Source organism: Ambystoma mexicanum, chromosome 1p (genome assembly GCF_040938575.1).
Source record: "Ambystoma mexicanum isolate Mex_15411 chromosome 1p, UKY_AmexF1_1, whole genome shotgun sequence".
NCBI classification, from domain to species: domain Eukaryota; kingdom Metazoa; phylum Chordata; class Amphibia; order Caudata; family Ambystomatidae; genus Ambystoma; species Ambystoma mexicanum.
The window spans coordinates 149,890,399-149,962,487 of NC_090921.1; the positions used below are offsets into that span (position 1 = coordinate 149,890,399).

The following is a 72,089-nucleotide window of genomic DNA, read 5'->3' on the forward strand; positions in this document are numbered from 1 at the left end:
TCTTCATGCTGGGCCATGTCAGAGACCTACATCAGAATTCCTCCCACCATCAGTGTGACTTTGACAGGCAAAGGGTGCCGGCCACTGTCTACAGCATAAAGTGCATCAAGCACATGTACAGCAAAGAAAAGAAACATACATCACAATGTATATCAATTAATGGACACATCAATCATGAACCCACCCAAATCTAATACAGACATGCCGTGTTAACACAAGTAGTACAGCAGCAGACAGGCCACAGATATGACAGTCCAAAGCCCTTGTGTAAATGACTGTAACACCGAACCATCCTTGCGAGCCCATGGATAAAGGAAGCAGGAGAGGCCTATGTGAGTCAGGACCCCAAGCTGCAAACACATACACGAGACAAGCTTGAAGGGCCCAGCTGGAACAGACAGTGGATGCTTTCAAAAGCCACACAACACCACACCGTCACATGAATGCACAATAGACAAGCAATTTTAAACTATATTAACTAATTAAACTAACTATAAAAAAACCTACATTACCTAATTAAACTAACTATCAAAAACAATTTTAACTAACTAAACTAAAATGAAAAATCAAAAATGGCCACATATGACCCGGGGGGAGGGGGGGGTACAGGGTACACCTCAACACCCACATGAGATGATGTTGGAAAAATAAAATACCTCCATGGGCTCAACGCCTGCACAGCCCGACCTGTGTGGGAGATATCTCGTCATCCAAGTCAGCCACTTCCTAAAAAGGTAGACGTGACACAGGAGCCTGACCAGACGGGTGAGCCTGGTTCTGTGCGGCAATGACACGTAGGTCAGCATGCAGAACCTCCTCTTGCAAGGTAACACGTGTAACACAGAGTTCTTCCTGCGTGGCCTGGCTGGACAACTGATGCACCTCCCGACAAGCACATAGCTCAGCCGAGATGGTACGCTCAAGCTGCCCAAACCTCTCCTCTGACCGCTCCCTTTGGCCCTCAGGGCCTCCATGTGTGTCTCTGCGTGAGCAGCAATTGCTTGACGCAAAGACACCATTTCAGCCCGGCGTGCCCTGTCTGAGGCCGCCATGCCCAGCCTGAGCGAGCGGGCCGTAAACTGTGCCGCCCACTGCTGGAGTTCCACCTTCCTAGCAGGGGGTAGCACGGATTGGGCCACACGCTCCATGCTCTCAGCGATGTTATCAATTGCTGCCCCCTGGTGTTCTGAATTGGCAACCATGGCTTGCTCCCACTCAGTATACCCCAGTGGCACGCGGCCACCGCGTTGCTGGGCTTGACACCTGCGGGGCCCAAGGCGCCGACGTCCTTGTTGGGTTGGCACCAGCCGCGGCTGAAGGACTACGTTCCCCCGTCGACGTGATGCCCCAGGCACATCAGCAACTGGTGTGGAGGCTGACCCTGAGTCCCGATCCAGCAAAAACAAAGAGGTAATGGCTGGAAGGTTTAGAATTAATCTTAACCATTGGCATTGCTCTGGGCAACCCTCCAGACTATCGTTCTTCACCTGCCAAGCCATTACAGAAGGGGAAAGACCATATGAAAATCAGGCTTGGCCACACCCCAAAAGGGGAAGCCCAGCACGAACTGCTAAGTCACATCCCCTCTGCATGAGACCACAAGCATCCCCAAACATGTTTCGGCCTTGTTGGGCCTCATCAGTGAGGAGTAGCTTGGGTCTCTAGGCCCAGCAGGCACGGTACCCACGTCTGGACATACCCGTCCCACTCGGGGTTACAAAGCAAAAACAAAGAGGTGATGGCTGGAAGGTTTAGAATGAATCTTAACCACTGTCCCGATCCACCACAGACGGAGGTCCCACCACTGTCTGGCCCCTCAGTGCAGGTGTCGCGGACAGAGGAGTGTCCACATCAGAATCACCCACCCCGGACGAATGGACCCGATGCACATCCAACTCGACATTGTCGTCAGAGTGATCATCCGGGCTTGACTCATTGCCAGCCACAGACAAGATGGTCTGTAACACATGTGGGTTCTCGTGGTCTACCACCCCACGACCCCCACTTGTGCCGGGTTGCTGGTGTGATGGCAAACCTGTGTCTGGCATGACAACACCATCCTCTGGCTCCATTGCGTCATCATCTGGAAAGTGGAGAAAAATGTACATTAGTACACATGTCAGAAGCACATAACACACACACACATAGACCTCACACAGACAGCCAACACATGAAGCAGACATGTCACACACAAATGTGAACCTGGCATGCATGGCAGGTCCCTATTACATAGCACCAGGGAGTAGGCATGTAGAACGGTGTAACACGGCTCTGAAGTGGGTTGATGCAGTGCAGAACATGTGTACGTTATCCACTATCTACATGAACAAGTGCATCATGATGGCAGTGCAAGGGCAAGTTCAGGCATCACGTGCAATGTGCATGCAGTGTGTTGCATGGCTACAAGCAAACCCCCCCCCAAGTGAAAATGCAGGGATGCATTGCATGGCAGCAAAAGGGCGACCAGAGACCTGTGTATTGGCGGACAGTGGTGGCTATCATCAATTGCATCATCTGAGTCAACTGACAACACAGCAGATGATGGGGGGAGGCCTGTGCCCCGTACAGACTGTGAAACCCTAAACATGTGTGTGATGCAGGACTGAGCCAGAGTGGGCATGGAATGGATGATCAAATGCAAAGAAATGTAGGTCATCCTGGACACGTACTACAATGATCATCCAGTCAAGGACACATAGGGGCATGCATGTAATACACATGGAGCATGAATGGGAACTCATGTCCCTGCGGAGCATATGCCATCTGCACAGTCCAAGTGAGACACCCTGCATTAAGTGCAGAGGATGTACCCCACTGCATGTGTCTGGCAGGTTGGCTGGTGGAAGTTTGCATGTACACAGGAGTCTTGAACAGGCCATTGCAGTACGCCAACATGATGCACACCCGTGCAATGTTGAAATTGGGGTGCGGGGGTGGTGGAGGGGCAAGGGAGCATGCCTACGTGGAGTACCTGCATGCATGCAGAGGACACATGCACGTCAGTCATGCAATGACATAGTCCCAGTGCTGAGAGGAAACACACCCCAGGCAACATGCAGAAGGGCCATTGAGCTGGAACATGGACTGTAGGGGCAGCTGGGTGACTAGCATGTGAGTAGGGTGCAAGTGTGGTGGTGAGGACAGTCCCCGTCTGCTCAACATGTCCACTATCCTGCACAGCTGGCACGCATCAGTGAAGCATTGCATGACTTGCACATGAGAACCATGTACACATGACATGCAGTGGCAGTCAAGCACGACACATCACACAAGCAAAACACACATGTCCTCGATGAACAGGCGACAACACTCACTGGACGGGGCATCAAAGTCCTGCATCTCTCCCACTCCTTCGACCATTCTTGTTGGTATGAACTCCGCAACGAGTGACTCGTGCGGAGTGAGGTCTTCCTCCTCAGGTGGTGGCCCAGCGCCAGTCACCAGAGTCATGTTGTAATTAGAGGCACGCTTCGCCTTAGTGCTGTGTTTGAGGTCATCCCAACGCTTTTTGCACTCTTGCGCTGTGCGCACCTCATGGCCGAATGCACTCACATGATCCGCAACTTGCTTCCAGTTGGTATTACGATGGGCAGCTGTATTTTGACAATTCGGCCCCACTAGCATGTCACGGTTGTGTTCCCGCACGTAGTTCACGAGGGAGTCCAGTTCCTGCTTGCAGAAAGGCTTCTTCCTCGACGTGCCGGAAGGCCGTAGCTATGTCTGAGGTCCCAGTCTGTACTGCAGGTGCAACCTTCCTCCTCTTGGACGCTGGTCCGGACCCTGGCTGGCAAATGCCGCCCTGATCAGTATGGGCTGAGGGGCTGGTGGAATGAGCCGAGGGAGTGGCAGGTGGAACATGGAGTGAAGCCCTGACTTGTGTCAGTGGCTGCTGGGTGCCCTGGAATGGACCCTGCGCAGCAACATCCCTGTGACAGGATCATTGACCGGGACTGTCCTGGTTGGTAGACTCACAACCGGGGTGGTGTCGGCTGCATCTGCCCCTGCACTTGCCAACACCCGGCTGGTCGAGGCAGCAGATGACATTACTGCCCCAGGGACACGTGCCTCGGTCAGGGCAGCCCTGCGTGCACCTACGGTGTGCCTCCTGACCTCCTGGAAATCTTCCATGGACTCTTCAAGTGCCAACGCAGCCTGCGCTGGCAGACCCTGAGCCTGGGTGATGGTGTCCACAGCTGCACCTGCAGCTACCACTACCCTTGGGGCCATGGCAGTCAATGAAACGGACTGCCGGGTCACATGGGTGCCAGTGCCAGATGCAAGAACTGCATCTCCCGGAGCCGCAGGGGGTGGTGGCATGACTGCACCAACACGTGGCACAACATCGTGCCGAGCTGGCGCACCCCTGCCTCTTCCCCCTCTGCAGCCACCCTGGACACCCTGGGGTCCCCCTACTCCCTGGTCACCCCGCCCACGTCCCTGACCATGCCTGCCACGGGGAGTACGCCCAGCTGAGACGCTCCTCACCTTTCGTGGCCTCCCAGCCACGGCACAGATGGAGTAGTGCCGGCACAGATGTAGTTGTGCCAATGGGAGGTGTACACGCCAATTGTCCTGGCCAATTGGAGTGAAGGGGTGGGATACAAGATGTTAACAGCACCCCTGCACCTGCAAAGCTGTATGTGACCCCGGTGATGGGTCACGCAATGCTCAGGCACCCCAAAACTGCTGTAAAACCGTTCACGAAACCCCCGTAGCCCACGTGCGTGGAATTAACCTCCCGCAGTACGCAGTGGCACCCAGTAACACGAAAAACGCGTAAGCTTGGGACACGCAGGCTACTATGACCTCGAAAACGGTACGCGATACACAGGGGGGCCCACAGTGGGAAAAATAGCGTGCGCGACTCACTGTCTGACTAGAGTGATAATGAAAAACAAGCGTAGCCAATACCCCCGCCAAAAGAAGAGATACGTCCTTGATCCGCTGTGAAGTAGTGATGGCGCGTGAAACAACACGAAGTAGCAACACACATGTCGGTCTCCACGAAAGGCACGTAGAGCGAACTGCTGGCCCCGCTCACCTTTAACCCGTGCTGAGGGAAACGCCCACGCACGTCATGTCACTTACGCACTTAGGCCCTTTCCTCGGATTACACGCTGACGTGCAGTTTTTACACGTGCCAAATCACTCCGTATCAAGCTGGCCACGCAACAACACACGGAAGACCACGCTCGAGCAGCCTCCCACGAGCCATCTGCTGGTGCCTGCCTGCTGCCACCGTGCCATGCCATTTGGTGCCAGCACATCTGCCATCTGCAAGGGTCCAGTTGCAGTGACCACCCCTGCTGGAACAGAAGACTCCCGACTGGTGTTCCATCACTCCACAGCCCAGCCCCAGGACCCAGTTGCCCACCCACACCTGCCTCGGGGGGTTGCCATGTCCGACACAACACCTTCCGGAACTAGTGGCAACCCCCAGCCAGAGAGGCAGAGGGCTGCCAGCTTCACTTCCGATGAAGTTGGCATCCTGGTGGAGCAAGTCCTGGGCCAGTATAATGCCCTCTTCACACCATCGTGCACCGACAAGGAAGGACGGAGGAGGATCTGGACGGACAGAGTGGGTGCCATCAACGCGGAGGGGGAGGCACCCCGCGACATGAAACGTGTCCAAAAGCGCTGGGAGGACTACGAGTCCAGGACCCTCAAGAAGGCCCGACGCCTCTTAAATGCAGAGGATGCAGTGGAGCCGGGGCCAGCTTACCAAGCAGCAGATGAGGGTCCTGGAGCGCATTCGCCCTGTGCTTTGCCACCAGATCCTCAGGATGCAGGCACGTCTGGAGTCGAGCGGTAAGTGGTCATGCATTGCTGTGTGAAACAAGGCATGTTGCAGTGTGCTGGAAGTTAGCTACTTGTCTGTATGTGTGACATAGGCCATGTATGGATGTGTGTGTGCAGGGACATCATGTTGCTGCATGTGAGACCAGTCATGCGTGAACCACATGGATGGTGCATGTGTTACAATGCAACATGCGGAGAAACATGCGGAATGCATGCCTGTCTCTGTTGTTGGACATGGATGGGGTTTGAGAGATGGGTGCTGCTGTCAAGGACATGAATGGTGTACATGTCTGTGTGCCTGAGTAGCATGTGTGTGACTTGTAAACGCCATGGATGCATGACACATGTCCGTGACAATGTTCTGATTCACTGATGCAGCCTAGTCATCCTTGTCTTCACTGTGTCTGGGGTGTACGAGGCCAGATGGATAAGACTACGGTGATGTGTGTGCATGTGATAAGTATGACCCATGATGCATGTGAGTTTCAAATCACCATCGTATGTTTCAACAGTTCCTTGCACATGTATGCAAATGTTCTTTGCATGCGCCATGCCTGTTTCTGCATGTGTGTTGCCTGCACTGACCCATGTGTTGTGGAGGAACATGATGGAAGTGACGTTTGACAGTGCCACTCATGTGCTATTGCTTCCTGTATAGGGGAGTATTGTACAGTACCCTGATGCTTGTGTTCTATGTCTCCCTCTACACAGCGGCGAGTGAAGAAGAGGGCGGTGACGGCTCTGTGGAGCAAAGCGGCGGGGATACCTCCACCGGCCTGCGACGCAAGACCCAGTCACCCTCCCAGGAATTAACATCATCCGGGATCGAGGGGACTGGTGCCGCGTCTGCCACTACGGCTGCAGCGGAAGGGGTGGGTGAGCCCCCACAGGGGCTTGCAACGGCGGAAGACGGTGTGGAGCGATCCAGGTTGGTGGTTTGCACAGAGGAGGAGGAGGCCGCTACTGAGCCGCACATGGGGCCTGGTGGGGGTGGTACCACAGGTGCAAGTGGTGCAGTCCAGGGGCAGGGGCAGGATGCAGCACAGGTCGCCATGGAGGGGCCTGTGCATGTCACTGTCCCTGACACTGTGACTGCACCACCATGCACCAGCAGGGATGCCCCATCCCAGACCCGTCCACAGGTAGGGGGAGGTCCACGTCATCTGACACTCCTCTACCTGTGGACGAGGGGACCCGTGACCATATGGAGACCGTCCTGATTGGTGTCGCGTTGTGCACGCATGACATTCGTAATGACGTGCGTGCTTCCTGGGGGGAGCACGCACGTCATCACGAAGAGCTGCATGCCAACGTGGCCCAGTTAGGAGGGGCCATGGTCGGGGGTTTTGTACATGTGTCGGGCACTCTGGTGGCCCTCTCCTCCTCTGTGGAGACTATGCGCCAGTCGTTCTCCATGCTGTCTTCCGGCCCAGATGCCACCAGGGCCCCCTGTGCACCTGCCCCGACCAACGCAGCCAGCTTGGTGGAGATCCCATCCCTGCCACAGTCGGGAGTCGGAGGTCCAGCAGGGGTGGACACCCCAGCAACTGAAACCCAGCAGATGGAGGATGTGCCAGCATCATCGGGCAGGGCACGTGCAAGACGGCGCCGGTCGATTCCATCAGCCTGGATGCCGTCATGCTGGCAGAGGCAGTTGCGTCGGAGGCAGCGGCAGGCTTAACGTGGGAGGCATCATGGTTCGCGGCCATCAACATAAGAGAGGCAGGCATCGGCCGGAGGGCAGGAGGACCCTGGAATGGGAGTGTCTTCCGTGTGGCAGCAGTTGGGCAGCAGATAGATGCGGAGCGGCGGCGGTCGGAGGAGGCACGGCTCACTATGGTCAGGGCGGAGAACTCCATGTGCAGGGTGCTGAGGCGGGCTGAGTGCCTCGAGGGAATTCGCAGGGAGTTGGAGGTGGACATGGAGTTATCCCTGCAAGACCTCGGGGCTAGGGAACAGGGCCGCCTCCAGGACGTTGAACAGGAGTTCGATGATGCCCTGGCCCGGGAAATCAATTAGTGAGCCGTAGGACTTGCCCGCCGCCATTGTATATAGTTCATTAGAGTTAGGTTTCCTTTATTTATTTTTTATTTTGGAGTTTATAGGGTTTATTGGTAGGTTTCCTTTTGTTTGGCCATCATGGACCCTTCAAACTTTCAGTGTATATAATTCAAGACTTGTACATACTTTGGTTATTCTGTCATCACCATGGATCAATGTTTTTTTAAATTTATTTAAGTACTTTTTTGGACTTTTGAAATGGACCACTTCAATTTTTTCCTCTTGTGTTTTTTTTGGTTTACATTGGATTCATCATCATTTTTGGATTTTGCCTTTTCTTCATTTACTAGTTTGATTTTTCTTTCTGTTTTTTAATTACGTATTTTAATACACATCATATTTCTTCATTATTGGTGTTGTGTACTCTCATTGGTTTTGGGCATTGCTCAATGAGCATTGCCTCTGTCATGTGTTGCCACTTTGTGGCTCTGTTGTACATTTATGCATGCCCATGGTGGTTCTTTTGAAGCTTGCATGTGTAATTTGTGAGTGGGGGCAGTGGATGCTTGCGTGCTTGGACTGGGGGGCAGGGGGGATTTGTGTAGGCATTAGGCCCATGGTTCTGTTTTGAGAGAACATGGTGTTTGGTGAGCCACGTATCGGGGCCTGCTGGCAGGTACCCATCACTGGGGGTGGGGTTGGGGGGACATGAGTCGGGACCTGCTGGCAGGTACCCGTCACTGGTGGTGGGAGTGGGGGACATGTGTCAAGGCTCTCAGGTGCATGGTGACATGCGGGCTGCCTGCAGGGCATGCCCAGGGGTGATGGGCTGCCTGCGGGGCATGGCCAGGGGTGATGGGCTGCCTGCGGGGCATGCCCAGGGGTGTAGGGTGCTTTCCTGTAGTGTGGTTTGCCTGCAGGGCATGGCGAGGGGGTTAGGGACACACCAGGGAGGGCCCTCACTGCCAAAATGCGTGTGGAACTTTCTGTGCACCCCTCTGAATACACGTACCCCTCTCGCGCTAGCGAAAATTCATGTAAAACTCCCCGCACACCCCAGTAATACACGTACCCCGCTCGGACAGGGCCTATCGCGTGTGAAACTTCCCGCGCACCCCCCAAATACACGTACCCCGCTCGCGCCAGTGAAAACGCATGTAAAAGTCCCTGCGCACCCCAGTAATACACGTACCCCGCTCGCACAGGGCCTATCGCGTGTGAAACTTCCCGCGCACCCCCCAAATACACGTACCCCGCTCGCACAGGGCATATCGCATGTGAAACTTACCGCGCACCCCCCAAATACACTTACCCCGCACGCACAGGGCCTATTGCGTGTGAAAATTCCTGCGCACCCCCCAAATACATGTACCCCGCTCGCACAGGGCCTATCGCGTGTGATATTTCCCACGCACCCCCCAAATACACGTACCCCGCTCGCACAGGGCCTATCGCGTGTGATCCTTCCCGCACACACCCCAAATACATGTACCCCGCTCGCAAAGGGCCTATCGCGTGTGAAACTTACAGCGCACTCCCCAAATACACATACCCCGTTCACACAATGCCTATTGCGTGTGATACTTCCCGCGCACCCCCAAATACACGTACCCCGCTCGCACATGGCCTATCGCGTGTGAAACTTACCGCGCACCCCCCAAATACACGTACCCCGCTCGCACAGGGCCTATCGCGTGTGATACTTCCTGCACACCCCCGAAATACATGTACCCCACTCGGATAGGGCCTATCGCGTGTGGAAATTCCTGTGCACCCCCCAAATACACGTACCCCGCTCGCACAGGGCCAATCGCATGTGAAACTTCCCGCGCACCCCCCAAATACACATACCCTGCTCGCACAGGGCCTATCGCGTGTGAAATTTCCCGCGCACCCCCAAATACACGCAGGCACCCCATTCACCCTGGGCATGGCCCACAGGCAGCCCACGCCACAGGGGGGTGCTTTTTTCTATGCAATTTACCTGGCGCGAGCAGGGTACGTGTATTCTGGGGCATGCGCAGGGAGTTTTACACGCGTTTTCGCTGTGCGAGCGGGGTATGTGTATTCAGAGGGGTGTGCGGGGAGTTTTACACGCTTTTTCGCTTGCGCGAGCGGGGTACGTGTATTCAGAGGGGTGCACGGGGAGTTTTACACGCGTTTTCACTGGCACAAGTGGGGTACGTGTATTCTGGGACGTGCGCGGGGAGTTTTACAGGCATTTTCGTGGTTGGGGGCTGTATGCTGGTCCACTGGCCTTTGCGCCATGTACTGGATTTGTGCGCTGTTCATGGCGCGCGGGGTTGGGGGCATAACTGGTGCTGCTGCAGAGTCGCTGCACCACTCTTCACCACGGCTGGTTATGGATGTTGAAATCCATGAATACGCTGTGCGCTGAAATGGGCCACTTGTGCGCCGATTTTTATGAATTACCCCCCATGTGTTGTGCCTCCACAAGGCTTTCTTGTTCATTTTTCCTATTTGAATCGCGTGTGAAACTTACCGCGCACCCCCCAAATACACGTACCCCGCTCGCACAGGGCCTATCGCGTGTGATACTTCCCGCGCACCCCCGAAATACATGTACCCCGCTCGCACAGGGCCAATGGCATGTGAAACTTCCCGCGCACCCCCCAAATACACATACCCTGCTCGCACAGGGCCTATCGCGTGTGAAATTTCCCACGCACCCCCAAATACACGCAGGCACCCCATTCACCCTGGGCATGGCCCACAGGCAGCCCACGCCACAGGGGGGTGCTTTTTCTATGCAATTTACCTGGCGCGAGCAGGGTACGTGTATTCTGGGGCGTGCGCGGGGAGTTTTACACGCGTTTTCGCTGTGCGAGCGGGGTACGTGTATTCAGAGGGGTGTGCGGGGAGTTTTACACGCGTTTTCGCTTGCGCGAGCGGGGTACGTGTATTCAGAGGGGTGCACGGGGAGTTTTACACGCGTTTTCACTGGCACAAGCGGGGTACGTGTATTCTGGGGCGTGCGCGGGGAGTTTTACAGGCATTTTCGTGGTTGGGGGCTGTATGCTGGTCCACTGGCCTTTGCGCCATGTACTGGATTTGTGCGCTGTTCATGGCGCGCGGGGTTGGGGGCATAACTGGTGCTGCTGCAGAGTCGCTGCACCACTCTTCACCACGCAAAAACAAAGAGGTGATGGCTGGAAGGTTTAGACTGAATCTTAACCACTGGCATTGCTCGGGGCAACCCTCCAGACCATCGTTCTTCGCCTGCCAAGCCATTACAGAAGGGGAAAGACCATATGCAAATCAGGCTTGGCCCCACCCCAGAAGGGGAAGGCCAGCCCAAACTGCTAGGTCACATCCCTTCTGCACGAGACCACAAGCATCCCCAAACATGTTTCACCCTTGCTGGGGCTCATCAGTGAGGAGTAGCTTGGGTCTCTAGGCCCAGCAGGCACGGGACCCACGTCTGGGCATACCCGTCCCACTCGGGGTGACAAAGCAAAAACAAAGAGGTGATGGCTGGAAGGTTTAGACTGAATCTTAACCACTGGCATTGCTCGGGGCAACCCTCCAGACCATCGTTCTTCGCCTGTCAAGCCATTACAGAAGGGGAAAGACCATATGCAAATCAGGCCTGGCCCCACCCCAGAAGGGGAAGTCCAGCCCGAACTGCTAGGTCACATCCCTTCTGCACGAGACCACAACCATCCCCAAACATGTTTCACCCTTGCTGGGGCTCATCAGTGAGGAGTAGCTTGGGTCTTAGGCCCAGCAGGCACGGGACCCACGTCTGGGCATACCCGTCCCACTCGGGGTGACAAAGCAAAAACAAAGAGGTGATGGCTGGAAGGTTTAGACTGAATCTTAACCACTGGCATTGCTCGGGGCAACCCTCCAGACCATCGTTCTTCGCCTGCCAAGCCATTACAGAAGGGGAAAGACCATATGCAAATCAGGCCTGGCCCCACCCCAGAAGGGGAAGTCCAGCCCGAACTGCTAGGTCACATCCCTTCTGCACGAGACCACAAGCATCCCCAAACATGTTTCACCCTTGCTGGGGCTCATCAGTGAGGAGTAGCTTGGGTCTCTAGGCCCAGCAGGCACGGGACCCACGTCTGGGCATACCCGTCCCACTCGGGGTGACAAAGCAAAAACAAAGAGGTGATGGCTGGAAGGTTTAGACTGAATCTTAACCACTGGCATTGCTCGGGGCAACCCTCCAGACCATCGTTCTTCGCCTGCCAAGCCATTACAGAAGGGGAAAGACCATATGCAAATCAGGCCTGGCCCCACCCCAGAAGGGGAAGTCCAGCCCGAACTGCTAGGTCACATCCCTTCTGCACGAGACCACAAGCATCCCCAAACATGTTTCACCCTTGCTGGGGCTCATCAGTGAGGAGTAGCTTGGGTCTCTAGGCCCAGCAGGCACGGGACCCACGTCTGGGCATACCCGTCCCACTCGGGGTGACAAAGCAAAAACAAAGAGGTGATGGCTGGAAGGTTTAGACTGAATCTTAACCACTGGCATTGCTCGGGGCAACCCTCCAGACCATCGTTCTTCGCCTGCCAAGCCATTACAGAAGGGGAAAGACCATATGCAAATCAGGCCTGGCCCCACCCCAGAAGGGGAAGTCCAGCCCGAACTGCTAGGTCACATCCCTTCTGCACGAGACCACAAGCATCCCCAAACATGTTTCACCCTTGCTGGGGCTCATCAGTGCCCCGAGCAATGCCAGTGGTTAAGATTCAGTCTAAACCTTCCAACCATCACCTCTTTGTTTTTGCTTTGTCACCCCGAGTGGGACGGGTATGCCCAGACGTGGGTCCCGTGCCTGCTGGGCCTAGAGACCCAAGCTACTCCTCACTGATGAGCCCCAACAAGGGTGAAACATGTTTGGGGATGCTTGTGGTCTCGTGCAGAAGGGATGTGACCTAGCAGTTCGGGCTGGACTTCCCCTTTTGGGGTGGGGCCAAGCCTGATTTGCATATGGTTTTTCCCCTTCTGTAATGGCTTGGCAGGCGAAGAATGATGGTCTGGAGGGTTGCCCCGAGCAATGCCAGTGGTTAAGATTCAGTCTAAACCTTCCAACCATCACCTCTTTGTTTTTGCTTTGTCACCCCGAGTGGGACGGGTATGCCCAGACGTGGGTCCCGTGCCTGCTGGGCCTAGAGACCCAAGCTACTCCTCACTGATGAGCCCCAACAAGGGTGAAACATGTTTGGGGATGCTTGTGGTCTCGTGCAGAAGGGATGTGACCTAGCAGTTCGGGCTGGACTTCCCCTTTTGGGGTGGGGCCAAGCCTGATTTGCATATGGTCTTTCCCCTTCTGTAATGGCTTGGCAGGCGAAGAATGATGGTCTGGAGGGTTGCCCCGAGCAATGCCAGTGGTTAAGATTCAGTCTAAACCTTCCAACCATCACCTCTTTGTTTTTGCTTTGTCACCCCGAGTGGGACGGGTATGCCCAGACGTGGGTCCCGTGCCTGCTGGGCCTAGAGACCCAAGCTACTCCTCACTGATGAGCCCCAACAAGGGTGAAACATGTTTGGGGATGCTTGTGGTCTCGTGCAGAAGGGATGTGACCTAGCAGTTCGGGCTGGACTTCCCCTTTTGGGGTGGGGCCAAGCCTGATTTGCATATGGTTTTTCCCCTTCTGTAATGGCTTGGCAGGCGAAGAATGATGGTCTGGAGGGTTGCCCCGAGCAATGCCAGTGGTTAAGATTCAGTCTAAACCTTCCAACCATCACCTCTTTGTTTTTGCTTTGTCACCCCTAGTGGGACGGGTATGCCCAGACGTGGGTCCCGTGCCTGCTGGGCCTAGAAACCCAAGCTACTCCTCACTGATGAGCCCCAACAAGGGTGAAACATGTTTGGGGATGCTTGTGGTCTCGTGCAGAAGGGATGTGACCTAGCAGTTCGGGCTGGACTTCCCCTTTTGGGGTGGGGCCAAGCCTGATTTGCATATGGTTTTTCCCCTTCTGTAATGGCTTGGCAGGCGAAGAATGATGGTCTGGAGGGTTGCCCCGAGCAATGCCAGTGGTTAAGATTCAGTCTAAACCTTCCAACCATCACCTCTTTGTTTTTGCTTTGTCACCCCGAGTGGGACGGGTATGCCCAGACGTGGGTCCCGTGCCTGCTGGGCCTAGAGACCCAAGCTACTCCTCACTGATGAGCCCCAACAAGGGTGAAACATGTTTGGGGATTCTTGTGGTCTCGTGCAGAAGGGATGTGACCTAGCAGTTCGGGCTGGACTTCCCCTTTTGGGGTGGGGCCAAGCCTGATTTGCATATGGTTTTTCCCCTTCTGTAATGGCTTGGCAGGCGAAGAACGATGGTCTGGAGGGTTACCCCGAGCAATGCCAGTGGTTAAGATTCAGTCTAAACCTTCCAACCATCACCTCTTTGTTTTTGCTTTGTCACCCCGAGTGGGACGGGTATGCCCAGACGTGGGTCCCGTGCCTGCTGGGCCTAGAGACCCAAGCTACTCCTCACTGATGAGCCCCAACAAGGGTGAAACATGTTTGGGGATGCTTGTGGTCTCGTGCAGAAGGGATGTGACCTAGCAGTTCGGGCTGGACTTCCCCTTTTGGGGTGGGGCCAAGCCTGATTTGCATATGGTTTTTCCCCTTCTGTAATGGCTTGGCAGGCGAAGAATGATGGTCTGGAGGGTTGCCCCGAGCAATACCAGTGGTTAAGATTCCGTCTAAACCTTCCAACCATCACCTCTTTGTTTTTGCTTTGTCACCCCGAGTGGGACGGGTATGCCCAGACGTGGGTCCCGTGCCTGCTGGGCCTAGAGACCCAAGCTACTCCTCACTGATGAGCCCCAACAAGGGTGAAACATGTTTGGGGATGCTTGTGGTCTCGTGCAGAAGGGATGTGACCTAGCAGTTCGGGCTGGACTTCCCCTTTTGGGGTGGGGCCAAGCCTGATTTGCATATGGTTTTTCCCCTTCTGTAATGGCTTGGCAGGCGAAGAATGATGGTCTGGAGGGTTGCCCCGAGCAATGCCAGTGGTTAAGATTCAGTCTAAACCTTCCAACCATCACCTCTTTGTTTTTGCTTTGTCACCCCGAGTGGGACGGGTATGCCCAGACGTGGGTCCCGTGCCTGCTGGGCCTAGAGACCCAAGCTACTCCTCACTGATGAGCCCCAACAAGGGTGAAACATGTTTGGGGATGCTTGTGGTCTCGTGCAGAAGGGATGTGACCTAGCAGTTCGGGCTGGACTTCCCCTTTTGGGGTGGGGCCAAGCCTGATTTGCATATGGTTTTTCCCCTTCTGTAATGGCTTGGCAGGCGAAGAATGATGGTCTGGAGGGTTGCCCCGAGCAATGCCAGTGGTTAAGATTCAGTCTAAACCTTCCAACCATCACCTCTTTGTTTTTGCCCACTCTTCACCACGGCTGGTTATGGATGTTGAAATCCATGAATACGCTGTGCGCTGAAATGGGCCACATGTGCGCTGATTTCTATGAATTACCCCCCATGTGTTGTGCCTCCACAAGGCTTTCTTGTTCATTTTTCCTATTTGAAAAAGATGCAACGATATATTTAAAATACACATAGATATCCACCGTCTCCTTCGCTTATAAACATCACTGCAGTTTTTTTTTACTTGCACCTTTTTTTAAGCAACTGTGTCGTGAACATAATTTATGCAGGCTGAGGGCTGCATGCTAAACAGGATTTCTGTAAATTGAAGGGAGGAGCATGGCGCTCCTCACTGAGACAACAGGAGAGGGGGAATGGGCGGTACTAAAAGGAGGATTTTATGAGGTTATCAAAGTCCTAAACGAGGGGATCTGTTACTACAACCAGCGGCAGATGGAATTGCAGAGTAACTCTTCGATTACATTTCGATAACGCTATTACTAACATGGGATTTTTTTACATCTTGAGCTGCGACTTTTTAAAATAATAGATTGTATTAAAGATTTTTTCGAATACAAAAATCATTGCATAACGTTTCTGTCTTTTGAAAAGTCATTTACCAGGCGTTCATAATTTGGCAGCTGTTGGTACTACTAGCGTTTGTTGTGGTACTCGTATGTAGGTGTGGGCAATGTTTTTTTTTATAACAAACTATATATATAATATATACAATATGTCATGACTGAGGATGCGCACACATGCACAGTCAGCTGGATTAATCACGAATATGTACGTTTATGAGAAATAAGTGCATTATTAACGTGATTATGATGCACTTAGTTCACATACACGTACATATATATTTGTTATGGATACTTTCATATGTTTTGCACATTTACTGCTTATTAGAATCCTGGGAGTTTAAGAAACACAGTGTCTGCTACGTTCATGTTCTTGAGTCCGCTGGGTTTGTGCTGTTTGCTTCCCTTTACGAGTAGCTCTTAACACGGTTTCACCATGTTCTGTTATTTCAGTGAGCCTGGCTCACATCAAGTTACAGAAACTGCACCCCTGGTACCCCACAAACACAGGCACACCCCATTCCTGCTGTCAATAAATCCTATCCCTTAAGTACTGACTGAGCATGCGCACGCATGCTCATTCAGCAAGATAGGATTTTCTGACAGATAGGAAAAAGTGATGTTACACCGGCCCCTCAACCATTACAAGCTAAGTACAGCAGCATAACTAATGCCCGTATTGGCAGTGAACACGCAACACACAAGGAACGTGCTGCGGGCCATGCCCCTCCAAAGGCCTATCGGCCCCTTGCCTGAATGAGCTAAGTACCGGAGGGGGTGGGGGACGCACTCGCCTACAGCGGATCGATGCATTAGAGGAGACTATCCATGCAAACCCATGTAGTGGACCATCAGGATACTAATGGCGCATAACCTGCTAATACCGTGCCCGCAACTTGTGCCGTGAACGACACGAGAACAGATCACAGTGCATGTGTTACAACCCACACACTTGTGTAAGTGCAAACATGAGAACAGACCACGTAGTGCATGTGTTTTAGACCAACCACTACTACCCCTCCAGGGGACGTCAATTGGGGGTCGCCAGAGGTCGCAAGAGCATATACAGCTCTGCGTGTAAACAAAGTGTGTCAGGTGGGCAGAAACAAGGAGTCCAAAACTGCATTTTGGTTTTCAGTGGGGTTCCCGTGTGCGCCCTGTCTAGGAGGCTAGGCTGTCTTGGCTCGCTCTCCCCTCGCGCACGTCCTGCGTATGACCTTCGGAACACAAATGCATATTTCACCCTACCAGACTCGCACTACCATTTTATTTTTATAATTCCATTTTCATTTGCAGTGCTATGTGGACTGCGGGCTCGGCAGTCACTGGAGTCTGAAGTGACTCCTGGGACCTCCTCACTGTTCTATGTGCAAATGTCCCTGCACCTGGGCAGCCGACCGGTCTTGCACACAATTGAGTTATGCAAATCTGATAGATCGAGACCATTGCAGAAGAACACACACAGGCCTGAGACACTTGCTAAATTCCCGAAGAGGAAAAAAATTGAAATGCCAAGCATTTTGATGCATATTCCTTTCAACCCCTGGAGTGCAATAGTGTTTATTTCCGTACCTGTTCAACACTTCGCTCTGATGTTGTTACCGCCGTTCCTCGTGTTATTGCTGAATTAACAGAAGGCTTATTTTCCCCCTCTAAAACCCGCTGTGATGTAGGAGCACAAAAGGTCTGCCGGTTTATGCGAAATAATTCCCTGGGCAAAAAAGGCTAAATGCAGTTTAAAATATAATGATTCCTACTGCATGGCAAAAATGAGTTGGCAGTACAGCGGTGTACATAACTGGACTGGCGGAAGCCACAACGATTTTGTTTAGCAAGGAAATAGAACACAGGCAGGTATATGTCGACCCTTGTATAACAGCACTGCAGACTTCATCGAAGTCGACCAATACGGAGCGTCACAATCAGCCAATGCGCATGCGCAGCAGGCCGGATATTTTGCCGTCTGAATTGAACACGGTCTGATGAGCATGCGCGATAGAGACAGTCAAAGGATGTGGATCGGAGTGTATTATTGAAGAAAAACATATAGCGGGAGATATGAGGGGGGGGAGCGTTGCACCCGTGAAACAGGATTGAATGCAAGGGATCCTTGGCCTCTCGGCTGACAGCAGTAATGTGGCAGTCCGTCTAGTGCCTCACTCGGATCCTGCCTCACTTGGATCCTGCACGTGTGTATTGAAGCCGGGCTTCTTTGTTACCTTATCAACTGAACTACACAGGTAAAGCCGTTTTACATCATCCGCCTTCCAGGGTCTAGCCGTGAGGGATAGCTGTTGGTCTTCACCTCCCTGGCTCGGTGCTAAAGTAATGAGCACTGAGCTTGTTCTTTTCATTTGTCAGTCTGCTCACTCTAACAGGCCTGTAAACTATGACACATGTATGTATATATACCCATTTGATTTGATTAGTATGTGGGTATGCAATGCTTGTTTGTTTGTATAGCGCTCGGAAGTGACTGTCATGCTGCATTTCCCTCAGTAACTGACCTACCTGTGCGCTTCTGCTTGCTATGTGCAGCAGAAGTTGTACAGTACGGACCCCACTGCGATGCTCAGTGCCTGACCCACAGTGTAAGAACATGTGCAGTGCTGTGCCACGACAAACTGGCTCCCAGGTAGGTTATGAAATGAGTTACCCTCCCTCTTATTTATTATTAATATGTTCGCCTCTCTGTTGAAGAGCTATCATTCTATAAGCCTCTGTCCTGCTCTGTAGTTCTGTTGAAATAACAGGGCGCATCCACATAAAGAGGGGATTTGAGTTCATACACTTCCCATGGCAATATGGGCCTTGACACACTGCTACATATGATGATCCATTCTTGTATGAAATGTCACAAGACAGTGATATCGTAACCATATTTTTTGTACTGAGGGATAATGCTTCATGATGTCACTCCCTGTGATGTCACTTGTGGGGGTGGGGCCAAATGACATCACTTCTGGTGATGTCACTCGTGGGGGGCGTGGCATTGTGATGTCACTTCCACTACCCCTGTCATTTTGGTGAAATGACGTCCCTGCCTCTTATGGGAGCATGCCGCGAAGGCGACGTATGTGTGTGTGTGTAAGGAACAACATGCGTGCACCCTCTAATGGTAGGTTTCTTACAGCAGTATAGGGCACGCTGAGAACCGCGCCTCAACGAGACAACAAGGGACACCCTACCCAGAGCAAGCTAAGCGCCTTTCTATGATTCTAAAATGTTTACCATGTTGTGTTACAACTCAGTGGGAGAGGTAATCCCGCTTTGAGGCTAAGGGTGTATCAGAAGTGCATTTTATGCAGTGTGAGTGTGAAAGCATAGCACCAAAGACGGGTGCGCAAGACCCAAGGACCTCCCTTCCCAACTCTCCCTACCTACCCATCACCTCTTCCTGACCCTCTATATGGTTACCCTGACTCCTCCTACCCATCCAGCCAGCTATAACCTAACCCTGCCTCCCTCCAGGGATTGCTGAGGCATTTGTGTGTGATAACAACCACATGTACCCAAATCGTGGTGGGGGCAAGTGGTTTGTGCTGCTCCTGTGCAGAGCAGCGTGGAACCGTGTCATCTTCACTTCAGCCCCAGTAAGGTAAATTCGCTCTCCAAGACAGTATCCAAAAAGAAGCACCTGAATGCTTCCCCTGCTCGAAGGTAAAGAGGTTCTGTGGACAAATTAACTAAGAGGGCTTGGATGTTGGCTGGATACTGGACAGGACTCAGTACTATCAGAATGTTGTACTGGAACTTTCGTTGTGACTGATAAACTGGAGCAAAATATCCCACACAGTGTCCGGGTAGGTCCACTTGCAGGTCTGTCTCAATTAAGGCCTTTTCATGAACAGGGATATAATGCTCATAGGCACTTCGGACCTCGTATATGGTTGGTACATATGCACGGGAGGTCCATGGTTGAAAAATTAACCCAGTAATTGTTGTTTCCTGGTGGTAGATGTTCTAATAGATCTTCCTGGGGATGCAGCTCCTCCATATTGGTACTCATCTTTCAATGGGCGTGGCCGATTTCTGTTTCGGGATCCAGCCGATCCCACTACTGACACAACATATGACAGGGCGGGATGCCACAAAGAATCACGCTGCCTCTCATAGCAGTTCCAAGGGTGATTATTCTAAATAATAGATAGGATTGCTGTTCTCTCTGGGTATAGGTAACTGGGCCTAGTGAGGCAGGAAGTTTGGCGCTAGGGCAGTAGCTTCTTTCTGGTCTGCCCGACCTTGTCCACGCCTCCCTAACCCAGACATCCCTAATGGGGATGTTGGTAGCGCTGGGATCAGTAACCCCTATCAGTCTTTCACTTCCCGGGTTTCACGTTTTTACCCCGTCATTTGCTCCCTGACTCCCTATGGATCGTCTAACTTTCCCTCCCATATCCTGCGTAGTAGTCTCAGGGAGTTGTTAATGGTGCCTTCTTCCACCCGGTGCCACTCTCACTCCTTTCACACCCTCTGGTACCTGATCCTTCAGTATACTTATCTCTTAAGCTGTTCTCCTCCCAAAACGTCACAATCCCATCGATCTCTCACTCTGCCTTTCCACCTCCACCTTTTGATCTTACTCCTTTTCTTACTATCGCTCCCACCTCCATTAGCCCTCTATCACCATTATCATCTCTTCCCTCCTTACTCCCACTCTACTTCCCTGCTTCTTACTATTCCTATAGTTATAATCTCTGTTTCACTCTAGGCCAATATCCTTTGATTTCTTAGATGTCCTCGACGACCTTCTGTCCTCACCAAACTAACCCAAACTGCACACATGCACCTCCTTAAATGCTGCACCTTTTCCAGGATTTGATACTCACCCTGTCCAATCACTTACCTGGCTCAAGGGGGTGTGACAGGGGAAGGCCATGGGAGGTCTTAAGCCACGCCCCTTTTTGAACGTGGACCCTGCTGGGGTCCAGGGAAGTTGTTTTGCTCAAGGCCTGCAGAGCCTTTTAAAATAATAACATTCCCTGGTGGCATGGTGGGTTTTAGGCCTTCTCGAGGCATTTATTTATCATGAAAAATGTACCTGGTGGGCTCGTGGTGGCTCCCTGTGAGGGCAGAGTCCAGCAGACACAATCTGCTGGAGCGGGTTGGTGTTGCGTCTATCCCTGCTGCCTTCTTCGACCCGGTGCTGTGATGTTCGTGGCACCCCAGCGGCAGGAATGCCGCACCGGGCGCCAGCTTCTTTCTGGATGCAGCGGGGCTCACCCTGAATGTTCACAAGGCCTAGTAGGACTACCTCTGCCTTTTGCTCATCATTGTTAATTCAGCCCACTGTCTTGTTTTGTTCCCTTGTTCCCTCCCCTCTGCCCTGTGGGCGCTTTGAAACACAGTTCCTTATTTATTTAATTTTTTGTATTTGTAAAGCGCTCTACAGCCCAAAGGCATCGAGGCACTGTTGCAAGCAAATGTCTTAGTTACACATTATGAAGGTGCTTGTGGGTTACAGAGAGCATAACTTTGGCATAATGAAAAAAGGAGGCAGGTACATAAAAAAATTACTTGAGTCATAACTCATTGCATACAATAAAGGTGCTGAGTTAGACATTATGGGAGGAAACAGCAATCTAGGAGGCATTATTAGCCAAACAGCCATGTTTTAATGGCTTTCCTGAAAGCTGTGTGTGAATCATGCTCCTTGGCTGCGTTGGTAGGGCGTTCCATTGGGACGCAGCGATGAATGGGAAGCTAGAACCTCCTGCACAAGCCCTCCAGATTTTAGGAACAGTGACTATGATGGTGTATGCCGTCCTTGAAGGTCTGCCTGAGCTGGGTTTAGCAAATCTATGATAGATACAGAGGTGCAGTTTTGTTGACACATTTGTGTGTGATGGCGAGGGTTTTGAGCGTGATGCGTTCCTTGATGGGGAGCCAGTGACTAGTTTCCTCGTCGCCGAGATATGTTCTCTTTTAGAGATGCCGGTGGCAGCCCGGAGAGCATTGTTCTGTATGGTTTGTAATTTTCTGATGTTTTTGTCAGAAGTGCCTATTAGGAGGGCGTTGCAGTAGTCTAACCAGGATCCAATTATAGCCATTTCCTTAGTGAGACAGTTCTGTCTGGACAGGAGGGTCTGGCTGCATTATTCAGTTTTGAGTGGTATGCCGCAGCAGAAGCAATCGCGTGAACCTGTCTGCCCATAGTCAGATTGGAATCTAAGAAGACCCCTAAGGTTTTGACTGCCTGCGAAACAGGATGAGGGGTATTGTCAATGGTAAAGGAGTTGTAGTGTTCGTCAAGTTTCTTTAGGGTGGCCAGGGCCCCAATGAGTAGTAGCTCAGTTTTTTCACTGTTGAGGCAAAGCCAATTTTCTGCCATGCAGGTTTGAATTTTGGAGTAAATGGAGTTAAGTTTTTCCCTGTCAGGGTCATAGTCCCCAGTGAGGGGGATGAGCACCTACGTGTCATCGGCATAGTTCCTATATGATTTGCCTAACTCATCTAAAAAGTTGAATAGGGGCCTCATGAAGAGGTTGTAAAGGGTGGACGAAATGCAGGAGCCCTGCGGGACACTGCATTTGATAGTGTCTGGATTGGCGCAAGCTTGGTCCGAGAAGACTTTCATAACTCTACCTTGGAGGAAGGAGACAATCCAGGCTGTGGCCTTGGAGGAGAAGTTGGCAGTGGATAAAAGGAGGTGGCAAAGGGTATTGTGATCAACAAGATCAAAAGCTGCTGATAGGTCGAGTAGAAGGAGGAGTGCCGGTTAGCCGGCGTCTGAGATCATCAATTTGATTTTTAAGGTCTAGAAGTGCTGTCTCTGTCCCATGGCCTGGAAGGAAGCCTGACTGGCGTAGACCTAGTAGACAATTGACTTCCAGGAGGTTTTGGACCTGCAGATAGGCATCTTTGTCTAGGAGTTTTAATAAGAAAGGGACGGTAGTAATGGGCCTATAGTTCCCTGGGACAATTTGGTCCAGTGAAGGTTTCTACAAGAGCGGAGGTACACAGGCTGCTTTGAGGCAAGAGGGTACCAGTCCAGCTGAGAAGGAGGCGTTAATGAAAGCTGTCAGGAAAGGGGCAAAGGTGGTGGTACACTAGTTAATATGTTGTGCAGGACAGGAGTCTCTTTTACAGTTGGACGGTTTGACTGATTTTAAGAGTGCAAGACTTCCTGCTCGTTCATTTCTTTGAAGGAGAAGGAGGGGGAGTCCTGCGCGGACTTGCATTGGAGGTCAGAGATTTGTTGGTTTAGGGCGGTGGGAGATGAGTTTACTATACAGTAGGTTGAGTTTGTCCAGCATGGCGGACTGGATGCTATTACACCAATCTGCATTTTTATGGATGGAAGGTGGAGTGGGAGCTGGTGATTCCAGCTCTCTAAAAATAGCAAAGATTTCCTTAGAGCCAGATTTTGCATTAGCTATCCTTGTGTTGAACGAGTTGCTCTTGGCTGTGATAATGGCAGCTTTATATTCTTTGGCAATAGTCTTGAAAGCTAATTTGGTAGAGTGACAAGGTTTGCCTAGCCAGGCGGATTGTGAAGCCCTTTTCCTGGTGCGCATCTCGAGAACCAGGAGTTTGTATGTTTATTACGCTTGGCCTTCCCAGGGTGAGCAGGGCAATGGCATCCACTGCATGGGTATTGGTGGTGTTGTAAGTGGTGGCCAGGGTAGCTGGGTCCTTGGAGAAAGGGGCCTTGAGGGCAGGCGACTGAAGGTAGGGAAGGAGTCTTTCCTTAGTGAGATGTCTGGAGCTCCTACAGAAGGCTGGAGGGAGTGGAATAGCTGGCTGTGGTGCTCTTTAGCAATGTTCAGGTTGAAGCAAATGGAATGGTGATCTGACCAAGGGATAGGAGAAATGGCTGCGATGGTAGGGGGGCAGTTGTGGTGTGCGACCCAGTCTAGGGTGCGACATTTAGTGTGGGTGGGCAGTTTCACCGCTTGTTGGAATCCTAGGGAGGATAAGGAATTGTTGAAGGTAGTGGCTTGTGAATCTGACAGGTCATAAGGACCAAGATTGAAGTCCCCTCGCAGGAGGACTTTGGAAGTTTTCTTAAGGTTATTAGTTAGGGCATGTAAGAGGGCATCTTGGAAGTCTGACACTGGCCCTGGAGGTCGATACACTATGTGGAGGGTGATCGTGCAATTCGGGGATGGGTTGACTTTGAGGACAAGGTGGTCACTGTTGGAACCCAAGTCTCCTCCTTGGACTGTTCTGATTGTGATGGTCTCTTTCGCTATAAGGGCTACCCCTCCACCTTTCGGGCGTGGGCGATCCTGCCTGAAGATGGCAAAGCCCTGAGGGAGGGCTATAGATAGGGCTGGTCCTGAAGCTTCATGAAGCCAGGTTTCAGTGAAGATTAATAAGTCAAGGTCTTGGTTCATAATGAGATCGTGAATGTCCAGGGCGTGGTCTGGGAGCGAACAGGCATTGATAAGAGCACAGCTGAGAGGAAGCGATGAGGTGTTCCTGTGAGTAGTAGTAGCAATAGGCGATTTGGTCGGGGCAGTAGGACGGGGAGCAGTTTGATTTGTAGTAACAGAGGGCACAATCACAGGCATACTGATGAGGGCCACTGGCGAGTGTGCAGCATGATTTGGAGTAACTCATGGCAGAATCACAGGCACATTAGTGGGGGCACTGGCAAGGGTGCAACATGATTTGTAGGCGCAACATGATTTGGAGTAACACATGGCAAAATCACAGGCATTTTGATGGGGGCCACTGGTAGGGGCGCAACATGATTTTCAATACCACCTAGCATAACCACAGGCACATTAATGGGGGCCACTGGCAAGGGTGCAACATGATTTGGAGTAACACATGGCAAAATCAAAGGCACATTAATGGGGGCAACTGGCAAGTGTGCAGCATGATTTAGAGTAACACATGGCAGAATCATAGGCACATTAGTGGAGACCACTGACAAGGGCCCAACATGATTTGAGGTAACAACTGGCAAAATCACAAGCATTTTGATGGGGGCCACTGGCAGGGGCACAACATGATTTGAGGTAACAACTGGCAAAACCACAGGCACTTTGATGGGGGCCACTGGCAGGGGAGCATCAGGAAGGCAAGTGTCAATAAGTTCTGCCCAAGGAGTGGTGGTGGGGCAGGAGCATAGTGAAATGCCATAAGCAGCTTTTGGCCGTGTTACACTAGTTTTAGCACACTGCATTGTGCCCGAATGCGTGGGAGGCATCTGTGTTGACCTGGCATGCGGACGCCGTCGCTCCCCGTGCCTCCAACTTTGAGGTGCAGCTGCATTATTACTGAGGCTGCTATTGGGAAAGGACAGGACCCAGGGTGCAGCCACACAGTCTGAGGCTCTGTAACAGAGGGTGGCAAGAGGCGGCAAAGTAACCAGTGGACCCATATGCAGGCAGGGAGGTAACATGACCTGGCTGACAATCGCCCCATGCTTTTTCCCCCCAGGTAGTACGCGGACACATTGGGTAAGTGTTGGCAATAAAAGGCTGTGGGTTTTTTTGCACAGTTATGGTCATAACAAACATAATCATAATTACAGTAACCATAATATGCTGTACTTTTGGGCATCGGGTCCCGAGGTTACCCCCTCTGGCCCGTGCCGGCATTCTTGTCCCAGGACAGTGTGGTCACCGTGCAGTGACCTGTCTTCTTTCTCTTTCTTCTCGTCCTTTTTCTTAGGGTGGGAGGGTTCTGAGAAAAAGAAGAGACTCTCAGTGCACAAAGTACTCTTTGGTTTGGGTCCCCGTGCAGGGACCACGAAGTGGCTCTTTTTTCTGCTGCCAAGCAGCTCCTTATATGGGACCCAGGGGCTGTCGCCTGGGTCCTTCTCCTTCGGTGTGGGGAGGGGGCTGTGGTGCCAGCCCCCTGGCCGGCTGATGCTGACAACAAATTGCACCTTATGATGCCTCACAACTGCTCCCCGCCTACTTCCTGTTACAAGCCCTGGGCTTGCATCCCTGTGGGAGGAGTCAAGGTGTTGATTAACACCCTGCCCCTCCCTCTGTGTTTCCCGGTTTTGCGACAGCGCGTTGCCTTTGTAGTTTGGTGGGGGAGAGGGGGAGCACCGGCCCATTTGTTGGGCTGCTGCTCCCCCTCTCCCCTGCCTGGCTGCCATGGGGCACAGGCTACCAGGCCTCGACTGGTGCCTGCAGCATTGCCCAACACTGGGGGCGCAAGGGGGGGTGTGTGAAGGGGAATAGTCTAGCCCTAACCGCAGGTTCCTGGAATGGGAGGACGGTGCAGAGGCAGCTAAGGGGGAAGAAATAGTGCATGCTCTAAGACACGTGGCCCTCTGGGTTAGAAACGCTTGCAGCTATGAAGTGCTGGCCTCTTTTCGTGGCAACGGAGGGGCTAGCGGGGGGGCAGCTTACCTTCGAGCTCCGACTACTCCGCGTGTAGCTTGGCTTGCTGCAGGCAGCGACTTCGAGCAGCGGAGAGCTGCAGAGAGTTTCAATGGCCTTTCCGTTTGGCCTTCCCCGCCCCGCTCGGCTTGCCTTGATGCATAAGCGTCTTACAAATGCACAATAAAACATACATAGAAAAGCCATAATATCACGTATGCAAATTGTGATGCACAGACAATAACAAACCTTTTAGTAACATTACGGTGTTGAATGCTTTAATCAGGGCTTTAAATGGGTGGGGTCTAGCCAGGGCCAAGCCCTGATAGTCTCTGAGATGGGCTCCCAAGCTGGGGCTCTGCCGGGCTCACCCCAACTAGCCGCAGTCACTCCGACCTTTCAGGCAGCTGTTTATCCGAGCACTGCACGGTTACACGGCTGCCTGTCGGTGTTAGCATTTCGAATTAGAATAAAGAAAAAGCATCGGCTTTTTCTTGTTTCTAATCCGAAATGCTGACAGCTGAAGTTAGCTGTGTAACCGAGCAGCGATTCGGCTAAATCTGCTGTGTGATTTCTCTTTATTCAGAAACAGGGGGAGGGCTGGGTTGGCCAGACTCTCCTTTTGTTTTTGAGTACAGAGCTAACATGCAGCAGGAAGCTCATTAACCGTGACTGGTTAAAGGGCTTCCACTGGTGTTATCTCTCTACTCCGAAACAAAAAGAGAGGCTGGCCAACCCAGCCCTCCCCCTGTTTCTGAATAAAGAGACATCATGCAGCCCTTGCATTCAAGGAGCTGTGTGGTTAAAGGGTTGCCTGGGAGGGTCAGCAACCCCTGCATTGCATTTCTTTAATGACAGCACATTGAATGCAAAGGCTGGGGTGGAGGGGTTCATGTTGGTGGGCGTGGCCTAAGTGCTCGTACTTAGGCCACGTCCCCTAACAAGAGCCCCCTCCCCAATTTACCACCCCACTTAAAGCACTAGCTTTGATTATTCCAGGGGCGCCAAGTACGTGAGTGCTCCGGGGCCCGTGCAACCGCCAGGATAAAGTTATATTATATAAAATATTCGGAGCTAAGCCCTTTCCGGGATGGAGAAAAGACGCAATATGGAAGGCCCTTTGTTTTGGGCTCCTTACTGCCTCTCTTTCTGGCCCCGGTCCGTGGCACTGGTAGCGTCACCTCCTTGACCCGCCCCTTGGGCACCAGCAGGCCACAGTCTGCACCTCTTTCCCTGTAAGAATGGGGATAGTCTACAGTCAACTCGTAGCCCAGTAAAACGTTGATGACTGGAAAGAGAACCGAGAGAGAATGTTATCATGGTCTCTTTCGTTCTGTTTTCAAATCGAAGACTGGGATCCCAAGCTGACCAGAGCCCTGTGGCACTTTTTCAGCAATATATTTGCAAGGCACTAGTCGGTAGGCAGTCTGTAATGCTTGTATGCATCGCCAGCTGCCCCTGAACGGCGCTGATATTGATTCTCTTTCCAAGGCAGTTTGAGCGAAAAGTGCATTTATGTGGGCACGTGGCAAAATGACTGTTGCTTTGTAGCCAGCCTTTTCCTTCATAGAGCTTTTGTACACCCTCCGAAAGTACCAAGCGCCTGAGGAAAGTATCCACAGACTGGCTCTCAGAGTTTGGGGGATATATTCCACAGTCGTTAAGCATCCTGCCCTGCCAGGCAGTATAAAATGTCAGTATATCTTCTGGTGTTTCTTCAAGGACAACTTAAAATAATTCTTCTTTTATACAAATCATTTCTATCGCTGCTGCCACTTTGGGGATGAACTCATGGGCTGTAGCTAAGTGGCTCATAGTACAAGTGGGCAGGTTAAGATTCAGCCCCCCTCCGCACGAAAATTTGGGTTATGTTGACATTACCTGCCTGACGTACAGACCCTTCGGCAGGCAGGGCACAGACGAAAAACGTTTCTCGCAGCTGCACAGTTAACAAAGGCTCTGCAATTACTAATGTAAAGCGTTTCATTGTTAGCACCTCCTTTCATATGCATACGTTTTTAAGCAATTGATGGGGTTTGTACTTGCATGGCAGGGGAGTGATTCGAAGGGTAGTGGGCAGGAGACAGCTCATTCTCACAGCAGTTCTTAACAGTGTGGTTTCAGACGTGAAGGAGAGAGTTAACTGCTATTAGCACTCCGGATGGGGGAGCCAGCCAATCAGGTGGCTAGGAACGCAGGCTTTAACCGCCAGTACAAGCCCGCGTTTCAAGCAGCCTGACGGCCATCTCTCAACCCCACGCTCCCCACTTACCTTATTTCGGCGACGGCGCTGCACCTTCCTTTCCTCTCCGCTTCCCACGGCCGCCATGGAAAGGGAAGGCGGAGCACCATACGGGGCTCCGCCTTCCCTTTCCATGGTGGCCATGTTGGTAAAGGATTTTCCTCCCTACAACGGGACGCGCACGGTTCCCATTGTAGGAAGAAAATCCTTTTTTTTAGCAACCCACGTTGCCACTTTGGTAACCCGGGGTGCTAATGGCGTTATGTGCCCATTCCACAGGCAACACCATGTGGTAACAGCCCTGGGCCCATGTTAATGGGATCCAGCACCACGTGGGTGCTCATTCAAAAGACTCTGGTTGATCCCATGTTTGTTGAAACTGTCGATACCAGAAGGTCCTACGAGAGCTGCAAGGAAAAGGTCAAAGTGGTCATACAAGGGGTCTAGCAGAACCTCCTGTACAGTCAAACGTCTTTGACTTGCACGTAACTGGAAAGCTAAGGGAGATGAATCCTGCACAGTGAGAAAAGAGAAAGAACTGTGTGATTGGCAAGAGTTGGCAAGAGTGAACCCGACGGAGGGATGCTGATGAAACGGCGGGAAGCCTGAAGTCCAAATAAACAGTGTGTTGACAAGAGTGAACCCGACAGTGGGATGTCCACAGTGGATTGTTTAAAAAGACATTAAGATTTGTGAAAGCCACAGGTGAAATTGTTTTGAGGAACATCCATAGTGAACCCGACAGAGGGAGGCTGATATTTGTGAGGGATCTGAGCTCTGAGCCTGGAAGAGGAGGATCCAGGGGTGAAAAGTCATCACCCAACGTACATACAGTAAGGAACTTTTTGTTTGTTATTTTAAACTGATTAGGTCTCAGAGGCAAGTGACTTTTTGTAGAAAAGAGACTTACCTACCGAAGGTCTTGATAGCTGAAAGCGGAACTGTCATCTCGTGCTGGGAAAGCTTGAGAGTGTGCTGTGCTCAGGAGTCCTGCCTTGTCCCGTGCGCTAAAAGTGGGGAAGGGAGACCTGCGGCACAACATCCTGCCTTATCATTTGTGAACACTTCTTTCTTTCTTGTGAACCCTATCCCACACTATTTTCGGTATTTAGTTGTAAGGATTGGCAATAGTTTTTTTTTTTGGTAATTTAGTATAGGCCCTTTTATTTGACAAGATTCCACTAGGACAGCCTTATTTTTTTTTTACGTGCATTTAGGAAACATTGAGTCGTTTCTCACATAAAACCATAAATACGTTAAAATAACATTATAAATACAAGCAATACTTCATCAGAAAAAACAGAAATATACATTTCATTTTAAGCATTACATAGTATACTAAAATTCATCCATTCGTCCATTCTCTGCAGGTAGTCACGTATAGAAAGGATACATTGCCTTGATTTTAAGCCATATACGGAAGGTGGCAGCTGTGGTAACATAGTGTACAGAAGGTGGTCCTACCACCCTCAAACTGAAAGTACAGGAGGTAGACTCCCTCCACCTCAAACTGAATGCAGATAACTTATCGGGTTGATCAATGACTGTAAATGTTGCAAAAATCAGAAATGTAGTGCCTTTTCATGAAAGCGCTTAGAGGAGCGATCTATTGTGTGGGGTCAGAATGCCTTGTGTGATAGAAAGTATGTTAAGTAGTACGTGCTTATTATAAATTACTGAAAAACTAGATTCAAATCGGAGCAGGTATCAAATTCTGATGAGGAATAGGTTGATCCACCATTTTGAGATAAGCCTGGCATGGTCAGGCAATTTCTAAGATGCTGGATTTTTGCTAAATCATGATGTCATCAATGGATACTTTTTAACGAAGTTCATACAGAGTCAACTGGTGTAGAATGAGCTAAGTAAAACCTGTTTAGAGTAGTTCTGAGTGACAGGTAGACCAACTAATCACAGGCAGGAAAAGGGGTTGTACATGCATCATTGCATTACCTCACCTTTCTAAAGTGTATAAAAGGGGTTGAGAGCCAGGGAAAGTGAGAGTTTGCAGAGATGTCTTTGGTGCATACATGCCAACATTCAGACACAGCTGGGAGGGAGATTTCCACAGGGAAATCGGGAGACAAACATTTCCCCATAGGAGTGCATTGGGGCTACAGGTATTTCAGGCAGGAGACAGTGAAAAATAGCAATATTTTTCATCCAAAAATCGGGAGTCTCCCGCCTAAATCGGGAGGGTTGCTTGGTGTGCTGTATGCTGTGTTTTGCCCTGCTGAGAAGAATAAACCTAATGTCTTTTTGTGTTTCAGAGTGCCTTCCTGACCCAGAGGGGCCAATGCCTGGTGAGTGGGTGATGGGACCCTCTATTCACATGAAGTGCCAGCAGCCAGGAGTCCTAAGATGATATTTCTTAAGGACCAAAGAATCTGGACGAACAGGTAACATGCTATCAGGACTGAGAGAAGGACCGAGAGAGAGATGGGGGTCAAACTGCAGTTGCCCGCACATCACTAAAGTGAAGGAACTCACAGACCTGATATCATGGGAGGGCGCCTTGGCACCTAGGGATGGAGGGGGGCTATTTTTTGGCAGTCTTCCAAGAAAAATTAGTTTAAAGTTATTTTGGAAATCTTCCAAGAAATATTAAATTAGGTCATTTTTTGGGGGTCTTCCGGAAAATTATTTAATTAATTATTTAACCACTTTTGGGAGACCCCTCTTAGAAAAATTATTTCTGGTTATTTTTTTAACATCTTTCAGAAAAAGCTTTAACCACTTTTGGGAGACCCCTCTTAGAAAAATTATTTTGGGAAAATCAATGTTTTTAGAGTGTAATATGGTAGCTTAGAAGTAACGGGATTGGGGAAAAGTAACTTGAGAAACAATGAGTGTTGAATATTAAGCAATTGATTTGAGGAGATGCCACGCAATTGAGTTATTGTGAGGAGAGATCACGATAAAGGATATGCCAGGTTCCTGTGTTTTAAAGAACACATAAGAAATCATACTTAGAGCCTTATAGACAGGTGACGCAGACTACGAATTTGGTTAAAGGCGAATTTAAAGAGGACGATTTACACTCCGTAGGAGTATTCTTAGGGGTAAGACAGGTCTTAAAGAGGAGACTGTGAGATTTTATGTGCCGGCCAGTCTGTTATGCTTGCCAAATCGTATTTATGTGTTGTATTATGTGTTGTGTACTGTACATTTGTTTATATATTGAAGAATTATGAAAATGCATTTTTTTTGTGTTAAGAAAAAATTGGCACCAAGCCAGAAATTAAAATGTTCAATAATGAGAAAAAGGGATGAAAAATATGAGCTATGGATAAAAATATACATGTGCGCTGTTTAAAAAGTATCGTAAATGCAATATTTTGTGAGAAAATGTAGATAAGGTTGGAAAAAGTGGCCATCTTTGAACCCTTGTAAAAACCAAAATACAGTAAATACTGAGTTAATTCTTGAATTTACCAAACCTAGACAGACTAAACTATTTAATTAACTTTGAACGATAGAAAACCACACTGGATTTCCTACAGACACAGCTAGATAAAAACGTGACAGAATGTGAAAAAATGGTGTCTTTCTTTGCTGCCAACTGTGTAGCTCACAGAAGAGAGAGCTGTAAATGTGCCAGGACATTTTGTTCTTGCATAGAGAATAGAGCTGAGATTAATACAGGGCTCCTGTGCAGAAAAAAGAGATTTATTTTAGAAGTGCGTGGCTTCGCGGTTTGCCAAGATAAGACAGCGTGCACTGCTAAAGGACAGTGTTTGTTTAAACAGATAACAGCCGCAGTTAAACGAGGTGATTTATGATCAACATTAAAAGTTATGAGAGGGTGTGCATGGGGGCGTGGAAAGGAGCGCCAGCAATGTGGCAGCTCGCTTGATAGCCTCCGCGTGATGCCCGTAGCGTAATGTGAATATATGAAGCTTTTGCCGTCTTTTCGGAGCGGATTAAGCAATAGAGTCTGTTGGAAGGGTAGCGGTACCCACCGAAGGCTAGATGAGCCTCTGATGTTTGCTGGAGCCCTGCCCGGCCCGCCGCCCCTGAGTCAAGATGACGGACATCCCTGGAGGACGCAACTGAGGCACCTTACCTGGGGCCCACAACTGGGACCTATGCAGGCGATCGCTAGATGACGGGACCCTACCTCTCGGACCCACCTTCCACAGAGCCGCCTCTGCATTTCCAGCTGGCTCCAGGCACAATTGTGTGGGGCTCATGCTCCAATGTCCCTGGTGCGTCTGCCCTGCACTGAACAGAGATCTTGCCTGGGCAGCGCTCCGGCAGAGAATGGGCACTGCTGTGAGCAGCTCCGGCCCCCACTGCCATTTAGGGGCGGACCCCGGCATGTCCATATCCCCGCACTGTCCATTACTCCCTGGGCAGCCTTCACATCCTTGGCTGGCCCCCCTCGGGGCCCAGAGTTGTAACGCGGTACTCTGCCGCGCCTGGCATCAGCCCCCCCATCTGGCCCTCCCTCGAGGCTTCAGGCCATAGATCAAGGCACCGCCCGCTTCCGGCTGTTTGCCCAGCATTGCTTGGCCTCCTCCTCCTCCAAAGTGCCCCAGCTGCCATATGGTTCCCCCAGCCAGTGGAAAGCCTAGCAAATGGCACTACAGCTTTTAGGGGGCCCTTCTCCGCCTAACCAGACAGCCTTCTCCAGCCAGCCGTTATCGCCCTCGGCTTGCGCTTAGCCGCGCTCGCTACGCCTGTTGTTTCCTGGGGCGCCCCGGCCCACTCACCTATCCCCCGCCTAGAGACTCAGGCCCTGCTGCTACCCGCTAAAGGAGTCTTCCACTCCCCCATTTCTCACCAGCTGGCAGGGGTTGTGGCTCCACTAGAAGTGCTGGCGGCCAACGAGCAAATCTACTGGGACCCTGAGACCTGACCCCTGCCACCACGGTCTCCAACAAGAAGTAATATAGTGACCTAAGATCCACCCTCGGCGACATAAAAGCCCTATCCTGAACTCTTCTCCTACCTCCTGCCTCATCATACAGAGACCCAGCCGGGAACCCTGCTAACCACCTAAGCTCTTCTCTCACCCACGACTCTGTCTGTCAAGTCTCAACCTCTCAGGTCTCCACGTCCGGTGGCTCGCTCCCCTATGTAGTGCTGAACTGTCACCGTGGACCCCGTCCAGCTGCACCCAGCAACAGCTCTCCTTGGGACCCCCTCATCTCCACTGTTGCACTTGAGTTGACATAACTGTCCCTGGAACCGAGACTTGGAGCAATGGCTAAACATCTCAAACCTCCCAGAAGCTTGGACATCTCTACTATGTTGCTTTCGGCGGATAAAGGAAGAAGTCCGACCCCCCCCAAACTCACGCCCCAGAAGATCCCAGAAGATAAGGGGATGCTGACGACCAAGGAGGACATCCAGTCCTTCATGTTGGACATTAAGCCGGAGTTCAGATCATGCATGTCAGAGCTTACCACTAAGCTGGAGCGGATGGACCAGAGGGTTACGGAAGCCAAACAAAGACTGGCGGAGGTGGAAGACTCAACTCAGGGTCATGCTGTTACCCTTGTGGAAATGCAACGCTCTATCCAGGCCCTACGTGACAGGAGCAAGATTCTTGAATTTAAACAGGAGGATCTCAAAAATAGGGCCTGCCGGAATAACCTGCGGATCCGTGCGGTCCCCTCTTCAGTGCCAAAGAATTAGCTGAATATGTGGGTGATTACTTCCAATCGCTGCTCCCGCACGTGGACAAGGCACAACTCATTCTGGACCACGCCCACAGGCTCTGTCAGAGACGGGGGTAGACTCGGATTCCCCCCTGATGTAATAACGAGGATCCACTTCTACTCCACCAAGGAAGCCATCTCGGCGATAGGGCGCTCTCGAGACGAGCTAACCTTTCAAGGCGCCCCGTTCCAGATCTATCAGGATCTCTCCCTCATAACGCTGCACAAGAGAAGGGCCCTCCGGCCTCTTATGCTTTTTCTTCAAGACCACCAAGTTCGCTACCGATGGCTATTCCCAATGGCTCTGCAGTTTTCCTATCAGGGGACCCTGTGCAGAATCAGCCATCTCGAGGACGCCGCAACGATCTTATGCCCAGACTCTCCCGGTGGGGCATAAGCAACCCCACTCCAGACCGCCCCCGGGATGAGCTAAATAGGTCTCCGCCCAAGCCAAGACACCCGTCCTGGTCTAAGGTGCAGAGGCACCGAAACGTGAAATAAAGATGTCACAATCCATTTTCGGAAGGCTTCGGCACTGGAATTTAGTGCAACAATAGCGACACTGCGAGCCTCGTACGGCCCTGGCCCTTCTCCAAGGTGTATGCCATCAGAATCCCCTTGAAGGTGAACTCAAATCCTGTTCACTGTCCTGGCCCTGTTGGATACCCAGACAAGTTTGGCCCCGTTGGCCATGGGACTCACCGAACCAGAACGTACGGCCTCCCAAACTTTTATACCCTCAGCCTCCCGTTGGAGGTGGTTAAAATTCCAGCCACACAGTGCCCACATCCAAACTAAGCCTCCAGATGATGACTGAACACCTTCCTGCCCAACCCCCGCCCCGAGACTCTACAGAGGCTCAGGACGTACCTCCACCACACCGAAAATTGAAATTCGTCATGCTGAATTTCAGATGCCTGAACTCCCCCCCCAAAAAGGAAATCCATGCTGCAACGCTTACAGAATGAGGAGGCCTCTGTGGTTTTCCTGCAAGAGACTCATCTAATTCCAGCGGATTTCACCCGCCTTCGCAGCAGACTCTTTCCATTGCAATTCCTGGCTTCCAATGGCACTAAGAAAGGAGGCACTGCCATACTTTTTGCAAAAGCCCTTACACCACAAATCCTGGACACCCTGCGCTGCTCTGATGGGTGCTTTATGGCGGTCAAATGCCTGATTTACGGACAACTTTACCCCCTTGTCTCGGTCTACGCTCTTAATGACAAACAAGAAGGATTCTATAGTGACCTGGAGGAAGCTCTCTCTCAGTTCATTGAGGGTCAGACGATCAATGGAGGAGACTTCAATGGGGTCCCTGACCTGCTTAAGGACAAATCGCACCCTCTGGCCCACAAAGACTCCCGACTGGCGGTAGGTCTCTTTCGCTTGTTAAGGACCCTTGAGTTGGCGGACAAATGGAGACTGCTCTACCCTAATGAAAGAGATTACTCCTTCTGCTCATACGTCCATAGAACCCACTCCCGAATCGACCTCTCCCTGGCCTCTCTCCGACTTCTGGCCTTCACCGATGATGTTGCCATTGGTCCTAGGATGCTCTCTGACCATGCCCCAGTTGCCCTGATCCTTCGAGCCCATGACCCTCCTCCACGACGCAGATGGACCTTATATGACCCCGTCCTCAATGACATGTCGATAAGGGACTCCATAGCGAAAACTATCAAAAACTTCTTTAGAGAAAACCGGAACGAAGACACTTCCCCAGCTAATACCTGGGATGCAATGAAGCCAGTGGTGCGAGGTGAGATAATCGCTCAGGGAGCCGCCTTTCACAAACGCAAGCGGCAAACCGACATGGTCCTGGAAAACGAGGTCTGTGAAGCAGAAGCTCTCTGCAAACGCAAACATTGGACCCCGAGATCCCACTTAGCCCTACAGGCTGCACGAAAGAGGCTGGAGGCACTCTATGCTGAAGACACTGCGCAGCTACTGGCCAAAACCAAACAAGGATACTATGCCAAAAGCAATAAGGCAAACAAACTTTTTGTTGACAAACTTGCCAAGGCAAAGAAGCGGAACCCTATTCTGGGCCTGCGTGACCCCCAAGGCAAAGTCCAATTTGCTGACCAGGACAAGCTACAACTGGCGGCAGCCCACCTCTCGGATACCATGTCAGCATCCCTGAGGTCTCTCGAGGAGCAACAGACCTACCTGCAAGGTGCGGCCCTTCCCCGCCTTAAAGACACGGCGAGGGAGAACCTTGAGGCTCCCATCACTGGGGAGGAGATTGACGCGGCCATCAGGAGTCTCAAACCCAGGGCCCCAGGCCCAGACGGATACTCAACCTGGTTTTACAAAACTTTTCAACCCCAACACATAGCACCGTTGACAACGCTCTTCATTTCCTTTGCTACCTTGGGAACTATCACCCCCTCCATGCAGGAATCAATCACGGTCCTCATCCTTAAGCCAGACACCAGGGATAGCACTTCGTATAGATCCATCTCACTACTGAACCTTGATGCCAATATATATTCAAAGGTTTTGGCAAATCGCTTGGAAGGCTTCCTCCCTGACATCATAGACCCCGATCAGACGGGGTTCATAATGCACAGATCGACTGGGGACAATATTCGCAGAGTCCTGAACCTGATAGACATTGCGAACCAGGATTTGCGGAGTCTGCCCCTATTAGCCCTAGATGCAACTAAGGCATTTGACAGAGTGGACTGGGCATTCCTGCGACTCACCCTTGAGTCCTTTCACTTCGGATCCGCGTTTCAAAGGCTGGTATTAGCTAACTACCAATCCCCAAAAACCCTCCTTAGAGTCAATGGCCTCCTATCCGACCCAATCTCTTTGACCTCTGGGACCAGGCAGGGATGCCCCTTTTGTCCCCTACTCTTTGCCCTGGGCATGTAACCCCTTGCCCAATGAATCTGTCTTAATTCCCAGATCCAAGGCCTCCAAGTAGGCCCCTCCCAACACAAGATCGCACTTTATGCTGATGATGTGTTGCTATCTATAACAGATATCCCGGCCTCATTAGAGCCAGCCCTTGCAGAGATTTGTAAGTTTGGGAGGGTATCAGGCTTCTCCATCAATTTCGGGAAGTAAGCGTTGTGGGGTTTTGGGTTAGAGCCGGGGGACCGGGAGTCCTTGAGATCCCTATGCCCGATTCAACTGAACGAAAAGACTATTCCATACTTGGGGGTCCAGGTTCCCGCCAACCCGGGAGACGTCTACTCGGCGAACATCCCCTCACTCTTCAAAGAGCTGGAGAGGGACCTCCATTGTTGGCTCCTGCAGGAGATTTCGCTCCTTGGCCGTTTCACAGCCTGTAAAATGAATCTTCTCCTACGGTTTCTTTATGCTTGTGCATCCCTCCCCACTACGATCCCATGGCCCCCACTCCAATGCCTACAGAGAAAAATATGCTGCTTCATTTGGAGGGGTAAGAAATCGCACGTCCCCCAAAGGACCATGATGAGCAGTTCCGGGCTTGGTGGTTTGGGGGTCCCTGACCTCCGGAACTACCAGGTAGCAGCACAGTTAGCCCACACTCAGGCCTGGGCCATCGACTCAGGGAGCACGAAATTGGTAGAGATCGAGCAGTCACGCTTGCCCATCCCCCTGCGCTTCCTCCCACACATCCCCCCCTCCCTGCGCCTGTCGGACCGGCACCCTATCCTCCACTAAATATACCCTAAAGGCATGGGACTGGGCTCAGAAACATAGAGGCATCCTGGGAGGCCCAGGCCCCTCCTCCCCAGTCTTTCACAATCCAGCCTTCTCGCCAGGATCCTGACCCTCTAACTTTAGGAATAGGATCGCAGGTGGCCTCACCTCCCTGGGTCAGCTTTTTGTGGAGAATCAGCCACGATCCTTTGAGCAGTGCAAGACCGCCTTCCAGCTGGCAGAAACGGATAGGTTCACCTACTCGCAACTTCGACACTGGTGCTCCCATCCGCTGACCCGTTCGGCAGCACTACGTGCCTATAGCCTCCTTGAACTGACCCTGGAAGACCTACCAACTCGAGGGAAAATTTCAACTCTCTATAAGTTACTGCATGTGGACCTACTCTCTGCCAAGGCTTCATATATGTCACAGTGGGAAGCGGACCTGGGGAATCCCATAAAGGATCAGACTTGAGTAGACATCTGGTCGAGGACAAACTCTTCCTCTTTTTGTATCACCAACCGGGAGTGTGTGCAGAAGTTACTCCTACGATGGTACTACCCCCGCTCCACTTGCACCACTTTAACCAGGCCCTGGACCCCTGTGCTGGCGCCGCTGTGGCCTTCCGGGGTCCTACCTACACATGTGGTGGACATGCCCAGTGGTAAAAGAGTTTTGGTCCCAATGCATTGCTACCATTACAGACATCACCCAGATGGTGATCCTGTTGGAGCCGGAACCTATCCTCCCGGGAGTCCCAATTCCAGGTATCTACCCGAGAACCGGCAGGCGAGCTACCCTCTTAACACAACTTTTGCTTGCTGCAAAGATCACAGTGGCACGTACTTGGACGTCCCCCGAGGGCCCCTTGATGATCCTATGGTGGCTAAAACTTTGGGACACTTTGATAGCAGAGAAAATCACTGCGACCAACGCTGTCCATCTCCACCGCTTCTCGAACATTTGGGTGCCTGTATTGGACTACGATCAGAACTTCCCGGCGGTAACTTATAAACCACGCCTGGTCGCGAGGGCCCTTCGTACGCGGTGCGAAGGGCCAGAGCCAACCCAGGCCTCGCTGGACCATGATGGCAGTTGAGGGGGGAGGAGGTGGGAGAAACCAAGTGCATGCCTATGTATTGAACTGGAGACTACTGGTTGTTTAATGCCTGTTAATTTAGCTACCATCTGTGTGCTGGTTTAAAAAATAAACAAGTTTTTAAAAAAAAAAGGTTATTGGAGGAAGGCCCGTGTTTGTGTACGGAGCAAATTTAACTCCTTAAGTGATTGATATGTTGAAAGGAGCTGATGTTTTTTCAGACTGAAGGAGAATTGAATAAATTGAAGTTGTCGCCTTATGATTTAAGGCTATTTTCACGGCAGTTTGTTTATTTGTTTGTTTATTTATTTATAAGGCGCTCCAGACCCTTAGGTTACAGGGCGCAGCAACAAGTATATGCGAGACTTACAATGTTACAATGTTATATGAATGAATTTACAATATTACAAAATTACTTGAATGTACAAATTAACAGTTGCCGTATTTACATGAATGTACAGTTAACAATATACAGAGTTAGCAGTTATAAACATAAGGGTTACTATCGCATCAGGGTGCATTGAGTAGGGCTACACTTGTGAAGGTTCAGGTGTCTAGTCGTTGTTAGCGTTAATATGTTTGATGAAGTTCCTTCTGAAGTGAGGGAAGGGTTGGTCAACTCTTAGGTTGGGTGGCAAGGCGTTCCACAAGTTAGCAGCTCTCACAGGGAAGCTAGCACCACCAATTTTGGCAAGTCTAAATCTGGGTACTACCAAGCAATTGGAGTTGGCGAGTCTCATGGGTCTATTAGAAGTTTTTCTTTTTATTTTGTCCGTCAAGTAACTAGGAGCAGCATTGTTTAAGGCCTTATGGGTCAATGAGATCATTTTTAGGTGGATTTTATTATCTGTGGAGAGCCATTTATGTTGCCGCCTAATCGAGGAGATATGCTCCCTCTTCTTTATGCCTAATGCGGCTCTAAGAGCATTATTTTGTAGAGTTTGGAGTCTTTGGGTAGTGGCTTTATTGGCACCACTGTATAGGGCATTACAGTAGTCGAGTCGGGATAAAATTAAGGCTCTAGCCAAGATTAGACAGCTGGAATTGGACAGGAAGGGCTTGCCTGCTCTTATCAATTTACAGGTGTAGGCAGTAGTGGAAGCTAGGAAGTTGACCTGTTTAGTGAAAGACAGGGTAGAGTCGAGGTAAAAACCGAGTGTTTTTACTTCCCTCGAGACTTTGATGACATTTCCATCTATGCTGAAAGCTGAGTAGTCCGGGCCCAATTTGTTAATATTGGCTTGTGTGCCCAGAATGATCAACTCTGTTTTATCATCATTCAGGCAGAGACCGTGAGTAGCCATCCATGCCTGAATGATGAGATACACTCTGTTCACCAACTCCCTGTCCTTACTATGATCCCCAGAAAGTGGGAAGAGAATTTGTGTATCATCTGCATAGTTGGTGTAGGTGATACCGAGATTGTCCAAATCATCGAACAGAGGTTTGGTGAATATATTGTAAAGAGTCGGGGAGACGCAGGATCCCTGAGGGACTCCACAAGTGATGGGTATGGGGTCTGCTGCTGCCGATGGGGAAAAGACTCTCATAGTTCTCTCACTCAGAAAGGATTCTATCCAGCTGATAGCTTGGGTGGAGAAGTGAGCGGCAGAGTCCAAATGTCTATAGAGGACCTTGTGGTCCACAAGGTCAAACGCAGCTGAGAGATCTAGTAGGAGGAGGAGGGCTGTCTTACCTTGATCTCTCAGTTCGTCTATTTGGGCCTTTAAGTCAATAAGGGCTGTTTCCGTTCCATGTAGTGGGCGGAAGCCAGATTGTCTAGATCAGGGGTGCACAACTGATTTTGACAGAGGGCCGAAAGTACCTTACATGAGGGCTATAGTGGGCCGAAAAGTAAAAGTGGGCGGGGCGGTAGGCGGGACATGTCAGGAGGCTTTTTCAACCCCCAATTTGTATTAAACACATGGAAAAAGAATATGTTTTTGAGGGGTAACGATTTTTATTGCATTTCAAACTTACATTTTGTACTACACATTTTCCATTGTTATAATTTATTTCGATTTAGTTATTGTATATCGTCTGTTTAATTAAATTATATATATTTTATTGACCATTGATTGGACATTCCGTTATTTTGGACTGCTATAGTTTGCTGTTTGGGTTGCCCAAGAGGAGTATGGCCTTCGTTGAGTCAGGTTTCCTCAAAAAAGCAAAGGATGTACATCTCCTAACTGTGCCTGTTTTAGCTTTATTATTGAGTTCACTCATGGAGTGCAACACTATGCCCCATGGCTCCCACCCCCAACCAAACACTATGCCCCCTGTCCCTCACCCGCCAAGCAAACACTATGCCCCCTGTCCCTCACCCCCAAGCAAACACTATGCCCCATGGCCCCCTCACCCCCAAGTAAACACTATGCCCCATGGCTCCCACCCCCAACCAAACACTATGCCCCATGGCCCCCTCACCCCCAACCAAACACTATGCCCCATGGCCCCCACGCCTCATGCAAACACTATGCCCCCTATCCCTCACCCCCAACCAAACACTATGCCCCATGGCCCCCACGCCTCATGCAAACACTATGCCCCCTATCCATCACCCCCAACCAAACACTATGCCCCATGGCCCCCTCACCCCCCAACCAAACACTATGCCCCATGGCCCCCACTCTTCATGCAAACACTATGCCCCCTATCCCTCACCCCCAACCAAACACTATGCCCCATGGCCCCCACGCCTCATGAAAACACTATGCCCCCTATCCCTCACCCCCAACCAAACACTATGCCCCATGGCCCCCTCACCCCCCAAGCAAACACTATGCCCCCTGTCCCTCACCCCCCAAGCAAACACTATGCCCCCTGTCCCTCACCCCCAACCAAACACTATGCCTCCTGTCCCTCACCCCCCAAGCAAACACGATGCCCCCTGTCCCTCACCCCCAACCAAACACTATGCCCCCTGTCCCTCACCCCCCAAGCAAACACTATGCCCCCTGTCCCTCACCCCCAACCAAACACTATGCCTCCTGTCCCTCACCCCCCAAGCAAACACTATGCCCCCTGTCCCTCACCCCCAACCAAACACTATGCCCCCTGTCCCTCACCCCCCAAGCAAACACTATGCCCCCTGTCCCTCACCCCCAACCAAACACTATGCCCCCTGTCCCTCACCCCCAACCAAACACTATGCCCCATGGCCCCCTCACCCCCAACCAAACACTATGCCCCATGGCTCCCACCCCCAACTTAACACTATTCCCCCTGTCCCTCACCCACCAAGCAAACACTATGCCCCCTGTCCCTCACCCCCAACCAAACACTATGCCCCCTGTCCCTCACCCCCCAAGCAAACACTATGCCCCCTATCCCTCACCCCCAACCAAACACTATGCCCCATGGCCCCCTCACCCCCAACCAAACACTATGCCCCCTGTCCCTCATCCCCAACCAAACACTATGCCCCCCGTCCCTCACCCCCAACCAAACACTATGCCCCATGTCCCCCTCACCCCCAACCAAACACTATGCCCCATGGCCCCCTCACCCCCAACCAAACACTATGCCCCATGGCTCCCACCCCCAACTTAACACTATGCCCCCTGTCCCTCACCCACCAAGCAAACACTATGCCCCCTGTCCCTCACCCACCAAGCAAACACTATGCCCCCTGTCCCTCACCCCCAACCAAACACTATGCCCCCTGTCCCTCACCCCCCAACCAAACACTATGCCCCCTATCCCTCACCCCCAACCAAACACTATGCCCCATGGCCCCCTCACCCAAACCAAACAGTATGCCCCATGGCCCCCTCACCCCCAACCAAACACTATACCCCAAACACACTCTCAAGCATGCACCCATACAGACCCGAACCCCCGCCCCCAACGCACCACACACATTCTCAAGCATGAACCCATACAGACCCGAACCCCCCGCCCCCCAACGCAGCACACACATTCTCAAGCATGCACCCATACAGACCCGAACCACCCACCCCCCAACTCAGCACACACACATGCACCCTTACAGACCCGAACCCCCCACCCAACTCAGCACACACACATGCACCCATACAGACCCGAACCCCCACCCCCCAAATCAGCACACACACATGCACCCATACAGACCTGAACCCCCACCCCCCAAATCAGCACACACACAGACCCGAACCCCCCCAACCCCAACTCAGCACACACACAAACATGCACCCATACAGACCCGAACCCACACCCCCCCCAACTCAGCACACAAAAAACATTCAAATCAAAACATTCATACACATCCGACACTCCCCCACCCCTGCATCTCAACATACACACAAAAACATTCAAATTCCAACATTCATACACATCTGACACCCACCCCCACCCCCGCATCTCAACATACACACAAAATACATTCAAATACAAACATTCACACACATCCGACACACCCCCCACCCCCGCATCTCAACATACACACAAAATACATTCAAATACAAACATTCATACACATCCGACACCCACCCCCACCCCCGCATCTCAACATACACACAAAATACATTCAAATCAAAACATTTATACACATCCGACACCCACCCCCACCCATGCATTTCAACATACACACAAAATACATTCAAATACAAACATTCACACACATCCGACACACCCCCCCACCCCCGCATCTCAACATACACACAAAATACATTCAAATACAAACATTCATACACATCCGACACCCACCCCCGCATCTCAACATACACACAAAATACATTCAAATCAAAACATTCATACACATCCGACACTCCCCCCACCCCTGCATCTCAACATACACACAAAAACATTCAAATTCCAACATTCATACACATCCGACACCCCCCCACCCCCGCATCTCAACATACACACAAAATACATTAAAATTCCAACATTCATACACATCCGACACCCCCCCACCCCCGCATCTCAACATACACATAAAATGCATTCAAATTCCAACATTCATACACATCCGACACCCACCCACCCCTGCATCTCAACACACACACAAAATACATTCAAATTCCAACATTCATACACATCCGACACCCCCCCATCCCGCCCATCGCAACATACACACACAAACATAAAGTAAAACAGACCCGACACACAAACACAAACAGACCACTTACCGGAGACGTGCTGGAAGGCAGGCAGGTAAGCTGGAACGCTGGAACCGTACTACGGCTGGCGTGGTCCAAGGCTGAAATGCCTTCCGGCATCAAGCCTTATGGACCACGCCAGCCGTAGTGCTGGCCCTCCATTGGGTCAGCACACACACACTACGTGGCTCGTAGGAGCAACGTGGTGCATGTGTGCTGAGCCAATGACGGCCATTGTTTTGTCCGGCCCGGAAGACAACAAAGACTTTCCTAATGGAGGGCGGCCGCGGGCCGCCCTCCATTAGGAAAGTCTTTGTGCCTCGCGGGCCGGACAAAAGAGCATGGCGGGCCGCAACTGGCCCGCGGGCCGTATGTTGTGCACCCATGGTCTAGATCCTAGTAGTTTGTGCAGTTCAAGGTAATTTTGAATCTGTATGTAGGCCACTTTGTCCAGGATCTTCAACAGAAATGGAACTGTGGTGATTGGACGGTAGTTAGTAGGGATAAGAGGGTCTAGAGTTTGCTTTTTGAGCAACGGGAGCACCCAAGATTGTTTTAAATTGGCTGGGATGATGCCTGTGGAGAAGGATGCGTTGACAAGTTTGGAGATAAATGGTGATAAATCCCTGGCAGCGTCTTTTATTAACTGTGCAGGGCAGATGTCACCTTTGCAATTAGATGGTTTGAGGGTAATGATGATTTTTTCAATCTCTAGTGTGGTGGTTTTGGTGAAAGAAAATTTGGTAGATTGGGGCATGTGGGTAGCCTTAGGTGGTGACAGAGTAGGAAGGTTGAGCAAATCTTTTTTCAGTTGAATTTTATTTTGGAGGGTGTTAATTTTATTAGTTAGAGCATGTTGGATGTCAGTGCACCAGGTCTGATCTTTAGTACAAGTGTCTGGTATGGCAATAGGTGACTCAAGTTCCTTCAGTATGGAAAAGAGGTCCTTCATACTTGATTTAGAGTTGGCGATGCGATCATTGTATGAATTCCTCTTAGCCAGACAAACTGCATTTTTGTATTGACGGGAAATAGATGTTAGGTTGGCCTTGTTCTCAGCAGTTGCACATAGTTTCCAGTTGGATTCATATTTTCTCTTGGTGAGGCGTAGGGCCTTAAGTTCGGGAGTAAACCATTTATTTAGATGGGCTTTGGGTTTACTTGTGCGCATTTTAAGTGGGGCAATTTTGTCCATAGTATCAGTCATGATTTTGTTGTACTCATGAACTAATGTGCTGGGGTCTAAATTGTCAGGCAATGCATTTAAAGTTGGAAGAATAGCGGTCATGACATTGTCTATTGTCATATTCTTTTTGTTTCTTGTTGGGCATGAAAGTGCCATGGGGACGACTGTAGAGGATGGTTGGGAGGTTAGGAGGCTGAAGGACACTAGTGAGTGGTCAGACCATGATAGTGCCGAGATAGATGAGATAACTGCTGTGCAGTTTGAGTCAGCGACCCAGTCTAATATTCTACCTTTCGTATGGGTGGGGTTGTTGACCTTTTGGGAGAAACCTAGGGAGTTAATAGCGTGGGCAATAGTCACGGCGTGCGCATCTGTTTGGTCATTAAGTCCTAGGTTAAAATCCCCTAATACCAGCAGTTGTGAAGTGGTTTTAGCATTGAGGGGAGAGTAGCTTGTGGAGATCCTCTTCGAAGGTCCCAAGCGGACCTGGAGGTCTATAGATTAGGTGAATGGTTAGGGATTGATTATTGTTTATGAGGAGTTTTGCGGTGAGGGCTTCACAGGATTGTAGCGTTTGGGCGGGGGCTAGTCTTAGCGGGGGCTAGTCTTAGCGAAAGACTCGAGTAAAGCCATGTGTAGGTTGGGAAAGGTCACGCTGACACATTGTTTAAATATTACAGGAGTTGTTCTTAATTATAAGAGGTTGACTGATCATGTGGTAAAATAATAATGGAAGTTTCATGTTGAAACGAAGTATGATTGGAACACTTTTTTTGCACGAACTGTATCCCGTTTGTGAGGGCAGTGCTTTGAGCATGTTAGCTATCTGGCAAAGAATGCTTCCTGATAAGTGCATTTTGAGAAATGCCCATAAATTATTTGGTTTTATGTGTGGCAAATAACTGTACAATTGAGAAGAGAATGAGGCATTGTATTCTTTTAAATAAAGTGGTTTTTATTGTGATATGACTGGGAACTGGGAATAAAGAAATAATGCAATGCAATGGTAGCATGAAGCGTAAATGTATGCAAGTTTAAAAAGTGTATTAAATAAATGTGGAATACAGTAGACAGGTGTCAAGCGAGGGAGCGATGGTCCCAATGCTATATATTATGTCTGAAAAATGTGAGGATATTTGGAAACAAAATCGGAAATATGTCTAAAATCACACAAGTTGAGAGAAGTGTAGCTGAGATTCAAAATGTGTTTTTGTGTACAAAATGCAGCCAAAGACAGACCAAGATACTAGTAGATTAGATGGTACTTGAACTAGGCAGTAAATAGTTTTGGGAAAAGACAGAACTAATTGAGGAAAAGCTTGTTTTTTGAAAAAAACTTGAGATATATATGTGAAAATGAAATTGTTTATATTTTAGCATAAGGGAAGCAGTAAACATTGAGGAAAGTGCTCGCAAGCTGTACCGACATGGACAGGCATCCATGTAGATGCACTGACATGGGAGAGAATGTAAACACATACGCACACACTCATGCACACATGCAAGCACACACACACAAATACGCACATGTGCACACATGATTTTATGGGAGTATAGGCAATCGGTACATTATAGACAAATGCATCCTTGCACGCATACACACACACACACGAGGCAAAAATGAAATATAGGAACAGTAACTATATTTCACTGCCGTCATAAGCAAAGACTGTTTGAAGTAGATAGGAAAGCGGTTTGGGAACACGTGGAAGTAGCAGTGGGATCGCCAGAAAAGAATGTGGCAGATATTGCATATTCTGCGCCGGCTCAAGGGAAAGCTTGCAGAGGTCAAAGCTTATTCAAGAGAGAAAATATTCAGGAGTAATGGGGAAAGTCACAAATCACAAACAAGTGAGTGCATCGCGGGAAAATAATTAAGTGTTAAGCAGGCTTTGTAGTCCACAGCTTGCACCTATGCAGATATGACAGAGCACACATTGTACATAGGATGGACACATTTAAAATATGAGAGGCTTGTTCTGCCTCAAGCATAAGAGCCTTGTCTGTGGACAGGTTGATATGATATGATATGGCATTTGTAATGCGCCTATACACAAGTGTTTCAATAAACATTTAAAATGGAGATTAAAATGGTTAGAGTCACACAAGTTGGGGGCGGGATATGTCAGACCAGGACAGCGCAACCTTGCGTGGGGAAGAGGAAGGTGACACATGTGACCCTGGAGGGTGTTTTTCAAATGGATAAGGAAGTAAGATTGTCAGATTTAGGCCTACCCAAATCTTGGGCGTCAGAATTATTGACGCAGCTAAAATCGACCTAAAGGAGCGATCCCATGGTCAGAGGGGGACTCGCCACCTTATGTGAGCAGGCTTAGGTCGCTGCCAGGTAGAAGGCAGTGCGGAACCATTGTCCCTACTATGGATAGACAGACAATGGGGGATGAATGCGAGTTTGGGATTTCACAGTTCCTTTGTTAGAGAAGGGAGGAGTGAGGCAACAGTATATACCTTGGCTTCAGATGAATAAGGACAATTTAAGGTGTAAACTCCAGAGTCCAATTTCTGGCGCTGGGAAATGGATACATGAGTTAGAAAAAATGACAGGAAAGCCTCATAAGGTGCCTTGGTGTCTTCGTTAGTGGAACTGAGCTTCAAGGAGCGCCGAAAATTAATATGGCAAAGGAAGAACAATTTTTGTTCTAATAGTAGACAGTAGGATGTAAGTGTTGACTGATTATTAGAACAATTGAGGATTTTGTTGAAAAATATAAACAAAGTCTTCTTGCCTAGTGATGTATTAGTAGTCTCTGGAGGAGAGTGTGTTATGACAAATTTTTGTTACATTTGTAACAGGTACCTGTCAACGTTTTGAGGAAAGGAACTGGAGGATACATGCCTAAACATGATGATTTTGTTTAGGTGATTAAGGGAAAGTGTGTTTGGTTTTGGGAATGCACCATGTGAAAATGGGGGCTTTCATAGTGGCATGTCCAGGTCAAGAGGCCCGATGAGACGTTTCTGGTAGAACCAGAGGTTTTTATTGTTGAAATTAAAGCGCAGTATTGCCTAGTGGAAAAGTGGTGAGAGTATTTGATGAATTTAGTCTCAGACCACAGATATTTATGAACAAAGAGGGGAGACAGATGACCCCCATAAAATTAGAAATAGCCACAGTATAAGGAAACATGGTAAATGATCAAAGAATGAATAATAAAAATGGACCACAGAGGACAGTTATGGTTCCCAAGAGAAAAGTACAGGTTGATTAAATATCACTAATTACGATATTTAGGTAGGGTTTGCAGAAATATGAAGTGTTTCTTTAGGAACATCACGCACTAAAAAGAAAGGAAAGGAAACATGTTATTATATATGGCAATAATGTAGCAGCATTCAGTGTCATTTTAGAAAGATTTGGAGAGAGTATCAAAATGTCAGGTGGACTTTGGGCCTTTTTGGCATGGGTCCAGAAAAAATGAAGAGTAAAGAAAAATAAAAAAAAAATACTTGAAACAGTATAGGAATAAACAGCTCAGTTAATAAAAATTGACGTCATGTGGATGAAATAAATAAATAAATAAAAATGAATGAAGAAATGATTGGATGATTGAAGGAATGGACATTAAATCAAAAAGGAGCATAAAAAGAAGCAAACATTCAAATTTGAAAAATAAACAGCATCAATGAAGAGTAAAGGCCAAAATTGAAAAAGTACTGCAGTGGAATAAAAAAGAATTATGGAATTAGTGAAGAACCAAAAAGGGGTATGGTTGACCAAAATTGGGTTAACCGTACAAGAATGATTTTGTACAAAGCCAAGTCAAGAGAACATACAAATGGTAAGTAAAATATCATTTTTTGAGTGTATGTAACAATTTAGGTTTATATTATAGATGAAGATCGTGGACCTTTCTTGAACACAGGAGGGATGTCTGCATGGCCTTAAATAGGGGAAGAAACAGTATATTATGACACAGGCAAGTGTAAGTGAATAGGGAGAAAAGAAAAGAAAAAAGAGAGGCAAGTAACGGTTCACACCACCGGGTGTGAACACACTGATGATCATTACTAGGAGTAAGAGGACCCAGGTGAGTAACATAAAAAGAGGCAGATAGAGACAAAGTGTTTCAATTATATAGCCATTTTTCCCAAGATAGGTGTAAATAGGTGTGAATAGAGTAGCATATAGATGCAACAAGGGCCACCTCAGACAAACGCAGGACATAGAAGACGTCAAATAAAAGGTGGGTGACCTTTTTTTAATTTTGATAGTTTGCAGGATGACAGAAAAGGTAGAATAGGCAAACAATGTTGTTTCATGATAAACTGAGAAGGCACATAGTAAGAATTGGTGCCATAGTCTAAAAAAACAGAGGTATGCTAGATTAGTGTAGTGGGGTAAGGAGGAGATAATATTTGCGAAATGTTTATTGTGTCTCAAACAGGATGAAAGTATAGCACATAAGGGAAATGACCAAGGTCCAACGCGTTTGGAAGGAAGATGGCCAAGAAAAAGCTGGAAGCACATGCAGCAAAGCAGAATGAAGCATTTACAGCAAAGCAGGTGAAGCATATGCAGCAACGCATAAATTAAGTATTTACAGCAGAGCAGACGAAGACCGTTTAGCTGAGAAAAAAACAAGAACAGGATCAACTGTTGTATAAACCCAAACAAAATTATTATGATTAATATGTGCACCAACTAAGTAAAAGACAGTCTATGAGTTAACTGGGCTGACAATAGTGAGAAATGATCATAAGAAAACATTTTGGTTGTTTGCAGCAAGGAGAAAGAATTTAGGTTAGGAAGAAGCTTGACCCCCTTGCTAGTCCGTGATTGACTTTTGTCTTTATTTTTTTATATGTTGAGCACCTCTACATCTGAGAATGTCAATCTAGAGTGAAAATGAAAAAGTCCCCTGAAGGGACAAATAATGTGTATAAAAATTAGCCCATGAGACAAAAGGGCAAAAAATTAGACAGGCAGATATATTTATTGCCTAAAAAATAGATGTAACTGAATATGTTTATTGAAAACAAACCAGGTCCCAGCAAGCAGACAGCATACAGTAAAGTAAAAGTGAATATATACGAAAAAGGGGGAGAATTAGCAGTTTTGGTATATAAAGAACCAAAATGAATGTTGTAGTTTTTCTAGGATGCAGGGATGTTCAGAAAATAAGACAATGGCCCTCATTACGACCCAGGCGTTGGACCATGGTGCTATTAACTTACCGACTCCGCCATGGCGGAATGGGGAATTACCGCCCCATTCCGAGGTTGGCGCGGCGGTAATTCCCCATGCCGCCATGGCCCTTCCCCATTCCCATTTTTGCCCCATAGGGCTCAATGGGAATGGGGAAGGCGCTAAGTACGGTGCCGCAAATTGCGGCACCGTACTTAGCACCAAGGTCCCTTTGCGGGTTGGTTTTTTAACGCCTGCTAAAAGCAGGCGTTAAAGTGCCACCCGCAAAGGGACCTAGTAATCAGGCGTTAGGGTTTAACGGCGCCGCCACCTTTTACGGCGCCGTTAACCCCTTAACGCCTGGGTTGTAATGAGGACCAATGAAGTTTGTTTAGAAGGCAGGAGTGTGTGATAGACACATAAGAGTAGATTTTTATGGGTTGTGTGAAAAAGTGTGATGATAGAGATATACTTATTTTTCAAAGGAAACTCATTCAGTTTTATATTATAGGTGGACAGGAGTGACCTATATGGAGTTTGACAGCATCTGATCCTATGAGCAGAGAGAGGTCACTGAGGAACCCAACCAAATGCCCAGTTATAATCACCCTGGTTCAAAGAAAAAAACTTTTTCTGCAAAAGACTCCCCCATCCTTGTATTCCCTAGCTAAATGCCCCGTGGTGTTGACTTTCGAACTGAAAAATGAACTAAGAATCCGAGTGCTCAGTGGAAAAAGGAGGCACTAAATGCAAAAGGACTGGCCTTTGAATTAAAGGGCCCAAAGACTTGATGCAAGGCAGCCCAAAAAAGGACAAATTCAACTGGACAAAGATGGTCCGTTGATGCTAAACCGAGATGAGTCGGGTGGATGATGTGACAGTGGAAGTTATACTAATGAAAAGAACAAAAATGAACCTTGAGCATTGGAAATATGCATGGGGAAGACAATGGGAGCAAGACATAATGTTGTGGGGTGGGAGTGAAGGATAAAATGTGGAGTATAAGACACATGTGAACACTGTATAATGAACGGGCTGGTGGGTTACCGCAAGTCGTGACCATCTCTTAATTCTCATAGTGGCTGTAAAACTATCTGAGGCATATAGTTAGTTTAAAGTAAATTGGGTAATCGAGATAGGACTCAAATAAAAGTAAATAAAGGTATTCTTTAGGGACACATACATGTTTGGACTAGGAGAGTATAATGTGTTAGTACTGACGTTGTAGAAATATTTTAGTATACCTCCCAGGTTGAAATAAATTGTCTTATAGAAAAGGGTGATTAAGTCAGAGATGTGTAGGTACAATGAAAATTGAGGAGGGTGGACATGGATGTAGTGATATGTATTGAGTAAGGGACTAAATACAATTCAGAGGGGGTAGTGTACAGAAGGTGGTCCTATCCCCCCCTCAAACTGAATGTATAGGAGGTAGACCCCCCTCCTCCTCAAACCAAATGCAGATAACTTATCGGGTTGATCAATGACTGTAAATGTTGCGAAAATCAGTAATGTAGTGCCTTTCAGGAAAGCGCTTAGAAGAGCAATCTATTGTGTGGGGTCAGAATGTCTTGTGCGATAGAAAGTATGTTAAGTAGTACATGCTTATTATAAATTACTGAAAAACTAGATTCAAATTGGAGCAGGTATCAAATTCTGATCAGGAATAGGTTGATCAACTATTTTGTGATAAGCCAGGTATCGTCAGGCAATTTCTAAAATGGTGGATTTTTGCTAAATCATGATGACATCAATGGATAATTTTTTTTATAGAAGTTCATATAGATTTCACTGGTGTAGAATGAGCTAAGTAAAACCTGTTTAGAATAGTTCTGAGTGACAGGTAGACCAACTAATCACAGGCAGGAAAAAGAGTTGTGCTTCATCATTGCATTACCTCACCTTTCTAAATTGTATAAAAGGGGCTGAGAGGCCAGGGAAATTGAGAGTTTGCAGGGATGCCTTTGGTGTGCTGTATGCTGTGTTTTGCCCTGCTGAGAAGAATAAGCCTAAAGTCTTTTGCAGTCCAGTCTCAGTGTCCTGATGTGCTTCAGAGTGCCTTCCTGACCCAGAGGTGCCAATGCCCGGTGAGAGGGTGATGGGACCCTCTATTCAATATGATTCCCCACAATAAAGCATGCTCTAAAACTGGTCTGAGTCATATTTACAATGTTGGCATATCCCCGAATATAGAGAGCGCTAGGTTGCTGCAACCCATGAGGATGTCGGACGGTTTTCACCTGGGAAAAACATAACCAGCAGAGGCGCTCCTCTCTTTTCATCCCTGTCCATGCCCCAGTGTATGCCAAAACAGGAAATATATCAAATCTAAGGTGGAGTATAAATCTGATGAGACCAGAGAGACAAAGAGTAACGAGATATCTGTGCAGAGTGTCTCCAAATAGGCCCTGATGACAATACACTGCATACCTGTCCATCTTTGCTAATCTGCTGAGAGATACAATGTGGTTATGGATACAGGCTTTGCTACTCAGCCCGCTCTAAAATAAGGGGACATTGCATATATTGGAGCAGGCTAGATTAATATCTAGACAGTGTGATCCCACCATGGTCTCCATATCCCTGAACCATGTGGTTTTGGAGCGGAGACTACCATGGTCCAGAGTTAAGTATAGCAAGGAGGATGTAGAGCTCCAATTAAATTGGATTTCGACCCAAAGCTTGGATGCCGCCACTTTCCATCAGGACAAGAGTGATTGTAAACCCAGCTGTAAACGCAGGGCCTCAACTGGAATGGAAGTAGGTAAATTAAGAATGGAGGGCAGAATTTAAGCCTCAAGTTTGGGAAGCCACAACACTGCCTTCAGAGGGAAGATTTCTAAGGCATATAGGATGGCCGGTATAATCAACACCTTATATGCTATTACCAGGGCGTCAATGGATCTGCCCCCATTGTCGATAATAACCCTCCTCATAACCAACCACTTGGGCTATGTTTTTGTTATCATCCGTTCCTCCAAATGGGCCAAAGACGACGCAGCCGAAGCCTGCATGCCATGATATTTATAGTCATTGACAGGATCAAGGCGAACATTGTCCAGGACCCAAGAAAAGCTCCCTATACATTTCGGCCTTTTGCTGCAAATCATAACCTTGGTCTTAGATAGGTTGATTTTCAAACCGTTGATTTTAGAATCTGCATGTAGTGCATTTAATGATCGCTGTAGTCCCAGGGCAGTCCTGTCCCTCACCACGGTATCATCTCCTCCAAATCGAAGAGCAACATTATGGGCCATTTTTAAAAACTGCTGCATGTCCGACACATAAAGATTGTATAACAGGGGTGCCAGAGCACACCCCCGCTTGGGCCCTATATTAATGTGGCAAGACCCTGACAGGGCGTCCTCTTGCGATAGACTAACGCTGACCCTGGTGTCCGAATACAGCAGCTTATCAAAATATAACATTGTGCTCTCTATTCCCCATGCTACCAATTTGTCCCAAAGACGAGATCGAATCACGCTGTCAAAGGCAGCACTGCAATCTACAAAGCAAAGGTACAGTGGCATGTTGGGATACTTATGAGCATCCAATATAATTGTCTGGAGGATCCAGATAGAGTTGGAGGTGTTAAAACACTTTCTAAAGCCAGACTGATGCGTGCCAAGTAATTATTCTCTTTCAGCCCAGTTATTCAGCAGCTGTAGTAATAGGCCCGCAAAATGTTTCGAGCTACAGTCTAACATAGCTAATAAGCGAAAGCAAGAAGGGTCAGCATGCGATCCCTGTTTGAAAACGGGCACCAAAATCGAGTCTCGCCAAGATTGTGGAATCTCCCCGGTCTCGCAAATACGTAGGAAACGCTGTTTCAGCAAAACAGACCAAAATGAAGGTGCACTCTTCATTACTGCATTACAGAGGCCATCTGGGACAACAGCACGAGAGGACTTGGAGTTCATAATCATTCCCTCCAAGTCTGCTTCTGCCACATGTTGCCAGACAGTGGTTTAGACCTGCGCTCTAACCTTGACTCTAATCTCCCATCTGTCCTCATCTTTCTCGATCTCTCTTCTGCCTTTGACACAACCAACCATGCCATCCTCTTCAACCGTCTCCGTGATAACCTGGGCATCACCAATCAGGCCCTGGACTGGCTGACCACTTTCCTAACCGATCAACCCTTCCAGGTCCAACTGGGGTCCTTCTTTCCTCTATCTCACTTTCTACCTGTTGTGTTCCCCAGGGATCTAACCTTTCTCCCTGGATTTTCAACTAATACCTGGCACCTTTCGCCCACCGCACTGCCACTCTCTGCTTCCACTTTCAGTGCTATGCGGATGACACTCAGCTTGTATTCAGGCTCCCCTCGGCTACCTCTTCTCCTTCTCTCATCTCTGACTGTCTGCTATCCAGGAGCGGTGTGCCACCAATTATCTCTGCCTTAATGCCAGTAAGACAGAGATTCTCCTCATTGGCCCACCTGCACCTTCCTTTCCTGTCACTCTCTTGCTGTTCTTCCTTGGCCCTCTTCCTGCTCCCACCTTTGAGGTTAAGAACCTCCGGGTCATCTTCGACTCCACACTCTCCTTTTCTCCTCACATCTCTGACGTCTCTAAGAAGTCAAACTACCAACTGCACCTCCTGAGGGGTATTCTTCCTTTCCTCTCCTTCCCCCAGAAGCTCACTGTCTCTAGAACTCTGGTTCTCTCTAGACTGGACTACTGCAACAGCTTCTTTCTAAATCTGCCTGCTTCTACTCTCTGCCCTCTGGCATTCACCCAGAACAGGTGTGCAAGACTTGTCCTTGGCCTCAAGCCCAGGGATTGTATCTCTCCAGCACCGAAATCTCTTCATTGGCTCCCAGTGGCTGCAAGGATTAAGTTCAAGACCCTCTGCATTGTCCACAAGGCCTTCTGGGGCCTATGTTCTCAATACCTCCAACTCTTTCTTCATAAATACCTTCCTACTCAAGCTCTTTGCTCCTCCATCTCCAACTCCCTCAGGGTCAGACGCTTCTCCAAGAAACGAGTTGGGGGTAGATCTCTTTCTTCGGTTGGGGCCTCCCTCTGGAACAACCTATCTGCCTCTCTGAAGCTTAAGGAGAGTCTTCTCCGGTTACGGAAGCACCTCAAGACCTTCCTCTTTGCTTCTGCCGTCTCTCTTCCTCTCCCCTGCTGATCTCCTGTCTGATACTGAACTGGTCACCTGGCTACCCTCTGATTTTGGGCCAAGACCTCTGCCCACCAAGTTGCACACCCGCACTGCCTCCTGGCAACCCTTGCACTTGGGTCTGTATCTGTAACCCTACAGTTGTAATGATTCTGTTCTAGTCTTTGTAGTTTCCAGAAATAATAATGGTTCCCTGTAAACGTGCACCCACTGACCTGATCCTGTAGCCCGGATGTGTTGAAATTGAGAAGCCCCCCGGGGGAATCTCCTCCTATCCCGTGATAGCTTGCACAAGGAAGGAATGAACTCCCCAGGGAAACCCTCTGGGGAAGAAAACCCTGACCGCCTCAGTTGTTGGAAGTCTTCTCTGTGAGTAGGGAAGGGCGAGTCTCTAGCACAGTTCCAGGTGACTGAATGCAGGTACCGCAAAGAAACATAACAAAGGCATAGATTAGAGAAAGGTAAGTTTGCACTGAAATACAGAGTAGATGCGGGATATCAGTTGCCTAATAGTTACCCGTTATAAAGGAGATTGTGATCTACATTGTCTCACGATTGCATACGTTCGGATTTCATCTGTGAGACACTGAGAGTGAGGACTCGTGGATAACGTGATGTAACTTCGGGAGTCTAATACAATATAAAAAGGAAACATGAAAAGACCAGAAGGTAGAAACAGGCAGATCTTTCTAAAAAACGAAATTAGAAGAGAAGGAGAGAAGGGTACCTGGCGGCAGATTAGATTTGAAGCAAAAACCCTATGAATAACGCAGCTGGGAAATGAGTGAAGCAGCTGAATAGAATCAATGTATGTGAAGTGTCCAACCCGGTGCGAATAGAAGCGGTTGCAGTAGAAGGGAGAAGGATCTGTTTCGAGCTGCACTGGCACTCGAAAATAAAGGTTACGAAGCGGAGTCTCTGCCTTTGGAGTACAACAAGAAGGCTTCTAAAAGACAGAAACAGAAGAAGATATTAGCAAGGTACAAATGAGAATTCAGGTAAGGGTAAGCCTAGGGACGAACTTACGAAGCGCTGACTGGGGAGAGTAGCAACGCACTCGAGCGTTGTGCTTGCCGCAAGATAACCGGATCTCTGCTGAGGAGGAGGAGCCTCAATCGCCAGCAACTCTTGCAAGGCTGGAACACCGCTCTCGGATGGCGCCGCCATCTTGGGAGAAATAATGGCCGCCACCCGTGATTGGGACCAACGGCGCCACAACGACCACCTCCTTCTATGGAACATGACAGTATGCCCCCTCCAAAGAGCTGACGTACCCGGTTTGCCGGGATGAGAACGATGAAAGCGGCGAACCAGCTGTGGAGCATGAACGGCAGAAGCCGGTTCCCAGGACCGTTCAGCCGGCGAATACCCACGCCAATCCACCAAGTATTGAAGACGGCCCCGGTGGTAACGGGAATCGCAAATGCCGGCAACTTCAAACTCCGGCCCCGAAGGAGTCAAAACAGGAGGAGGACGAGCAACCAAATGACGAGAAAAGCGATCCGCCACGTCCCGCTTAAGCTGAGAAACATGAAATACTGGGTGAATCCTAGACCAAGAAGGAGGAAGACGTAGACGATAGGCCGCCTCACCCAGACGTTGAAGCAGAGGAAATGGACCAAAGTACTTAGGAGAAAGTTTGGAAGGCACCAGATGTCGAGGAAGAAATCGAGAAGCCAACCACACCCTGTCCCCGGATGCAAAAACCGGAGCTGGAGACCGTCTGCGATCAGCAAAACGTTTAATCCGTTCCTGAGCGTTCTGAAGAGAAGATAGCGCCTTCTGGTGACCTTGTTGGATATCCTGCAGCAGACAGACTACATCCGGGAAAGAAGATGCAGACGATACCCCCACAGGGAAGCAGGTAGGATGGAACCCATAGGAACAGTGAAAAGGACTGGATCCCAATGATGCGTGATGCGCATTGTTATAAGCAAATTCAGCCAACGACAATAACTCCGTCCAATTGTCTTGAGATGCTGAAACATAGCATCTGAGATAGCCCTCAAGGGTCTGATTCAATCGTTCCGTCTGTCCATTAGTTTGCGGATGAAAACCCGAGCTCAAGGCGCGGGTAATACCAAGCATCTTGCACAGTTGCTGCCAATATTTAGACGTGTACTGGGGACCTCTATCCGAAACAATAGTATCCGGTAAGCCATGAACAGAAAAAATATGCGTAATAAAGATCCTTGCCATCTGCGCTGAGGTAGGTACTTTAGGCAAGGCCACGAAGTGGGCCATCTTAGTGAAGTAGTCAATAGTGACCATAATGGTCGTACATCCCGCTGATTTAGGAAGGTCCACTACAAAGTCCGTGGAAATGATCTGCCATGGACGAACCGGCACGGGCATTCTCGTGAGTAGACCCAAGGGGGAACATCGAGGTGCCTTTGATTGTAAACAGACGGTACAGGCAGCCACATATTGTTTAACATCCTCCACAAGACTAGGCCACCAGAAGTTGCGGCGGACCAGTTCCATAGTATTGTTGACTCCTCGATGACCCGCCATGAGAGAGTCATGACATAATGTAAGAACAGACTTTTGGAGTTCCGCCGAGGGTAAAAACAGTTTCTGATGTCGGTAAGCACAATCCTGAAATACAGTGAGTCCCAGTGCCCGAAACAGGTCAGGGTTATCCTGTTGGAAAACCAACGTAGCGCTTGCTACGGACTGAAGAAAACTAGAAATCACATGCACAAAACGAGCATTGGGAAATAAAGGTTCGGCCCGAAAGTGAGCCCACTCGGTAGATTCTTTCCTAGATAAAGCATCAGCCTTTAAATTACTTTTGCCAGGAATGAAGGTAAACACGATTTCATAAGGAGAGAAAAAATGAGCCCAACGGGCTTGTCTGCTATTCCGAGTTTGTGCATTCTGAAGGGCTCGAAGATTGTGGTGGTCTGTCCGAACCTCAACCGAAAATTGGGCTCCTAGCAGCAAATGTCGCCATTCCTCAAAAGCCCGTTTGATGGCAAGTAACTCCTTCTCAAGGACTGTGTAGTTCAGTTCTGAAGGAGAAAGGGTCTTAGACATATACGCAACGGGACACTCCACCCCCTGTTCATCTTCTTGAAGAAGGATAGCTCTAAGGGCAAAGTGGGAGGCATCCGACTCTACAATAAATCGCTTTCCCTGATCAGGAGAGAGTAGAATAGGCCCTGTCATGAAACAGTCTTTCAGGGAGGTGAAAGCTTCTTCTGCTTGCCTGGACCAATGGAACGGAACCCCTTTCTTGAGGAGAGCCGTTAACGGTAAAATAATCTCAGAGAATCTGAGAATAAATCGCCGATAGAAGTTGGCAAACCCCAGGAATCGTTGGATATCCTTAACACAATTTGGAGAAGCCCAGTCTCGGATAGCAGAAACCTTCCGGGGATCCATAGAAACCCCCTGAGCGGATAGAATGAATCCCAAATATGCCACACTGTCTTGATGAAATTCACACTTGTCCAGCTTACAGAACAAATGATTATCTAGAAGGCGCTGTAGTACATCCGTAACATGACCAATGTGTTCAGTGGGGGCATTAGAAAAAACCAAAATATCATCGAGATATACAATAACTGAATGCAGTAGAATGTCAGAGAATAGATGGTCCATAAAGCGCTGAAACACTGCCGGTGCATTGGACAATCCAAATGGCATCACGCGGTACTCATAATGACCAAATGGCGTCCTAAAAGCCGTCTTCCATTCATCTCCCGATTTGATACGGATGAGATGGTAGGCTCCTCGCAAATCTAGCTTGGTGAAAATCCTGGCACCTTTAATGGCTTCAAGGATGTCAGCGATTAGGGGCATCGGATAACGATCAGGAACCGTAATCCTGTTCAATCCGCGAAAGTCTATACAAGGTCGGAGTTCAGCAGAGTCTTTTTTGGGGATAAAAAATAAGGAAGCCCCAGCAGGGGAGGTGGATTCGGCAATGAGACCATTGTGCATATTCTTGCGAAGATACTCTTTAAGAACCTCCTTTTCTCTTGCGGATAACACATACAAGCGACCAAATGGGATAGGGAGGTCCGGAAGTAAATCAATGGCACAATCATCCCTACGATGAGGTGGCAGTTCAGCATATTCAGTATTGGAAAATACTTTATGGAAAGATTGATAAGGTTCAGGAATCCCCTGAATCTGATTTAGCACAGTGGTTCCCAATCCCTCTCCCTCGCGAGACGAGGCAGAAAGTATTTCACCAGTACCACTAATAAAACAATGGGCTTGACAGTGAACAGAACCCAGAAAAAATGTTCCAGCTGACCAATTGATGTAGCGGTTGTGCACTCTAAGCCAAGGTAAACCCAATATCACAGGATAATGGGCAGTCCGGATAATGTCTAACGTGATGACTTCCCTATGATTAGCAATAGACATCTGTAAAGGAACTGTCTGTTCCTTAATGGGACCTGAGACCAACGTACTCCCATCAACTGACTCAACGGGAATAGCCATAGATTTGGAAGAGCGGGGAATTCTAAATTTGGCCGCCCAAATGTCGTCAATAAAATTGCCTGCTGCCCCACAATCCACCAATGCTGGAACCTCGACTAAACCCAAGGAATCACAAGAAAAAGTAACCTTTAGAACCAACATAGAGGTATCAGGGACGTCCGTACTGTGGGATGAAATGGAGGAAGAAGGGGAACCGCTCACTGATTCCCTAACCGCGGCTCCCCTGACGGTCGGGTTCGGGCGTTTCCCTGCTTCCGAGAGAGAATGATCGGACAATTTTGTAAAGAATGCTTCTTGGAACCACAGTACATGCATAGCCCTAAGGTGCGACGTCGAAGTCGCTCCTCAGCGGATAAAGGACCCCGCGCAGCACCTACTTGCATTGGTTCGTCAGAGAAGTTTCCCTTGGGGGAGACCATTGACTTTTCAGGCTGAGACCGAAAATTCTTTTGCCGTCTCTTTTCCTGACGTCTTTCCAAAATTCTGTAGTCCATCTGCATAACCATCGATATTAATTCGGCCAAATTAGGCGGGCGAGGAACTCTAGAGACCTCATCCTTTAGTTCCTCACTTAAACCCCGCCTAAAAAGCGTAATCAAGGCGTCATCTGCCCAAGACGTTCCTGCTGCCAATTGTTTGAAACGAGTAATATAGACCAAGAGATCCAAAGAACCCTGATGGAAGTCTAATAGTTGTTCTTGAGCTGACACTGTGACCTCCTGCCTCCCGAACATGGTCTTAAGACTATTCACAAAGGCGGGATATGAATCTAGAATTGGATTATTTGAAGTAACTAAAGGGGTAGCCCAGGCTAGAGCGGGACCGGTAAGGTGAGCAATCATGTGTCCCACCTTATCCCTATCAGTGTGAAAGAATGCAGTCTTAAATGTAAACTGCACTGTGCAAGATTCTAAAAACTCTCTCAATTTATGCGGGTCTCCATCAAAGCGTCCCCCTGGTAAAGGTCCAGGAGGAAGTTCGGAACAACTAGGGGACCTCCCCATGTGTTGCCGTAACACCGCATCCTCTTGTTTAAGGGCCTGGACTTCGGCTGTTAGTGACTGGACTGCCGCCAATAATTGTTGTTGTTGAGCCGGATCCATTTCAGTGTGAGCGTAAGGGGAAAAACAATTATGTCTGGAAACAGAATGAATGTAAGAAAAGAGACTAGGATAATCTCTTATATGTTCCTTGGGCGTTGCTAACTGTAATGATTCTGTTCTAGTCTTTGTAGTTTCCAGAAATAATAATGGTTCCCTGTAAACGTGCACCCACTGACCTGATCCTGTAGCCCGGATGTGTTGAAATTGAGAAGCCCCCCGGGGGAATCTCCTCCTATCCCGTGATAGCTTGCACAAGGAAGGAATGAACTCCCCAGGGAAACCCTCTGGGGAAGAAAACCCTGACCGCCTCAGTTGTTGGAAGTCTTCTCTGGGAGTAGGGAAGGGCGAGTCTCTAGCACAGTTCCAGGTGACTGAATGCAGGTACCGCAAAGAAACATAACAAAGGCATAGATTAGAGAAAGGTAAGTTTGCACTGAAATACAGAGTAGATGCGGGATATCAGTTGCCTAATAGTTACCCGTTATAAAGGAGATTGTGATCTACATTGTCTCACGATTGCATACGTTCGGATTTCATCTGTGAGACACTGAGAGTGAGGACTCGTGGATAACGTGATGTAACTTCGGGAGTCTAATACAATATAAAAAGGAAACATGAAAAGACCAGAAGGTAGAAACAGGCAGATCTTTCTAAAAAACGAAATTAGAAGAGAAGGAGAGAAGGGTACCTGGCGGCAGATTAGATTTGAAGCAAAAACCTTATGAATAACGCAGCTGGGAAATGAGTGAAGCAGCTGAATAGAATCAATGTATGTGAAGTGTCCAACCCGGTGCGAATAGAAGCGGTTGCAGTAGAAGGGAGAAGGATCTGTTTCGAGCTGCACTGGCACTCGAAAATAAAGGTTACGAAGCGGAGTCTCTGCCTTTGGAGTACAACAAGAAGGCTTCTAAAAGACAGAAACAGAAGAAGATATTAGCAAGGTACAAATGAGAATTCAGGTAAGGGTAAGCCTAGGGACGAACTTACGAAGCGCTGACTGGGGAGAGTAGCAACGCACTCGAGCGTTGTGCTTGCCGCAAGATAACCGGATCTCTGCTGAGGAGGAGGAGCCTCAATCGCCAGCAACTCTTGCAAGGCTGGAACACCGCTCTCGGATGGCGCCGCCATCTTGGGAGAAATAATGGCCGCCACCCGTGATTGGGACCAACGGCGCCACAACGACCACCTCCTTCTATGGAACATGACAACAGTGCCCTACCTGCACTTATTGGACACCCGCTGTCTGCACTTACCCTTGCACCTGCTGGCCGCACTTCTTGTTATTGTTTGATCCAATGTACAGCACTGCCCTCCTCCCCCTCCTCTGGCACTTCTCCCTCTCCCATGCACTTGCGCAATCTCAATGTCTCTTGCCCTAGTATGATCGTTGTCTCTGTCCTTCCTTTATTCCCCTTCCCTTGCCTCGCCGCACCTTGAAACACTTGTGCATAGGCGCATTATAAATGCCATACCATATCATATCATAGGGATGACTGGGAGTGCACCATTCGGTTCCTCAGAACAAAAATAGAGGTCTGAGATTTATCTACCCCTGTCTGCCTCTGCAACACAGCAGACTTCATGTGCCTCAGTGTTGGTTCAACGGGAACCCAGCATATGCCAACATTTCTTGGAATCGTGGGTAGAAATCCAAGTGCGTAGGAGCCGCCATCTCGCAGAAGTGTCGGTAATTTTGATGCCCTTTAACCACGCCCGGTATTGATTTTTTAGGATTTTAAGTCAGTTACTGCATTCCCTGGCAGCTTAGCCAAGTTCCGCTTGATGTTTCTAACCGCGGACCTGAGCGCTCTTTTCTTAGCCACAATTATAGCATCATAAGGGGCACCTGCTTAGAGGATTTAATGTGTGTAATCAGATGTTTATGGGCCTGTGGCTAAAAAACATCCATTAGCAGCCCCATATACCAGTTATATCTGTCTAAGACAGATTCTGTCGAAAAGTCTTCCCTAGTCAGTGCACGATGAAAACCTTCAATATTACCCGTAGACCAGAGTAATCTAGTACCTGATGAGTTAACCTGAGGGTTAATCCTGAGATACTCCATAGGTTTAATGTCAACTTTTTAGCAGGCCATCCTTAATGTGGCATGATCACTCATGTTAATTAGTTGAGTAGAAAGTTGGGGGACAGATTTCTGATAGCCTTGTTTACAAATATAAAATCAATTCTGCTGTGACTTACCCCATTGGACCATGTGATATTCACTAGGGGAGATTCAACAGACAGCGCAATCAGGTCAAAAGCTGAGAGAACCTCTCGGCACTCCCTTGCTTGCTTATTTGTGGTGGACCCCATGAGAACTCCAGCGGAAGACCCAGGCTCATCCGAACAATCCACATTAAAATCACCCGTGAGTATGATGCCCCACACCTTCGTTTCATCCAACCATTCACGCAATAAATCACGAACGCTATCCATAAGGTTAGTGGTCATAGAGCCGCGGGGAGAGTCTTAAAATGTTGCGACCAATGTACCACCCCCTTTACAGGGAAATCCGATACACTAACTGCTAGAAGGTTTTTCTCATCCCTTACAATATGGAAAGGTGCCGAGGAGTATTCACATCTAACACCAATACAAAGACCACCTTTCAGGCGTCCCAAACAAGGAGGGGGGAGATAAAACAAAGAAAAGCCATCCAGAAAGAAGCGGGCGTGAGCCGAGTTTCCTGGAGGCAAAAAATGTGGGATGACAATAATTCCTTTGCACCCTTGGGGTTAATAAAGAATGAGTCATGTCCACGAGTGTTCCAAGAAAGTAATGTAAAAGGGTCTGATACAGGTTCCTGGGTTCAATTCACTGGAGGGACATGTCCCCATGCCCCAATCATTCTCCCATTAGATGTAACAGTCCCTTGATTGTAGATCTCACCCTGAATTGCTGCACAGGTCAGACCGGCGGGCCCTCCTGTGACATGTGGGCCCTAGAAAGCAAACACAATCCACAATCAGGGAGGAGGCCAGTTTCAGCAATGCCCAATTTGTGTGGCTGTAGTAAGGAGGCAGCTCTAAGGTCACTATGTCCTCAGACGTAAAACCACTTAAGTCGGGATACGCTGCAGCAGGTGGAGCAACCATGTTCAATTCAAGAAGGGACTAGTCTTAGCAGGTGCTTGTACCACAATCTTGATGAACTTTGAGCCAGCTTGATTCCGGCAAATGTCAGTAGGCATCTTCTCATTTCCTCCGGGTCTGCTCCCAAGCTTAACACATGTGTACCATACCGTTAGAAGCGAATTCGAAGGGCCCTCATGGGTCACCTTAGTCGGCGGCAAAGAAGGAACCTGCCTGGGAGGTCCCATATTGTGCACATTGGAATGGACCTCATCATTACAGTTTGTCAGATCAGCAGTCAAATCTTTTACTCTGGTGATATTAAAGGGGAGGCCATTGTCTATCCTTAGAGCATTGGTGGCCCGCTTTCCAGCCGAGGGACCATGTCATTTCACCTGGCGAGTGGCACAACTGGGCAAGGTGTTAACCGCTAAATAGTTGCTAGATGAAAAAGGCGTGTGAAGATGGATGGCAGAGTTGCCACCTTGACAAGTGTTTCCTCATTTTTAAGCCAGGAGGCAGGGATAACCCACCCCTTGTCTTGGTCCTACACCTCTTTTTCTTCTTGGGTGAAAACCCTGGGCTAGCCAGAATTGACTGTTCCACATCGATGGCGTCCAGGGCTTGCTTTCTTAAGGCCGTTGTCACCCTCAACCGGGGGCCCTGCCGGGTCACTGGGTGGCTGACACTTTTTTGTTGAGGACCAAGGACAAGAGATTGCTATGCTTGGCCAGTGCCTCCATTTCCAGTCCAAGTCTCCTCTCATCTGGTGCAATATCAGCAAGGTCTTAAACTGGGCTTCCGTAGATTTGTGGATCTGTTCCAGCATATACTTAATCCAAAGGTGGTCCTCTGCCAGTTTAGAGCAGAGTCAGAAGACTGCGTCAAGTTTGACCAAGATAGTATCCGAAGGGGAGACTGTCACCTCTGAGGCGCCCCCCATAGGGCACTTCGGGTTTACCTCCTGGGCAAATTCAGATTCCTCCTCTTCACTCACCGAATAGTAGGAATATTCTGGTGTTAACAGTTGTTCCAGGTAAGCAGTGTAAGATAGATTTGAGTTCCTGCTGATAATTTGGCTACATTCATTGGGTGCCAGTGAAAGCCGCTTCACATTAAGACAATGATTCAGCAGCGACCGGTTATTGTCAATCAGAAAAGAGCTTTGCAAAAGATTTACAGAATGGACGTCACACTGCTGCTGTGCTGATTTTTTGATCCACTCCCTCCCACTTGAGGCATAGTAGGCTTAGCTTCAAAGTAGGAGGTCATATTCTTTTGAAAAGAATTATGAGTTTTATTGGTACCATGCTTAGCCGGGCAATGCAGCTGCTTTGTCAATTTGTTCTTATTGAGTGGAAAGGGGCAGGATGGCTGTTTAGAAGCACGGGTAGCCACCCTACCCAGAGCGGGTTTAGTGGGGTTGAGTTTTCCCATTCTGTCACTCCTCTATCCCAGGTTAATTTGCCCGATCCACACTCCAGTCGTACCTCTCTTGTTACCCAGCAGAAAAATCGAGTCAGATGTAGGAATAAGGGGGAGGGAGTAGGTAAGGAGCCATTCCTGTAATTGGAATAGTCAATGTGCAGCCGTGACCACGGTGGCACCCTCTGCGAACCCCAAAGGAACAATAAGTTCAAGGGACAGCCACAATGGGCGGGAAGCCCTAACCAAAAGCCTAACGCCAACCGCAAAAGTTCATCAAACGTAGCTCCTCAATGCAAAGCACAAAACACAGTCAGTTCAGAAATCGGTGTATGAAACACAAAGGTACTTGACACAAGAGCTCAATGGCAAAGTCCGCAGGCCCTCTTGCGCAAATGGAAACAAAGCCAGTACTGGGAGAACATAAGCAGCACTCATCGAGTAAGCTTGAGCTTGGAACAAACAGTAGTCTCGAAACTTCTGAGTGGCCGTACCTCGAACCCTCAGACCTTCTTGGCATGTGCAGACTGCAGAGCAACTCTGTGATCAACTCAGTGGACCCTCTGCTGGAAAACAGAGGTTGTGAGCCCAGATCCTCCTCCAACACAGTGTCACACAATAGGAGCCAGGAAGGACAGACTCCTCTCCAAACTCGCAGACTGCAGAGCAACTCTGCGATCAACTCTGCCTTATTATTTGATGGTCGTAGCTTGCTCCCATTTTAGATTTAGGTTTAGATTAGGCGTTTTTTCAACCTGCATATACAGTCTAATAAACATGCTTGAACTGTGATCACTTGTGTCTGTCTTTACTGTTGCCACCATGAGTTGCTTACAGTCCGCCTGGGCCTACCGGATGTAGATGCCACGTCGTTTGTTGCCTGCTCCACGGCGTGCTCCTGGAGAAGTTAGGCAAGAGGAGGGCAGGCCAGCCAGCAACAGCCCGCTCACGATGGAAACGGAGAGTGGGCTATCTTGCCCCAACCCCTTCAAATCTTGATCTAAATGGAAAACGTCAAGTTTGACCAATACAATGCCAAGCAACCCTCACTACAACTGTGAGTGGTATGTTTTATTTTCCCTTTCTCTTGCTAATTTGCTCAAATTAACACTGGGGCATTATGCAAAGCCACCCAGGAGCCCAATTGTGCATTTGTTTTGTGACGGGGTACCCATTATAAGATATAGAAGTTGCACACTGACCTATAGAGTCGAGTTCTCACAAGAAAAAGGACTCACCCCCTGAATCAGTACACTTTGTGGTTCTTTTAACTAGCACAGTTTCCAGCAGTTTTACATTACTTCCATCACCACGTTGCACATCTCTAGCCACTAATATTTGGGAACTGGCCTATGTCGGCAATGACACAAAAAACAGGTCTCACACCCCTGTCTGGTGCAGCTTTCCTACACTCCACCTGAGGGACAGCAGAGAAATCCTAAATAACCCCAGCACAGTAGTGATTGCTAGTTATTTATAAAGGATGACCGTAGAAAGGAATTTCCTGAAACTACCATTTGTTAATTTGCTTTCTCTGTGCTTTTGTAACTTGCTGGCTCGTGTGCCGACAATTGCTTAATGACACTGCAAAATATGTATGCTACCCATCTATAAATGCACAGTATATCTTCGACTCCAAGAGAAATCGTACGATGGCGTTGAAGAGTATTTGTGTGCTGTACGATCATTGTACGTGTACCTCCAACCTCCTGCGAGTGAGCCGGTTCTCCAAGCAGAGATTTAGAGGGAGATCCTTATCCTCAGCAGGCGCTTCCCTCTGGAATAGCCTCCCTCCGACTTCAGCCGGATCTCCTTAAATTCCAGAAAATCCTCAAGACCTTCATCTTCTACTCTTCCTTCTCACTCCCTTTACCCTGCTAACCTAGTTCCCTGTTCCTTCCCTCTCTCCCTCCTCTTCATTACGGGCATGCTGACTGGCCGCCCGGTGTACCTCAGAGTCTCACTGGTCCCTGGCACCCCCGCCAGTCCTCTTTCGCACTTGCCTCAGGGCCCTACACCTCACTCACATTCAAAACACTTGAGAAATTAACCCAAGAGAGTGGATCTCTCTGCACTTGCCCCAGTCTCAACCGGGTGCACTTGATCCTCCCCCTCCCTGTGACCCTCCGTGCACTTGTCGATCCGTGCACACCGCGCTCAAGATCGTCTGTCTGTTCTCAACCCTTAATTGCACTGTTAAAAACTGTAGAATCCAAGTTGGGCCTCTTTGCTGTATCCCAAACTGTTAAATGTATTTTTTAAGCACTTACAAGAATTTCATGGGCTCTGAGCAACTGTTTTTTCCCCATGTTCAAACCCTCCTTGAGCGCTTTGAAACACTTGCCTGTGTATAGGCGCTATATAAATAAACAATACCATACCATACTTGTGCTCACCTATAGTGAAAAGTGAACTCATTTGTGGAATGTTTAAATTCAAGCGCGCACACGTATCTTCCTTACGCATTAAACAGAAGCCTCTTCGTGCGTTTCCGATATGGGAGGAACTTTTTTGTATTACGCCCCTTAATCAGAGGAAAACATTAACATTGGGATTTATTACATGGCGTCACAAATGTCGATCAAAGTCTGCATCCGATTTGCCGCTTTTCTGATTATTCTTCGATTATACTTTTACGCCACCAGCTGAACTTTCTTGGGAGGATGTCATGTCCTGCCATTCGGGGCAGCGTGTTTTCTCAGTAACTTGCTTCATTTTAAAATGTACCTCCTCCCCACATGTGGGATTCAGGTAGACTAATGCAGATTGTTTTAATTGTAGCCCGAATGATCACCCTAGCCATTCATTTCAGGGACGTTTGAAAGTTTGAGATTGTATGAGGAGGGCAGGGGGAGGGGCAATTTTTCTTTTAAAATATAACTTTTGGGTGTGTAGGAAGAGGGAGAGTGTGGATGATGGGGGTGGGGTGCAATGCAAGGGTAAACATTTCAAGTTGCTAGCTAGTGGCCAGGCATAACCAGCCCCTAGTTGTCCACATGTACACTGTGCACCATTTCTTGCGTTAGCAATTCTTATTTACAAAAGGTACGTTCATATTTTTGGACGCCGTCTCATTAACTGAATGCATCTGATATACAATATGCATAACTGTGCAAACTTCAAATCGGGGTGGGGGCGACTCGCCCCTTCTTCTGTCATTGATAATGCAGAAAATATTTCCTGCAAGATCTGCAGTCCATTTTGTCCGTCAGGTGTTGGGTCTGCTTTCGAGTTCAAGAGTAACTGTTGTGGTGTAGAATATTCAAAGATGTGCCTAGAACTCCTCCTATGCAGGGCACAGCACTAACCAGTCAACCCACTCCTCACCAACTCTCTTGGACTATATCTCCCACCTCACCCCATTGCCTCTTCCCCGTTGATGCCCGTGTGCTCTCTACCTTCACAAAGCCGTCTAGGTGTTCCACCAATTCTTCTTGCCTTGCACCGAAGCCATATGGGCATCAGTCAAAGTAGGCCCCACACCCCCATTGACTCCCAGCCCTATTGTTTTTGAGACGTGCTCTTCCTTCTCTTACAAGAGGCTGCTCTTGTAGAATGTGGGGGAAGCCTTTGGCTGAATGATAAACAAAGGCCATCCTGATTCATTGGACGTTGATCCCTTTCAACTCCTTATTTTCAAAACCATCCCTAGCCCTGGATTCCAGTCCCAGTGCAGGGTTTGAAATTAAGGTTTGATAAGCAGGAGCTAAAACCAGCTGCTGGGTGTCCGGCATCAGCCAGTAGGCAAGCGCTACCTCTGGGCAATAAGGAGCAAGTACACAGTGCACTAATCTAATTTCCACGTGAGATGCACACAAACTCTTTAGCCATTGTGTATGATCCATTATGTTTACATGTGAACTAATTCCTCTTCACTAACCTTTGTTTGTAAGGCAGCAGTGGGTAGTGTTGGCTTGAAGCTAAGCAAGCACTCCCAAGGTAGAAGCAGGAGCGTACAGGAGGTATTTTTAGGGCAGCTGATTTTAAAGTCTTTTTGGCCTGTTTTTAGAAGTACACATTGTTCTTCTTACCTTCCAGGTCATTGGATATTAGAGCTGTAGGGGTTCTAACACCATGTTGAATAATGGGAATGGGGTGGGGCCAAAGCAGAGCCGTCAAGAGGAGGGTGCAGGGGGGGGCAAACTGCCCCAGGCCTCGCCCTAAGGGGAGACCTCGCAGCCTCCTGGGGCTGGGTGAGATTTCGAGTGCGAGGTCCGATGTTATTTGAAGATTTGCTACTGCAGCAGCAGCAGAGCAAATAGAAGTTTAAAGATGTTTACATGCAAGTGCAACACACACAGCATGGGGTGGGGCGGGGAGCCATGGCCCACAGGGATAGAGAGTGAGCATTGGGCAGGTGGCGCCGGCGTGACTACAATGTAACAGTCTCCAGGCACCCCACCATGATTTCACGTGATGTTACCAACCAATGCCCATGGCGCCATAAGAACCTCCGAAAGGCGAAAGCCAACCAAGCCAGTTACTTCTTGCTCACATTGGACCTTGCTGCTAGCAGCCCAGCCGACACGCCGGCGGTGGAGACTGACAAAGTGAAGTGACTTTGGTGCGGTGAGGACGAGGACTCTGGAGCGGATACCCTCTGGAGTGGACTAGCGCCACATTAAATTTGTGTGCAGGAGTTGTGGCCTGGTCCTCCTGGACGAGCACAGCAGCACCTACAGACAGTGCTGAGGACGTCAAGTACATCAGCAGGTAAGGTGCCCCTACCTATTCCTCTCAGAAGAACTCAGCTACTTAGTACTTGGGCACATCACACATGTTTGCAATCTTGCAGCTTTAATTAACCCATTTGGAAGGCCGGCGAGGTCAGCCAATGCAACAGCAATATTCTTCTCTTTGCAATTCCCCTCAATTAACAATGCAACCGTCCTTAGAGAAAATGCTAAATTAACATTATTCAGAGCTGCAGACGTGGCCGAAGGGAGACAGTGCAAGGAGGAGGATATGGGATTGTGTTCAGGAGGAGTGTGGAATTGAGCCTGCCAGGCAAGCGGCTCCTTAACTAATTGAAGTCTAGAATTATTGTAGTGTACAAACTTTTGTGGTTGAATGGGCTTTGTATAAGGGGAATGTGTTATTTGGGCACAATATTTTTACTTTCATGTTGGCATTTTCAGTTTTTCAAGACTTCACCTTTTATAGGTAGTAAACTTAACTCCCTGTTAAAAAAAATGGGTTGTTTTTAGTGTGAGGTCTGTATGGCCGTTTGTGTTTCAGGATGTAAATGTGTTATGGGGGTATATGTTTCCTGAATAGGGTGTGAAAGGTCAGTTTCTACATGCATGTTTCATTTTCGCATGTGTTTGGCTATTTTCAGCTATTTTGCGCCTCTGCCCCAGGGCACACGAGACATGGCCACTGGGTGTGAAGATTGGCCTGGGGGGGGGGGGACTTGGGGCCGCCAACTAGAGGTTGGGGGAAAGATAAGTAGAAGTGTGGCGGTGGCAAGGGGAACATAGTTGCGTTTAGCCACTGTTTTGAACATGTCAGCCCTTTCAGTTAAAGAAAGACCACAGCCATGCCAACCTGACATCTGGGCCCAAATGGACAGGTTTTAGTCCCGGCTTGCTGGTGTATATGAAACGCTACGCATATGCATATTGCTTGGATGTTGGCGACCTTTGTCTGCACAGTTTAGGCCATTCTGTGTTGGTATGTGTGACTTTTGGCAGGACGTTGCTGGCTGTTGTAAGGCTTGCAGGGTCCTTAATGGCTTTTGCTGGGGGGATCTTCAAAGAGTATAGTGGTTGGCTCTCTCTGATGCGATTGGTGGGGGGCGAGGGTAGTGGGGTTGATCTCCATGAGAGATGTCCTGGTGCAGTGTGGTTCTGGCAAACGTGAGTGAAGCCGACTTGGGCACTTGGTGACAAGTAAGTTTATCTGAAAAGCAATAGCCCTTTGTCTCTGCTCTTGGCAAAATGTGGATTCGGGAGCATTTACAAAAAATACTTAGGGCTTTGCTCACTTGCCCCATTGGCTCGCAAAGTTTGATTTATTGTATTGCGGCACATTTAAAAGAATATAGTGTCTGCTCTATAAAAAAATGGTTGCTATATCTTTCGCCTCCTCCCATGCCCATCACGCAACGCCCCACCTTTTCTTTCAACTTCTGTGTAAATGTTTGCACAGGAAAATAAGTACCACAAAGCACTAGTTTTGGTGAGCATTTTTAAGAGATCCTTCAGGTACAGAGGTCCCCATTCTAAGGTTTAGCGCTCTCCCTCCACACCCGAACACAGACGTAATTGTGCTAATCACAATGCGTGGCGTCAGAGGTCTTCAACAATCTACTGTGGCCTGTGATGGGATTTTCAGTCACAACCCTATGACCTGTTACTGAGGGGTGTGGAAAATTACCTCCACGTCCACTCTTCCTCGTCCCAGTACTTACTTCATGAGGCCCCTGCCTCCGACACAGGACCTTCTTCTATTTCTTTAAATTCCTATAACTCCTCCCCCACATCCACATCACTCAGTTTAATTTTTCCTGCCTCCGGCAGGTTGGACTTTTTCTTCCCGGTGCGGGGCACTGGGGAGCACCGATTGCTGGCCCCCTGGGGGGGGGCTGTGTGGCGGGGCCCTCGGCTCCCTCAGGTGCGGCGCTGCTCCTGGGCCACCTGCAGGGCTTGGGGTCACAGTTGAGCGGGATTGCCCCGCTCGGTTCTTTGCTGGGCTCCGGACCGCAGCGTGAGCATTGTGTCCCGGGTCCTGCATGGCCCGGGGGAAGGTAAGGAGAGGGGAGGACTGGGCTTGATGTTTTTCCCCTCTCCTCCTGTTTTGGCCATCTTGATTCGACAGGCCTT

At 49.0% G+C, this 72,089-nt stretch overlaps 1 long non-coding RNA gene across 1 annotated transcript; it reads left to right on the forward strand.

Annotated features, from left to right (window-relative positions):
• Nucleotides 1–17,686: 17,686 nt before the first annotated feature.
• LOC138567362 (uncharacterized) lies at nt 17,687–52,225 on the forward strand. The gene is made up of 4 exons (XR_011302180.1): nt 17,687–17,966; nt 30,528–30,656; nt 49,336–49,454; nt 50,587–52,225. It is a non-coding gene; the product is annotated as an uncharacterized lncRNA (long non-coding RNA).
• Nucleotides 52,226–72,089: the final 19,864 nt, after the last annotated feature.